The sequence below is a fragment of the Lissotriton helveticus genome, chromosome 8, assembly GCF_964261635.1.
Source record: "Lissotriton helveticus chromosome 8, aLisHel1.1, whole genome shotgun sequence".
In the NCBI taxonomy this organism is placed as follows: Eukaryota; Metazoa; Chordata; class Amphibia; order Caudata; family Salamandridae; genus Lissotriton; species Lissotriton helveticus.
Window position 1 is genome coordinate 44,466,978 of NC_136069.1, and position 72,089 is coordinate 44,539,066.

The following is a 72,089-nucleotide window of genomic DNA, read 5'->3' on the forward strand; positions in this document are numbered from 1 at the left end:
AGGTTATTGCTTCTCAAATTAAGGGCAATCTTTGGGTGGCTTCTAAATCAAGTAAGGAAAAGACGGGAAAAGGGTTTGATCTCACGTGCACAAAGGCCCATTCTGAGCTCAAGAGAGCTTTACATGCTGTCCCCCGTAACCCCCTAAGGGTTAGGGAGGCGAGGAAATCCTACCAGCATGCATTGAAAAGAAGGAAATTGGCAATTAAAACTGAAGCCTGGGAAAAGCTCTGTGATGCCTCACTGAGCAAGGATGTTTGTGCTTTTTGGAAAGCAGTAAATGCTCCCTTCCTTGACTCAGGAAAAGCACGTATCGAAATTGCCATTACCGAGGACTCTTGGGTGGGCCACTATTCTAGCCTGTATAGTACCTCAACTGATGAGCAGATTCCTCCATTCCAACTATTAATGCTTAACCAGGGGGAAATGAGAGTGAATGGCTTGGAATTAAAACTTACTCTAAAAGAAATAACTGAGAGCCTCAAAGCAACACAGGGCGGTAAAGCCCCAGGTCCAGATGGCATACCTCCTGACCTGTTTAAAAATAATGTTGATTTATGGGCCCCATTATTAGTCCAACTATTTAATGCATCCCTAAAGACGAACCTACTCCATCCTACTTTATGTCTGTTATTGTTCCAGTTTTTAAAAAAGGGGACAGACAAAACCCTACCTGCTATCGCCCTATCTCCCTATTGGACAGTACTGTAAAGATATTAGGAAGAGTAATACTAGGTAGGCTACAAGAATGGTCGGAAGACTACTCTATAATTAGCGACCTTCAATACGGGTTCCAAAAGGGGCTGGGGACAGTAGATCAGGGCCTACATTTATTTATCCTACAGCAGAAATATACCAAGGCACGACGTGAACGCATTTACTTCACTTTCGTTGACTTGACGTCAGCGTTTGACTGTGTTTCACACAGCAAACTATGGGATATTATGGAATCTCTTGGTGTAGAAGGAAATATAATCGCCTTTCTTAAGGATTTGTACTCAGGTGCCATCGCAACAGTGCTATATGGTAAAAAAGGTGAATGCACTAGACCTTTTGATATTGGGCGTGGGGTACGCCAGGGTTGCGTTTTAGCACCTTTCCTATTCCTGGTATATATTAACGGAATAGAGAACGCCCTAGTGGAAACAACTTGTGATATGCCTAGGGTAGCCAAAAGCACAATTCCTGCGTTATTTTACGCAGATGACGCAGTCATAATGGCTCGCACCCCGGTGGCTCTGCAATGCCTTGTAACATCCTTTAATAAATTCATGGTTAATCTGGATTTAAAAATCAACTGCTCCAAGACATTTTCTATGAACTGTGGCCCTGGTGCTAGCAGACGAAGGAGGCGGATGTTTATTAATGCAAGCCCTATAGACTATACTGCCACCTTTTCTTACCTTGGTATTTTATTTCACGAAGCAGGGAACTGGACAGAGGCGATAAAAGTAAGGAAAGCCCTGTTCTGCAAATCTATTACTGCCCTTAAAAATTTCGCAAAAAAGATGGGGAAAAAACCCACTGTAGAACTTTTGAAAATTTACAATGCCACCTGTGTTTCTATTGCGGTCTATGGTGCGGGACTGTGGGGGTATGAAAATGTCACATCCATACAAGTGGCCGAAAATAAATTCCTGAGACACATCTTAGCTGTACCTGAGAGTGCCTCTACTTACATCTGCCATACGGAATTGGGCCAATGTTATATTGAAGACTTAATTAGAATTCAACCAATATTGTTGTGGCATAGGGCCTGGACTAGTGATGGATGTGTACTGAACCGTGCTATCTTAACTGATGGATTAAGCTTTGATTATGTTGGGAGGATAAGGTGGTTTACATACATTAGGAAATTCCTTGGAGATGTTGGCTGTTTGGGCTATTATGACAATCCCCTGTCCATGTGTAACATCACGAGAAAAGCATTAAAAATAAAATGTATGAAACACCTGGAAGAATGTAGAATCACAGTGGAACATGAGAAGAAAACTGTCTTAGCCCATCTACCTGTATCAATTCAAGGGAAAATCCAACCATACTTAACCCTTTCCTTGACAGAATTTTCGCGGTTCATTTTGACCCGATTCAGGTTAGGCATCCTCTTTAGGGCCCTAAGCTTCCCCGTAATGAATTGTTGGTCCTCCAATCTCACTAAATGCCCATGTGATGACCAATCGGAACAGTCTGACATCCATATAATTTTTTTCTGTAAATACTATACCTTACCCAGGAAAAGACTGATTATTCCAATTTTAAGGGAAATGGGGGTAAGACGTTGTAGGGTTGCCTTCCTGGAACTTCAGAAATTAGAAGTTATTTTTATTGTTGCCTGCATCTCGGAATTTCTTAGCAATGTTTTTAGACTACGTAAATCAATTTGCGCTTAAATTTAATTCATGTTTTACTAGAAATTTTCTTCTTGTTTTTATGTATTGACTTTGACAATGTATTATTATGAATTCCTTTTAAATGTACTTTTATGGTTATTATTTTTTTTAACCGAATAAAGTCAAATTGAATTGAGTGAGTTGCTTTCTCAAAGCCGCTGTACGGTCTCGTGCTTCTCTGTTAATTGATTGAAACACTTGCACTATGCATAATTTGCACATTGTCTATTGCACATTGCATATTTTGCACTAATGATTGTATTTTTGCACATGATAAAATTGTATATCGTTACGGATTTGTAATCAAGTGAAATGAAATGAAATGAAATTGGGTTTATAGAGCGCATGGCTGCCCTAGAGCGTCCCAGCGCTAACACAGTTAATAACAGAGCAAATGAGGAAGAAAATGTAGGGGGCTTTGGGGAAAAGGAAAGTTTTGAGTAATTTTCTGAACTTCAGGTAGGAGGGTTCTTTCCGTAGGACCCTGGGCAGGGCATTCCACTTTTGTGGGATTCTATTTGTGTTTTTATCTTTGCTGGATTTTATGTGTACTTGTATGGATGTTTTACATTCCGAATAAAGATCATTTGACATTGACAATAGAGTGGATAACAGTTTCAAAAACCGGTCTCTTAAGGCACATACTTTTCTAGTGGTATGGCTCTAACTTCCTTCTCAAAAAGCCTGAGTAAGGTAATTGCTCTCGTTGAGGGTGGTAGGGAGTTCCATTAGTTTGGAGCAGAGCCAGCGAAAGTGCATCCTTTTTCTGAATCTGGGCGGTTCTAGTATTAAGGATTTAGCACTTCTCGAATCTCTTCCGTCTCCTGAGAGATGGATCTTGTTCACGATGTATTGAGGACCAGACTTATGAAGGGCTTTGTGTATTATACAAGCCACCTTCAGTGGGATCCTAGCTCCCACTGGGAGCCACTTAAGGGTTCTGAGTGATGGTGAGATATGATCATACCGATGTGTACCTGTTAACAATCTTGCTGCTGCATTTATTTTTGCTTTCATTTGGGCTAGGCTGGCTTTCTGTAAATCTATGAGTGTGGCATTCCCATAGTCCAGTTTTGAGAGCACTAGCGATTGAACTGCTGTTTTGAGGTCACCTAGTGGTATGAAGGGTTTTAGTTTTCTTTATAGGTGCAAATGTAGGTTAGCGCTTTTCGTTACAACTTGTATGTGGGCTTGCACATATAAATTGGAGTCTAGTGTGATGCCTAGTGATTTTATAGAGTTGCAGATGGTTGAGGCTCAGTTTAGCGAATTGAGATTATGGGCCATATGTATCATTAACATGATTTGTGATTCTGAAATAGCGATTTTTAAGAAATCGTTATTTGAGAATCGCAAATAGGTGTGTATGTACAAAATCGCATTTTTTTTGTGATTTCTTAAAATTCCTTAATTGCGATTAGCAAATTGCAAATCGCAATTAAGGAATACTTTCCCATTCATTTATATGGGCTAGGAGGCCCATATGAATGAATGAGAAGTTATTCTCAATTTGCGATTCGCAAATTGAGAATAATTTCAAGGGTGCAGGGGTGTCCAAAGGACACCCTGTTGCACCCCTGAAATATGCATGGGTGCCCATGTGGCGCACATACATGCCCTAAGGACATGTATGTGCGCCACATGGCACTTTGAAAAATGCAAAAATGTGCATTTTTCAAGGAATTCGCAACCGTAATTTGCGATTCCTTAGGGACAATTTGCATTTTTTTTGCTTCATACATTGCATTTAAGGAATCGCAAAATTTGCAATTCCTTAAATGCAATTGCAAAATTTAAGAGAAGTGGAGAAGTGTGGCTCACTGGTTAGAGGAGGCAGACCTGGAAGCAGAGGTCACCAGGGTTCAATTCCCGGCTCAGCGGGGTCTTGAGTCCTAAAGTGTCCATGGACTCGACAATTCTCGCTCCGGTGCCTACTCGATTCACGGGTTCACACTCTGCGACTCTGTGCAATAGCTTGCTTAATCTCCACAACGGCCCCTTGCGGCGGGATGCCTGGCTTTCACCTTGCGGATACCCTGCCGGGGTTATCTCACAGGGGAATACCAGGACGGGTTCCCTAAGCAAGCGCTTAGAAACCGCTTGGTGATTTGCGCTATATAAATTCCTGTACATTTACATTTACATTTACATTTACAAAATAAGGAATCGCAAATTTTGCGATTCCTTATTTTGCACCAGATTTTCCTTTATACATACCATTTAGCAAATTCGCATTCGCAAAGGCCTTTGCGAATGCGAATTTGCTTGATACATATGGCCCTATGAGACCTAAAGTTGTTGTTGAGGAAATTTAAGGGGAATGGAGAAGAGAATGAATTTGGTTTTTGTCGAGTTGAGTTTTAGATGGCTGTGTGCCAGCCATTTCTGTGTTTTCTTCAAGGTGTCTTCCAGTCTCCGGATATCTTCACAAGAGGAGATTTTGATGAATAGTTCAGTATCCTCAGCATATGTGGTATGAGATTTCTGATTGTTTAAGTGAGTGAGTGGTTCAATGTATAAATTGAAGAGTGTTGGTGAGATTGTAGATCCTTGCAGATCGCCCATGTCAATGTCTGCTACATCAGATAGGGTAGTACCGATTTTGACTCTGTTGTCGGTTCTTCGGGAAGGAGGTAAACCAGTGGCTTCTGAACATCCCATTCTGAAATCAAGATTTAATCTGAAGGAATTCTGGTTTACTGTGTCTAATGCCTCTGATTAATCTAGAAGTATTAGGACACAGGATTCGTTTTGGTCCAGAGATATTTGCATATCATCTAGGATGTTGAGAGTGGCAACCTCTGTATTGTGTCCAGGCCTGAAACCTGATTGGTGTGTGTCCAGGAGGTCAAAATGTTTGATGTGTTCGCATAGCTGATTGTGGGCGCATTTTTCTGCCAAGGAAAGGATTATTTCCTTGTTTGGTCCCGCACTGTTTTCTCCTGCACAAGCGCAGTATAGTGCTGACTGCCATACCCCTGACACGCCCCTGATACCAGGCTACAAAAACTGCTCTCCAGCAAGGACACGTACAGCAGGCAAACAGCTGGCATGCCCAAGGCTCAGCACCAGCCTCCCTGCTGGTTCTCCCTGCCAGCCAGGTAAAACAATTAGCTATTTGAGGGATGAACTCCTCTGCCTCAATTCCATAGGTAAGAGCTGTTGTGGCCCAACTCTGATTCCTACCAGTGATAAAGGGCCACGAATTTGTTCCAACTGTAATCTTTCCCAAACAAATTTTAAAGTAACATCCGGTAAACAGTTCGACGATTCGCTACATAGATCCACGCTGGCAGGAGCCCTGGCTTCGCAGATACTTTTATACTGACGGCAATACCCGCCCGTCTTGGTTAACTTTATCTAGGACCACTTCATAAGTTTTGGCCGTTTTCTAGCATAATCGCACTTATTCGACAAGGATCTGGTTGGAATTATCACCGGTCCCCTGATCCCGCCCCTCTAATACACGTTTCTCAGCCCTGATGAGTCACGGTTTGCCACCCTCTCCGTGACGAAACACGTGTCGGCTGTGTTTTTGTTCTCTGGATCTCCTCTGCAAGGAGAACCACTTTCACCTATAAAGCAAAAGAAAAACAAACTCTTGTGAACGATCTTATTTCTTGTGACATTTATGATTACCCCTTAAAGAACTTCTTGCATGTGCTCTAGTCCTTGTGTTTAAAAAAAAGTTGTGGGCGAGTTTCTCTCACCTCTCCTGTTCAGGGGTTTGTTGGTTTTCCCTTGTTCTAGCAGCACCGCTCCTAATTATTTCTTTCTTTCTACATTCAACCACTACTTGATGAGCGCCATACATTTCTGAATACTCCAAAAACCTTTAGCAGGACTTGCAAATGTTAAAGTAAGGCCAACACCCTCTCCCAAGCCTTCCATTTCTGAACCGGCTGACAGGTCGCATATCTGCATTGTATGTTAATCAATGCTCGATCACTAATAAAAAAATGACATTGATTTTGCGAAGTTTCTTGAATATAACTCCCTTCACCTAGTCTTTATTACAGAGACATTGGCCGATGTTACCTCAGGCCCAGATCTTATATCCGCGGTTCCGGCTGGCTACTCCATTTCTAGGCAGGACGTGGGGAAAAAATGGGTGGGGGGGGTCTAGTGGTAGTTTACTGCATCCTCCTATGAGGCACTTTTCTGCAATCCCCCATATCTGAATGCAAGGCTTTCTCCTTCAAAATTAAGCTCAGTAAAAACTACTCCTTTAACGGTCTCCTTATCTACTTCCCCCCTGGACTCCAGAGGAAGTTTTATCCATGCCGTCAGTCAGCTTATGGAATCAAAGGTTAATTTTTTCAGATTATACTGTACCTGGAAATTTTGACTTTAATTTGGATAACACGTCAGCCAAACACTCAACCGACCTCACAGATTTAATGAACAATTTAGGCCTTCAACAGGTGGTTGAGGGCCCCACCCACAAGGCAAGATATCTGCTGGATAGTATTTTTACTGACATCCTGCTACTGCAACCCACTATTTCCCTTCCACTCACCTGGTTCGATCATTTGGAATTCATGTTCAAACTAATATTTATTTATTTATTTATTTATTGCATTTGTACAGCGCAACAGCTACCCGAAGGTTTCCCGGCGCTAATATTACCAACCAAATCCTTAACGCCTAACTCATCCGTTGGAAGCAGCACGCGATGCCTTTGGCATACAATAGATGTCCTTGAACTCGACGCTTCCTTAGAATGCAGTAGGCCTATAGTGTCTAACAACCTAGAAGTGGCCACCTCCAATTATCATGCTTGGATTGATTCCGCAGTAAACACACTTGTACTTGAAAAAACCTGCAATAATTGTAGAGCCAGACTCAAAAAATGTTGCCGCAGGTGGAGGCGGAAACACGAAATCCCAGTAAAAGAGATATACAAACAAACACAAAGCCATGATTTCAAAAGAAAAAATCTGTTATTTCACAGCCAGGATAGTCAGCACAAAATAGCCCTAACAAGCTATTTGCCAGTCAAAAAAAATAACTAAACTCCCAGAAAAAAAGTTTATTTTTGCCAATCAACTAATCTATTAGCCTCTTCCTTTCAAGACAAAGGGGCTCATTAGGATGACGGGCGGACTTTGTCCGCCCGCCATCCTGTCGGAATTTGGGACCACCCGCCATAAGGGCGGGGATCCCGTGGGGGGTATTAGGATGTGCCCGCCACAGTGGCGGGCACATCCTGCATTTTTAGCATTGCTCTCCGCACCGCCCGCCACAATGCTAAAATGCATTGATGCATTTGCATAAACAAAGCGGCAGGCACCGCAGCGGTGCCTTGCGCTTTGTTAATGCAAATGGTACCTCACGTGTGCACTCCCCACCTCTCCTTCACTCAGAGTGAAGACCGCATGCCTTTCCGTGGCGGCATCGCCGCCGCGGAAAGGCACCTACAGACGCTCATCATAATATGGCTGGCGGTGTCTAATAGACACCGCCAGCATATTATTCCTTTTCCACCCCGGCGGCAAGGCGACCGGGCGGAAAAGCGGCGGACGATCTTTCCGTCCCCCGAGGTCCCCCCCCGCCATACTAATATGGCGGGGAGGAAAACGAGTGTGGATGTCGGGCGGATTGCCCCCGCCAGGCTGGGGGTGGCTACCGACAGCCTGGGCCCCAAAGTGTGTGATGTATAAAATACATGACCAACAAAAACATGCCGTCTCTGTCCTCGATTACAATCAAGTCTTTGAACTTGAGCAATCCTATTGACCCCACCCAGTACTCATTTGCAAGTATGTCTGAGTGTAGTTCAATGATATTGTCATCCTTCCCTCAACTCTCACCGGAACAGATATTGAGACTTCTCCGTACTACAAAAGCTGCTTCACCATCAGACCCATGTCCACCAAGAATAATCCATCTGGTCCCAGAGACCATAGCTCTCCACCTCGCCGATATTTTCAATCTCATTTTTAGGACTGGTGAATTTCCTACACAATGAAAAAAGGTGTCTATTCTCCCCCTCCCGAAAAAGCCCAACTTAGACACTTCTAATCCAAGTAACTATCGCCCCATCTCTCGCCTTCCTTCCCCAGCAATAATAATAGAGAAGGCGATGAATCGAGAACGTTCCTCCTTCGTCAAAAAGAAAAAAATTGGGGGGGCGTGGCCAAGATGGCGTCGGAGTAGGACGCTTCTGAGAGCCTCTCCGACGCTGACTCTGCATAGCTCTGTTTAGCGGGGTCCACAGCGCTACTACAGGGGTGCGAGGAGCGGCGGAGATCGCTGGCAACCGGGGGTGCCGTCCGGTGCGATCGGCGCACTGACGGAGTGCTTGTGGCGGCTACAGGAGCAGTGTGGAGCTGGGGCCTGTGAAGCACCGACCTTTCGTGCTCAGGAGGCCGACCGCAGTGGCGGAGGAGACGGCGCGGCTGTGGAGTGTCCCGCGCGAGCGCACAGGCTCCGTCCTCACGACCCACCGCTCGGCGGGATTCGAGCCCGGCCGCTGAAGTTTGGAAGCGGGGTCGAGCGGAGAAGAAGAACCGGCGGCGCGGGGCTGGAGCCGCGGAGAAGGTCCGGTGGGCGGCGCATCGAGCCCGGAGAAGGCACCTTGCAGCGGGGACATCGGGTGAGGCAGGGACGCTCGCGGACGGTGGTTCCCGCTCCCCGGGCCTGGAGGGGCAGTACGGCTGCTGGACTCGCCGTGGTGGTTGGGACTCCGATACGGGGGTCTTGCCCAGATATCTGCGGAACCAGGATTGGCCTTACCGCAGCGGCGGACCCCCCTGGCTTTAGCCCTTCGGCCTAGCAGACACCGGACCCTGAGTCTTGGCAGGGGGGTCCAGGCACTGCGCTGACGGGCACTGGCGGGACCGGCCGAGATCTTGCCGGGGGTACCTCCGGAGTGCGACGATCGGCGGGGGAGGCCGCGGCGCCATTTTGTTTGAGCCTTATCTGGTGGCGCCAGCCCGGCTTGGCTTAGCTACTTGAACTGTGACCTGGGGCCCTTGTGCGTTACCACCACGCTTGCCAGGCGTCCAGGCTTAGCTACTTGAACTGTGACCTGTGGCCCTTGTGCGTTACCACCACGCTTGCCAGGCATCCAGGGGACGAGTCCTGGAGTAGCTGCCCGTCCTTACCTGCATTGGGAAGCCACACTGGGAGGCCGTGTTAGGGAGAGACATCTCCGATACGGAATGGTCGGCCTTGTGGCGGGACATGACGGCGTTTAATCACTCGTTGCATCTGAGGGAAGCTCACCTCAAGACGCTCATGCAGTGGTATATGTGCCCAACTCGGCTTCACCGCATCTTTCCGGCTACATCCGACCTATGCTGGAGGGGTTGTGGACTCCTCGGGGACTTCCGCCACATCTGGTGGGACTGTCCCGTGATTAGACCGTATTGGGAGGAGATTCTCTCGCATATCAGGGACATCCTTCACTATCCCATAGAGGACGATATTGCCTCTGTTCTGTTGGGAATGCGTGAACCCGGTCTTGAACATCAAACCCGGGCCGACAAGAAGATTTTATGGCTTTGTCTGGGCGCTGCTAAGCTTACGCTGGCTGCTGCTTGGAAACGGAAAGAGGCACCGGCACTATCTCTGTGGCACGCGCGACTCTGGAAGCTTCTAAGCATGGAAAGGATGGCGGACATCTTCCTAGGTAACTTTAAGAACTTTCAGTTCCAATGGGGCCCGTTGGTTGCTTTCTTGTCCAAAGGTCTACCCTCAGCTGTGTGTCCTGCATCCTTAAGGTCGCTACATCTCTTTCAGGTTTAGTTAGGAGGAAGAATGTGTGAGTGTATGTGTAATGGGGTCACCACCGTGGGGGGGAGAGGGTGGGTGGGGGGGAATTGTTACCTTCTTGTTCTGGTTATTCTGGGTGTTTACTGCTCACTGCTGGGTCCCTAGCCGTTTGGCTTTGATATACGGAACATTGGATTGATGACCCTTCTCCTGGGCGTCCGCCTTGACCGCTACTGCTGCTGGCTTCATTGAACTATTGGCGCACTGGCTGTCATCACGTGGCGCGGACTTGTTATGCCATATGTGGGGACACAGCTTCTGACTCGATGTATTTACAGGGCGAAATGTGTAACTCCTGGTTGACCTTTTGTGTTTTTTGTTTTATTAAAACTTGCAAAATAAAAATTTTATTAAAAAAAAAAAATAAGAAAAAAATGTGAGAACCTACCCAGTATGGCTTCCGCTGCAGGCACAGTATTTATTTATTTATTTTTGAAACTTATAAAGCGAGCAAATGCCCAGGGTTGTCTCGGCGCTGCGGACGTGACAGAAAGATGAAGAAATTACTGAGTAAACAGCCAGGTCTTTATTTTTCTTCTGAACACCAACAAACTTTGGCATGATCTGATCTCCAGCGGGAGAGAATTCCGTAATTTAGCCGCTGAGACCACAAAACGTCGATCGCCCCAAGAGGAAGTTTTGGTTCTTGGCACTGACAGAAAATATGCGTTGGAAGATCGGAGTGGCCTATTGGGGGTGTGGATGGCTAGAGAGTTTATTAAGAACTGTGGGCCTGAATTTCGAGAGGCTTAGCTTGCTCTGATTGCAGCCTCTGAAGAAATCAGATACACGGTCGACAAAGGAGGGAACGCTGCACTAATAATGTTAACCTCTCTGCAGCGTTCAACACGGTCAACCACAGTCTTCTGACTGACCGTCACCATTCGTTAGGTGTTATAGGGCTGTCTCTTTCACTTCTAAAATCTTTTCTGCTCAATCAAGAGCAATTCATCGAGCTTGCCAAATTTACCTCACCTTCCTTCCTGCTACCGTGAGGTGTACCCCAAGGCTCTTAACTTAGTCCCACCCTTTTTAATTCATATGTTACCTCTTAGGCCTGCCTCTTCATATGATTTGGCTTGTCCCTGGTATTTTACACTGACAACACTCAGATCATCGTGTCAGTGACCACTAACATACAGGACACTGCAACCAGATTCCACAACTGAATTGCTGCAACTAAGCAGGTGGATACTTGGGAACTGCCTAAAGCTTTGTGCATCACTTTTAGGGCCTTACACAACTCCGGACCTAAGTATCTAAAACACAGGTTCCGCTGGTATGACCCCCTGAGCTCTTCACTCCTCTACTGCGAACCTGGTTGTGGTACCTCGGTTCAGTTTGGCCAACTGGGGAGGGAGATTTTTCGTCATTACTGCGTCTAAACTGTGGAACACCGTTCCTTTCCACCTAAAAAACTCTTCAGAACTGCTCCCGTTCAAGAAGGCTCTTAAAACCTGGCTTTTTAATCAATACCATCTTATTTTTCTTCTTATAGATCAGTTTCTTTTCCTTGGGCATTAGTTCGCACTTTACACAAAAAATATATCCTCTAGGTTGGTTTTAGGCTGGCGGGTGTAGGTGTCACTCCAGTCCCACCAGGCCCTTCTTCTTTCTCTGTCCCTCAAAGCAAGAATTAAGAAAATGAGGTTCTCTAGATATCAGTAACAACTGAGATACGCATAGGCAGTGCACCTCCTTGATATTTATCTCATTTGTGTGATTCCTGGTCGGACATTGGTGTTCTATCACTACCAGAAGACGCTGGTTCAGGGCCGGCAATGATGCCACCATTCGACTTAGTAGTTCTAATTCCTCTAAACTGTTAGGCCTGGGCTGAACCCACGTCTTCCACTCTTGTGTGATTAGTGAAAAGTAAGCATTGCATCCTGCCACAGAGCACGAAACACAGCTAGCAATTATTTTAGATCCTTACCATTGTATTTGTTGAACTCACGGCGAACATGATTCCGAGGGATATCAGAGCACTTTACAATTGGAGGGAAAGGAAGGTAACAGTTGTATTTCCTGTGTCAAGGAGTACCAAACAGAACACATATCAAATAGGACTCACAGAACAAGAACGGTTACAAATACAAAGGGTCAACAAAGAATGTTATGTTATGTTAAGCGGTTTTATATAGCGCACAGCTGCCCCAGCAAAGGGACGTCCCAGCGTTGAACAGAAAACAGCGAAACAGAAAAACATCACACAACAGTCTATGATGGGAAAAGATGCGTTTTGATGACCCTGCAGAATGCCATATAGTTTTCCATGTGTCATGGTTCCTCAAGTTCAAGTTCAGGCATTTATAAAGCGCACTACTCACCCAGAGGGTCTCAAGGCGCTAGGGGGAGGGGTTCACTGTTTATCGAATAGCCATGTTTTCAGTTCTTTTCTGAAGGAGATGTGATTCTGAGTGAGGCGGAGGTGGGTGGGGAGTGAGTTCCAGGTTTTGGCAGCCAGGAAGGAGAAGGATCTGCCACCCATGGTGGTTTTTCGGATGCGCGGGACTGCGGTGAGGGCTTGATTGGATGATCTTAGTTGGCGGGTGGGATAGTAGAAGGACAGTCGGGTGTTGAGGCATTCGGGTCCTAGATTATAGAGGGCCTTGTGTGCGTGAGTAAGAAGGCGGAAAGTAATTCTTTTGTTGACGGGAAGCCAGTGGAGGTTTTTTAAGTGACCGGTGATGTGCTCTTGGCGCGGGATGTCTAATATGAGTCTCGCTGATGCGTTTTGGATGCGCTGGAGCTTTTTCTGCAATTTTGTTGTAATTCCGGCGTAGAGTGTGTTGCCATAGTCCAGTCGACTCGTGACCAGTGCATGGGTGACAGTCTTTCTTGTTTCGAGGGGGATCCAGCGGAAGATCTTTTTGAGAATGCGAAGGACGTTGAAGCAGGAGGACGATACGGCGTTAACTTGTCTGGACATTGAGAGAGAGGAGTCTAGAATGAAGCCAAGGTTACGTGCATGGTCTGTGGGTGTGGGCGCTGATCCCAAAGCGGATGGCCACCAGGAGTCGTCCCAAGCTGAGGGGAGGATCCTAGGATGAGCACCTCCGTTTTGTCTGAGTTGAGTTTTAAGCGGCTCTGTTTCATCCATTCGGCTACTTCTTTCATACCTTCGGGAAGGTTGTTTTTGGCGGTGTTGGGGTCTTTGGTGAGGGAAAGGATTAGCTGGGTGTCGTCGGCGTAGGAGATGATGTTGAGGTTGTGTTGACGTGCGATGGAGGCGAGGTGACTCATGTAGACGTTGAAGAGGGTGGGACTGAGTGAGGAGCCTTGAGGTACGCCGCAGATGACTTCGGTGGGCTCTGAGTAGAAAGGGGGGAGTCGGACTCTCTGGGTTCTTCCGGCTAGGAACGAGATGATCCAGTCCAAGGCTTTTCCTTGTATGCCGATGTTGTTGAGGCGTTGTATGAGGGTGTTGTGACAGACAGTGACGAAGGCTGCGGAGAGGTCGAGTAGAATGAGGGCCACTGTTTCACCGTTGTCCAGGAGTGCTCGGATGTCGTCTTCGATCGCCGCAATGAGGGCTGTTTCGGTGCTGTGTTTGGCTCGAAAGCCGTTCTGTGAGGGGTCCAGGGAGTTGTTGGATTCAAGGAAGGCTGCGAGTTGGCTATTGACGGCTTTCTCGATGACTTTGGCCGGGAAAGGGAGGAGGGAAATGGGTCGGTAGTTTTTCAGTTCTGAGGGGTCTGCTGTTGGTTTTTTCAGAAGGGCACTGAGTTCGGCGTGTTTCCATATTTCTGGAAAGGTGGCGGAGTTGAAGGAGAAGTTGATGACATCGCGGAGTTGGGGAGCGATGATGGAGTCAGCTTTGTTGAAGATGTAGTGGGGACAGGGGTCAGAAGGTGAGCCAGAGTGGATTGAGTTCATGAGGCGAATGGTGTCTTCAATGGTGATTGGGTTCCAGGAGTTGAGGTAGTTAGTTGGACTGGTGGGATCTGAAGGGGGTGGGGTGAGTTGGTCATTGGGAGTATTCTTGAAGCTGTTGTGGATGTCGGCAATTTTGTTGTAGAAGAAGGAGGATAGCGCATCGCAGAGGTCTTGGAAGTTAGTGATGTCGTTGGATGCTGCGGGAGGGTTGGTGAATTCTTTGACGATATTGAAGAGTTCCTTGCTGTTATGAGAATTGTTGTCGAGACGGTCCTTAAATGCTGATTTCTTGGCGGATCGAATCAGTTGGTGGTGTTTGCGGGTGGCTGTCTTGAAGGAGGCCATGTTGTCTGAGGTTGGTTCTTTTCTCCAATTCTTCTCCAGGGTGCGGCATGTCTTCTTGGATTTTTTAAGGTCATCATTGAACCAGGGAGCCTTTTTGCTGGATGATTTCAACTGGTGTTTTTTCAGGGGTGTTAGTTCGTCCGCACTGTGGGTAATCCACTGCCTGAGGTTGGTGGCCGCTTGGTCTGGGTCCGTTGCTAGGGTGGGAGTGTTTTGGCTGAGTGATGTGAGGAGTTGGTCGGTGGTGATTTTGTTCCATTTTCTTCGGGGAATGGGTTGTGGACGGTTGTGGGTCAGGGTTGTTGTGGGTCCTCGATCCCCCCACCCCTTTACCCCGCTTGCCTGTTGTCCGTGTTGTCTGTGTGCTTGTACGACGCTCTTATGGGTGCAGGGATCCTCACTTCCGGTCTCGGCTGTTAGCAGTTCAGTCGCCGGCCGGAAGCGCAACCGCGTCACTAGAGCTTCCGGGGAAGGTCGCTTATCAGGCGCGTGTACTTTCCTACAGCGCGTTCCTTTGCTGAACGCAGTGTTTGTTACCCGGACCCAGACCGCTCTAGGAGTGCTTCCAACACCGTGTGGTAGCGCAGGAGCGCATCCGCATTCATTTCTCTGACCGCGCTTGGAGCGCACATCGTAAATACCATTGTAGCGCAAGGAGCGCTAGACACTTGACTCGTGCAGCGCCAGGAGCGCTAGACTATTGGCCAGTGCAGCGCCAGAAGCGCTAGACTATGGACCAGTGGCAGAGCTAGGAACTGTGGCAATAACCTTGTTTTCAGCGCAGGAGCGCTTGTTTTTTTCCTTGGTTATAGTGCAGGTGCGCCTGGTATTTCCTTTTTGGTAGCGCAAGGAGCGCTTGGCACCTACCTTAATTGCAGCTCAGAAGCGCTTGGTTTTCGTTGTATCCGCTTCCTGGAGAGCTGGTGGATGCCTTCCTGTCTTTATCCTTGATGGCAGCAGGGCGGCTGTAGCTATGAGGAGGTAAGCTGTGTCCCATATGAGTGTTGTGGTTGTGTTGCATGCTAGAGAACGGTGGTTAATTACTGTCCCCTTGTCTCCCCGTTCAGCTGGTGCCCTGGGACTACCCACGAGAGGGACCTCCACCCCCACCTGCATACCCAGCATTTCCTGCCCAGATCTTTTGGCTGCCATCCTCACTCGCACCCCATTCCTGGTCTTGTTACCCAATTAGAGCAGGGTGGTGCGTGTGTGGGGTTGGCAGTTCATGTTGTCTCTGCGAGGACCCACCACAAGAAACAGGTACTTGTGGGGGGAGCCCGGACACCATGCTAATAAGATCAAAACTGCTACATAGCAAAGTAGAGGGGAGCAAATGATTCAAAACCAACAAGGATAGCGTCCAGCGCAGGGCGTAAAGGTGTAAGTCCAATGCATTAGAGCAGATAATACACCACCCTATTAAGGTAAGAACTTGTTCATAAGGAATCTTTTTACTTCCAGTTTGAAAGCAACCTTTCTATTGAGCACACCCAGGACCTGGTACCTCAGCTCACTGGCATAAAAAATCTGTGATGTAGGTTGTGGCATGAGAACCAGCAGCATAGGAGATCTGGAGACTCACATGGCAAAACAGTGATTTGGATTCGACGTTGAGTCCACACCTGTCGGCCTTTCCATCTGAAGACTATATCTCCATGGATGAGTCTCAGGAATTCTTCCAATTGCTGTGCTACCCCCAGTAGTTATTATGATCTAAACCTACACTGGCTCCCCGTCAACAAGAGGATATCCTTCAAGCTCCTCATCCATGCACACAAGTCACTCCACAAGACTGGCTCAGCCTACCTCACCAGACGGCTCTCCTTCTACACCCCTAATCCCCAGCTATGCTCCGCCGACCTCTCACTCGCCACCATCCCGTGCATCCAAAGAACAACCACAGCGGGAGATCCTTCTCCCACCTCGCTGCCAAGACATGGAACACCCTCCCACTGAGCCTACGACAGACCCAAGACCTGCTGACCTTCAGGAGGATACTAAAGACCTGGCTGTTCAATCAGTAGCGGCCCCCACCTGCCCCCCCCCCCACCCCCCCCAGCGCCTTGAGACCCTCACGGGTATGTAGTGGGTTTAAAAAATTACTGATTGATTGATTGATGATCCAGGGCGGGGAGAGGTGTCTCTTTGCTATGGAAATTTGCCATGGTCCAGCCAAGTTGTTTACTTTCACTGAAGTGAGTAGGAGTTTCTCAAATTGCCTGCCTAAATTGTAGATTTTGTGCAGAGCAGTTCTCACATACCAATTAGTTCTGCCATCTCTCTAAGAAAAAGCATACTGGCAAATTATTTACATTATGCTGTTCTAGAACAGTCAAGTGGTGTTAGGTGAAAAATAACTCTTGTAAAATTGACAGGATATTTTTGTAACATGGCTACCATCCCTTTATATGGTCTGATAATCATCCTGACATGATTTAAACAGCTCTGATATACTTTCTCACTGATTTCTTTATACGTTTGCAATTTTAGTTTTATGCTACATAAAGGAAACAATACCAGATTTTACTGTGTTTCCCAATATTTTTTATAGCCTGGACTTAATAATAAAGGCGAAATACATTAAAAAGAGGCTGTGTGGCAACCTCAGCAACCATTGTAGTTACCATTTGGTGAAGGCGGTGTGCTGTTGTTGAAATTCTGGTAGAAAGAGTGACCAGCAAAGGTGACAATGAAAGGAAATACATGCAGAGTGAGAGTGAAATGAGACTGGTAAAGAGGAAGGAGAGAACATGTGAGCTCTGCAGCTAGGGGATTTCAGAAATATGTTGAGAGAAAAGTGTCAGATTGGGAGTCTGCAGACAAAAGTGGTGTGAAGGGGAGAACATCAGACACTGAGACAATGTGACGGCCACCACCCCTTTTATCATAGCTAGTAATAAGAAATTCACAGTCTAATCGCAGAATTGAAATACTGTTACTCACAGATCTGATCCTGCCAGCAAGCATTAGCACAACCAATTTGTTTCAGGCGTATGTTCATTGTTCTGTGATATGTCGGGATATAGTAGCAGAAAATTCACAAAGAAGCACTCAAACACTCTCTCTTGCTCTTGCTTTTCTTTACTTCCCAGAAAGTGTTACAAAAAGATCACACATTTGACAGCTGAAAGTCACTTGTACACCGGCTGAAACCATAAAAAGACACAGCAATGCGCAGTCCAAAAAAGTTTGTATGTATTACTTTATTGAATAACATAGAAAATGAACCTTGAGGAATTATTTCACAAAAACTTTTTCATTTATCATTTGTCGCCAACAGGAACTCATAAATTAACTGAACGTGAAGACACAGATTTTTATATCAAAACGATTTCATTTGTCATATATTCAACAAATCAGCATTCATAATGAGGAACAATAGTCGATAGTATGGATATAGTCTCTAAAGCAACACTAAATTACTACTGTCAGATTTTCTAAATTATCAGTAGTATCATACACCGTTTGTAAATATGTATAAACCATATAAATTAATAGTCATACAATAATCAATTATGCTATTCAAAAAAGTTGTTATTCCTTATGCTGACATCTTGAAACCACAAGCGGTGTAGTAGCGTTGACGTTTCGGTTTCTCACAGTTATTTCACCAAGACCATCCTCAGGACAATTTGTTGTTGCACATACAATTTTACTTTAATTTACAGCTCTGTCGTTTTTAGTACTTTGTAACAAACACAATGTAAACAGACGTCCTCGTTTCCGTTAGCTCAACTTAACCACAGGTGTCCTCACTTATTCAGAACACGCTTTAGTCATTCATCCGTATCCTACGATTCCGGATTCTGGCATGCGTGTGTGTCAGCCGGGGCTAAGGCAGCTTGCCGGCCGCACCCGAGTACTTCACAGGTCTTTAAAAGACCACTTACTTGTTAAGGAGGCTTTGTTGTATTTCGCCTCTACTTAGCGCCCCTGCATCACTCTGACGTTCGCTGGAATCGCCCGGCCCACATAGAGCGCTGCTGCAACCTCAGTGTTTGCGGACACTCTTTAAATTTCTTTTTTAAAACACCGGTAGGATGTCGCAAAGGTCCGCGGGCCGCCAAGGAAGGCTTGCCGGGCCGGTGGCGGCCCGCGGGCCGTACTATGAGTACCCCTGTGCTAGCCTCTCTTCTTCACCTGACTTGTCGCTTTGTGTTACATACTGTCGCAGTGCTTCTGAAGCTTTGGCACTCACTATGGCTCTTGGACCAATACTTTAAGAGTTTGACGAGTCCCACCCAATGTGTAACATAGGATCACAAGGGTTAGCAGCTGCTTCCCCTAGCCTTGTTTGTCACCTCCCCCCGCCTGGCCAGTGTTTTCATATCAAAAAAGCTATACAAATATCATTCAAAGCTCGTACTTTTTAAATATAAATTTAATGCAACAAATATAAACTCGTCTAAAGAATTCCAATGCAAGTCAGTTCTAAAATACTTTTACAGGAAACAAAAGCAAAAGTGTAAAGAGCGGAGGAGGCGAAATAAGTTTACATTTAGGTTTATTTAAATTGTACAAAGACCCACTGGTGCTCAAACCTAAGCGCCCAGACCAGATCAGCTCCAACCGCTTCTCTGGTCTAGAACCTGGGTACACCAACAACACAATCCACGTTACATAGCAAACATTCTACAATACACCTTAAAGTTCTATATGACATCAAAGGAACTATAATAAAGAAAGAAGAAAGACATTACATTACCACATGCACCTTTTCCACAATAAAATAAAACAACAATAAAATAAATAAAACAAAGGAAACAAGAATTAATCTAAGATATTGTCATCAAATTTCTTTGGCAACCTAACATATCTCTTAAGTGAACCATGTAAACCATGAACAGAAGAGTTAGTACCAACATCACAATCAGAAGCAGAAGAATCCAAAACAGGATCAGTATCTGAGAGAACAGAACTGTCCAGACCATCATTAGAATGAGCAGGCCGCTCAGACCGCTCAAACCGAAATAGGCCACAAGAAGATCCATCATTAGAATGAGCAGGCCACTCAGACCGTAATGGACTGCAGAAAGAGCCATCATTAGAATGAACAGACCGCTCAGACTGCTCAGACCGTAATGGACCACAGGAAGAATCATCAAACCAAATATCTACACCATCTTCCGTTCTACAAAAAAAACATTCCTGACCAGGTTTGAGAACAACCACAGAAATCTTGCTCCACCACCCCTTACCTTTAAGCAGAACAGCAGATTCAGTGACAACTTCCACTTCATAAGGTTTGGAGAACTTTGACATACCTTTAGGTGTAAAAGAAGGATTGATAACTCTCACCCAATCACCAACATTCAAATTTTTACTCTTAGAATGATCCCCGACAAGCATGCAGAAGCCATGTTATCTCTGGCTCTACCAACAGAAACTTCAAAACTTTCTGCAAAATTGTTATTCCTCTTTAACAGAGGCATAAACATAGATCTTGCCTGTCTACCTCTCATTAACGTGTAAGGAGAAACCCCAGTACAGGAATTGGGAGTAAAGTGATAACTCCAAATTTTCTCTTTTAAAAATTCAAACACATCAATTTTACTCTCTAATGCAGCTTGAATACCCTCTTTGAAAAATCTATTGGCTCTCTCAACTTGACCATTTGAACGAGGACTATACCGAGGAGCACGTTTAGCAGACACACCAAATCTATTCAAAAACACTTGTATCTTATTGGAAATAAATTGAACACCATTATCAGACATAATGGAGATAGGTGCCCCTTCAATCCTGAAAATATTATCCAGAAAACATATGACCTCATCAGTACTAGGATGCTCAACAAAAGAGTAGTATAGCATCTTTGAGAAGTCATCAATGAGAACAATTAAAAATCTTTTCTCTCTGCCAAGACACTCATAAGGACCTGAAAAGTCAATAGAAAGCTTTTCCCAGGGACCTATAGGACCATCACCAATCGACAACGGTTCATTAGACACCTTCCAGTGCTTGTCCAACTTAACACACACTGAACAATTATCAACAAACCTCTCAACAGAGGCGTCCAAACCAGGCCACCAATAATGACACTTTAGTAATTTTTTTGTTCCAGAAACACCCGGATGCCCTGAATGTGCTAAGCTGACGATCTTATCTCTAAGACTAGCTGGTGGAACAAACTAGTCTTGTCTTAGTAAAATTCCATTCTCAATAGACAGTTCCTCCGCAACTTGTGCAAAACTTCTCAATATTCTTTGCTGAAGGCCATCCCTTAACAACATGAAATTTGACCTTGGCCAACAAACTGTCTTTAACAACATGATCATTCCATTCCTTCTCGTCAATACCAAAATTGCAAGACTCCACAGCATCTAAAGAAGCCACCACACACTCATGTTGATCAAAAATGTCATCCCAACAATCATTAACTGGAGGTAATCTAGATAAGCAGTCTGCAGTAAAATTCTTACCACCCGGAATATGCTGAATCACAAAATTGAACTCCTGCAGCCTAGCTATTAACCTAACCAACCTCTATGACGCCTTACCACTCCTGACACCATCCATCATGTAAACAAGAGGTTTATGGTCCGTCACCAACACAAAAGGTCTTCCCCACAAACAATTCTTATATTTCTCCACAGCCCACACACAAGCTAGGGCCTCCTTTTCAATAGTACTATAGTGAACTACAGCTCCCCTAATACCTCTAGAAATAAAAGAAATGACCCGTTCTTTTCCATCTACAATTTGCATGAAAACAGCACCCAATCCGATATTACTAGCGTCAACAGTTACAAACGACTTCCCTTCAGGATCAAAAGTTTTAAAGCCAGGTGCTTTAGCAATAAGTTTGATCACATTCTGAAAAGCCTCATCATGTACATCCGTCCACACAAACCTTGCACCTTTCTTTAGAAGTTGTCTAAGTGGCTCGACAACAAAAGCATAGCCCTTTACAAACTTGGCATAGTATTCACTTAACCCAAGAAATAAGCGTAATGCATCCTTATCTTGTGGCGTTCTAGCATTTACTAGATTGCTAATAATATCCTCTTTGGAAAAAAATGCCTTCCGGAGTGATTTTATGACCTAAATAATCAATCTCATTAACCAAGAACTTACACTTTTCCTTACTAACAGTCATGTCTTTGCTGCTCAAGGTGTTCAAAACTCTTTCCAAAGTTAATTTATGCTCATTGATAGATTTTGCAAAGATTAAAATATCATCCTGAAAGGACTGAACACCTTTCACACCATTGAATAAGCTCTCAATTAACTTCTGAAAGACACTGGCAGCCGATGCCAGGCCAAAATGCATCCTTAGAAATCTATACAACCCAAACGGAGTAATAAATGCTGTAAGATCTTTCGAATTTTCCTCTAGAGTCACCTGATGATAGGCTGCTTTAAGATCAATGATTGAAAAATATTTTGCACCATTGACAGCCGCCAGCATTTCTTGGATCCTAGGCCAAGGATAAGTTTCTACTACAATGTTTTTGTTAAGAGATCGAAGATCAACACACAACCTGATATCTTGATTTTTCTTAAGAGCAATTACAATTGCCGAAACACATTCAGAGCTGTCAGCTGGCTCTATGATACCCTGGGAACATAAATCATCCAAATGTAATTTAAGTTTGTCCCTCACCCCCAAAGGTACCATTCTAACTTTGTGCTGTACAGGTAAGGCTCCTTTTTTGAGTTTAATCCTATGTGAAAATCCTTTTACCTCCCCCACTTTATCCTCAAAAACTTTCTTATATTTTAGAAGAATGGAAGACAATGGACTCTCTAAAGAAACATTGCTAATAGAAATATCTCTCAATTGAATTGGACGATCTGAACCAGGGCACAGATTCACAACAAGCTTCCCTAAATCGTACCATCCAACAATATTTTTCCCATCCATAGCTACATAAATTTTGGTAAATATCACACGAGTTTCAAACTTCAAAGATTCCTCAAAGACACCTAACATTTTGATTTCAAAATTACCAAAAGCTTTGGGATTGATATCAGTTTCTGTAAGATTGACACCTTTCCAATTTTCATTAAAGAAAACATCAGATAAGATGGTCACTGGCGAACCCGAATCCGCCATAGCTTCAAAAGCAACATTACCAATATGAACAGTACCTAAAGGAGCTTTGAAAGGAAGGGTGACATTATTGATTTTCCCATTAAATGCATCGTCATAAATAGTGATGATTAATTTTTGCAAATCATCATCAACACTTGAGACACTACTAACGGTAGGATTAGCATTGACACCTTTCCTTGGAGTTTTACACGAAGATGAAAAATGAACAACCTTCCAACACTTAGTAAACTTTTTCTTTAGAGCTGGACATTCCGCAGAGTTTGCCAAATGCATTTTAGACCCACATCTGAAGCAACTTAACTCTCTACTAGTTTTAAAATTACCCCTATTACGCATTTGTACAGCACAAACAGAGGAATTATTCGTAGTTTTGAGTTTATCAGCAGCAATAACCTTAGAAGACTCAATAGATCTTTCTATCCCTTTGGCTAAATCGATTACCTCAGCTAAAGTAGGATTACGACAAGCTAAAAGCCATTCCTGCACCTTTTTGGACGCACAATTAAATACAAATTGATCTCTTATGGATAAATCAACATAAGCTCCAAATTCACAGTTGGCTGCCAAAACTCTTAAAGCTGCCACATAATCTTCCACTGACTCATCGATTGACTGTTTCCTTTTATGAAAGGCATGTCTTTCAATCATCACATTAGGTTCATCTTCAAACTGTTTTTAAGTCTTGCCACTGCCTCAACGAACACGTTCCAACCATCACCACCTCCACTTGGTGGCGCAATAGGCACGAGATTCTTAAAAATTTCTATTGCCGCTGTACCTAAATAACTAAAAAGAATTGCTTTTCTCCTTTCTGCAGAAAATTTTGTACCATCAATGGCAACAATATAATTTTCAAATGTCTCAAACCACTTCTTCCACCTTAATTTCGGTTTTCCAGGAATTTCCCAAAAAATAGTAGGTTGATTACAAATTTGAGAAGATGCCATGTCAATTTATAAAATGTTTCAACAATAAAATGCAACAAGAGAGAGAAATCAATATTTCAAAAGCAATAAATCTAGAATAACTTTTATATAGTCTTCAAATCACTGTTGTAAAACAGGTGTGACATGCACTTTAAAATAAGTAAGTGTGCACATCACTGCAGCAAGTAGATCACAAATGAAAAAAACTTTCAACAAATACTAGTTAAGTGTGCATATCACTGAAGCAAATTCCTTTAAACAACCTTTAAATTGTGTGCAAATCAAAGTTGTATCCAGAATGTAACATGCACTTCTAAATAAGCAAGTGTGCATATCACTGTAGTAAGCAGAATATTTTAAACCTTCCCGCTTACCAACTTTAACTTGTTTAATTTTCCAGAACTACATATCATAAATAGATTATAAGTGTGTGAATCACTGAATCCGCCTTTATCATTCTTTTGTTAGAACTCTTAAACCAGCCCCTGTTGTCATGCTTCAGATCCGCCGTGAACTTCTTTACACAACTGCTGGCCCACTCGTAAACGCTCCCAAAATGGCTGCGGCGTTACGTGCTTCAACGCTGCGTTTCACAAACAACGATGTGTTCCAGTCATCCGTTGCTATGTGCTGACGTCACTGCATTCACTGGCACACAGCTTGAGATGCGCTGATCAAAGTCACGAGCAGCCCAACCGTCAAATGAGGCGCGAGCAATGTAAAACAGCCAGCGACCTCTAATTCTTCCAAATTTCAAAGTTCACGGTACCTTAGCTTCAGCAGAGATCACCGTAATGAGCTGTCATGACATTACCAGGAAATGCTGATTACGCCGTGAGTCCGATCTTTTTCTTAAAATTTATTTTCAAATAAAATTAACAGGCGCTCTGCAATACAGTGGGTCTATAATTAATTAAATAAACCTCGTCGCCAATGTAAAGAGCGGAGGAGGCGAAATAAGTTTACATTTAAGTTTATTTAAATTGTACAAAGACCCACTGGTGCTCAAAGCTAAGCGTCCAGACCAGATAAGCTCCAACCGCTTCTCTGGTCTAGAACCTGGGTACACCAACAACACAATCCACATTACATAGTAAACATTCTACATTACACTTTAAAGTTCTATATGACATCAAAGAAACTATAATAAAGAAAGAAAAAAGACATTACATTACCACAAAAACTGCTGACTTAAAATGGCTTTAATGGGTTTTACACAAACTGTAGCACTTCCAGAAGCACACACAACAGGCCTAATTGGGGGAGAGGATGTGGCGTAACAACCAGCCCTAGCAACTTTGAAGCTGGAGAACTGAGTTCGAGTCTCGCTGAGGGCTCAGCATGCTGTGATTCTGGGCAATGATCTCTAGGTGGCTAAAATGAATGTGGCAATCTGTAATGAAACTAGTGCTCGTGTGAAGGTCTCAGACACCTTTGTGTCCAGATCACGTTGTTATAAAACTGCCTAAAAAGATGGCCCCGTGAGAGCCCGCCCCCTGCTGGAGCTGTCAGCACCAATGACAACATGCCACGTGTCAAGATCAGTCTACTGCGCATGACAAACAGAGGGAGCACCGTTCTGCGCGTGCCCGGAGAAAAGTGTACTCTTCTCTGAGCATGCGCAGTCATAATATCTCTTATCCGCGCGTGCGCACTATTCCCTGTCTCCATCCTGCTCTGCTGTCGGTGCTGTTCCTCCTCCTTCCTCGGAGCCGCTCTCGGGTCTCAGTTCACGCGGAAAAAATGACGAAGAAAGGACGGGAGGAATGAGGGGTGGGAAACCACAACAAGTGAGTGATGGTGCGAGCAGAGACTCTCAGGGCTGTTCTGCTGAGTTCAAAGCATTTCCAGCTTTTTTTTAAACAAACTGTGGCACTTCCGGTGTGTGGTACTTCCGGAAACACACCGCGGCCCCAAGGGGGGGGGAGAGAGAGAGAGAGAGGGGAGCAGGGGGCAGGGGGCAGGGGGCAGGGGGCAGGGGGCAGGGGGCAGGGGGGGGGGGGGGTGTAACGGCCAGAGCTGCCGACCTTCGAGCTGGGGAGTGTAGTCTCGAGGTCCTGTGATTCTGGGCAAATCACTCAGTCTCCCCCATCCACAAAGACGAATGTCCTAAACACGCCTCTGCTGAAGCCAGTGGTTTATCAGTGGAGCCAGGGTGTGTCCTCATCACTGCCCTGTTAAAGAACAAACAAATGGTGCAAAGCTCGGTTGACAACAAAGCTTGTACCTTACTCACTCTTCAGGCAGATGTAAAGTCTATGAAAAGTCTGCTGTCGAGGAAAGATGCTGCACTGTGGCCTTGTGAGTCGCCTCAGATGAGGGTCCATTCACTTTGATAGAACTAGAGTCAGTCCCCATGGAAGACATGCCTTTCTGGGTGGTGTTGAGAGTGGTGACCGATGAAACCTACAGCTTTGTCATCTGTCCTTGGTACCTCGCTTGGGAGTCCTTTTCAGGAGCCAGCTTACCTCCAGGTCTCTGCTCTGCTGTCGGTGCTGTTCCTCCTCCTTCCTCGGAGCCGCTCTGATTCAAGGACCCTGAGCTGGGGCTGATTCAAGGACCCTGAGCTGATTCAAGGACCCTGAGCTGGGGCTGATTCAAGGCCGACCCTGAGCTGGGGCTGATTCAGTCCCCATGGGAGACATGCCTTTCTGGGTGGTGTTGAGAGTGGTGACCGATGAAACTTAGTCATCTGTCCTTGGTACCTCGCTTGGGAGTCCTTTTCAGTAGCCAGCTTACTTCCAGAAGTTACCTGAAAAGAGGCTTCCTGCATCTTTTTTTTCTTTTGTCTCTCTTCTTTCCTCAACCTTATACCCTCAAGGTCTTCTAATACCTCCCAGACCTTGTTTGTGAAAATATCGCAATCTTTCATAGCATATGAGGCCAGGAGGCATACCTCACAGACTTTGTGTGGATCCGAAACTGCCTGTTTTTTCTTCCACAGAAGTGGCACTTCTTAAATAGAAAAGAGAATCTGATTGAAAATAATTCCAGATGTAAGAAAATAAATAACTTCATTTGGTAGCTTGGTATATAAAACGTCAGGTGAAAGTAAAAAAAGTAGGATAGAAAATTCTGCAAAAAAAAGTGTGAGATCCTACTCGTAGTAGCCACAAAACTGAACTTCTGTGAGGCACCGGGCAATACAATGCATCATGGGAGGGAAAGCTTCTGGGACCATAAAATGACAGGATACTCTTTTCTCTTGAGCACTTTAATGCTGCATTTCTTTCACCCCATTACGCATTTTCTGCCATTTTTGCTACTAATATTCTGCAATGCTGGTTTGAAATGGGTTATTCACGATCATATAGACTATACACGGGGAAGGGGGGAGGGGGAAGTTACCCTTTGATAGACCACTAATAGCTACTGTTCATCAGATGGACACTAGCACTCTGAGTTTATATTCATGAACAATATACGTACGGCAAAGTGCTTGGTTGTCCACGCATGCAGCACAGAACTATTGCATCGTTTAGGACTATCAATGACTATCCTATGACGCAGAATTCATCTTTCCACCAAGGAAACGTAACTGTGAATTTGGTGTTTTCTTATTTGCCCTTAATGCACCCGGATATAGAACGGTTTCATTTGGCGTTTGTGTCCAAAGCCAAAATACATCGAACGCATTGGACTCAATATGAAATGAAAAAAGCCAAAAATGGCACAAAGTTTGACCTTGCATGGGATTGCACTGCAGCCAAGAACGGCTCAAAAACTGTACTTTTTAAGTAAGTACATTTTATTGGTGAATTACTGAAAATCATTACAATATGCTAAAAAACCAGTTGAAAAATCATTAGGATGCATATTGATAAGACAATTGCCACACACATTGCAATGCTACAATATTAACAAACATTTGCAATGCAATGGGTCTCACATTTTAGAAAATGTGACCTATAGGTATTGTAAATGACAATGCCTTTTGTTATTGCAGGTGTTTTTTAAACACATAAATAAATGGCATTGTTATTTACAATGCCAATATGTCAAAATCTCGCAATTGCGAGACCTAATGCTTTGCAAATGCTTGTTCAACGCGATCCCAGGAGAGGCACGCATGCTCATGTTTCACCTGCTCACAGCCTGTACCCGAGCAAGAAGAGGTCATACAACTCTGGTTTGATAAGCAAGGAATGTTTGCTTCATTTCACGTGTACCTTATGTATTGTGCCCGCTCCAGGCAACAGTACAGCGTGCAAAGCCAAAACGTGGTTTGCTGGAAATGTTTGGCTCGTGTTTTCTAATGCGAATATAGATTACATACCCAGTACCAGTGTGAGGAGGAGTAAACAATTTATTTATGTGTGGATGGGAAGCCGGCAAGGAAACATTTTTGCTTAGCAAGGAGCAATTGTTGCGGGGAGAGATCGTTTCTTGATCCACAATTAACCCATTTAAGGTTTCTTGTTATTCTTCCGGGCTCCCCTTCCATGTATGGTTAAATGGTTTAATGGGCCTCACGCTGGGAGAGGAAAGCTTCATAGTCGCCTGATGTTTTTAATTTAATTAATGTCAGGAGCCCCAAGGATGTAAACTAAAGCGAGCAGTACTCAGTGTGAGCAGCCTGAAGTTTACCAGGAGCGGTGCCCGGCCTGCAGGGATGGCTTGGAGAAGAGCCAGCGTACAGAGCCCCCGTTGCAGCCTGCCTGTGTCGCTGCTACCTCACACCCCTACTGCTTGGCTAAAGTGTCAACAAAAGCTCAAGTTGTGCGCGCCTCACATTTTTAAAATACCACATGTGCTGCCATTGATAATACAAGGATTTACAATGCAATAGGTGCCACAGACCTTTCTTTAGACGCTGAGTTGCCTAAAGAAAGGGGCGTGGCTTCTTAGCATGAAAGCACGGCAGGCAATCTTTTGAACATCAAGAGCATTAAAACAAGCATTGCGTAACCACTTGATGTACATGGCGTCAGAGTGAAACATGGAGCAGCGCCGTGTATATAAAAGATTTGTGCGTGATGGCTTGTAAAGCGCATGGTGCGCTGAATGTTGCAGAAATGCATGCAGTGCCTGCAGTAGGAGAAACGCAGTAAAGTATAGGGTGCTTACTGAGAAAATAAGATGTACTGTGTATCACCAGAAGTAAAGGGCCAGTCCTCATGGGAAGTTACAAATGCAGACAAGGCAGCACTAAGGAGGGACTAACAAGCCTATTTACCAATCAGAAGGCAGCATTTATGAAGGGCAGTGACGCAAGCCAATGACCAATACTTGCAGGTCATAATATAAAGTACTTAAAATCCGCATATGACGCTATATCACTCAGCAATACACCAAAAGGATTACAGCGATAATAGGGTCCTTCGATGAATATGTATCCGTCAACAGCTTGGAGCTGAATATTAATAAAAATCTATAGAGGCAGTGACATCATACGAAAATCTTGGTATTAGTTTCGATGATATGACCTCATTTAAGGGTCATTTTAATCATTTGAATGCCAAAAATGCAACTTCCTACTGTGCTTTTAAGACCCTGTTAAACAAGTTATTGTGTCCAAATTACACTCATTTGATCAAAGTCATGGAGGCGAAATTGGTCCCTGCACTGAACTGCAGCTCAGTCAACCTTAGTGGTCAAGGTGCTCCACTATTGAAAACGATGTAAATAAAGGCTTTTAAATCAGTTTTTCAGATACCCAAAAACATAGGCCATGCTGAAACCTGTCTTGAGTTTAGATTACAAAATCAAATCCCAGTGAGAGAAGCTGTATTTTTGAAAAGCCTTCATGTGTTATTAGCATCTGAACCTGATACGCTGGCAACGCTGTGCTAGCAGGAACTCAATAATTCCCAGTACTCAAACGTTTATAGATCTTATCTCTCTGAGTGCCTTCACACCTTCGACTTCCATACAGCTGCATTTAAAACTGTACTTCTTAATGTATATGTGAGTAAGATGATGATTAATGAAGTATATGAAGTTCTCTACTACCCACACTGACCACCTCTCCCCAAAGGATAACGAAATGGGGCAATGTTTTCTCATTCTTAATTCTAATTCTTCCATTCTGAGAAATTGACTGCCTTTTCCTTTACCATGCCGCACTGTTTAAACCTTAGAGTGCTTAGTGAACAATATTCATATGGCACACAGGGGGACATACCAAAAGTTAGAATACATATATGTAGAATAAGAGTCATTTTAAATGTATGTACTTGGTCTCATAAAACTCATCTCCCATCAAAAGATAACTGTAGGGAACTGGGCTTGTGTTGCAGTTGTCACGCCATTTGTGCCCCCTTAATAGCTACCAGATGCAGATTTTCGACTCTGACAGTGCACTGAGGCCTGCTTAACCCCTCCCATGCTCGTGACGGAACCGTTCCGTCACGAGCCTCGGGTGGGCTGTGCTGGTGATGGAACGGTTCTGTCACGGCCCGGCCGCCGCGCCTGCGCGGCGCGTTCTATTGAGCGGGCGGGGCCGTGACGGAACCGTTCTGTCACAAGCACAGCTCACCCGCGTGCCGTGACGGAGAGGTTCCGTCATGAGCACGAGACCACCGCGCCGCCGTCCCGCCCCCTTAGCGATGCGGCGGAATAGCCGCCGCAGCGAAGGGGTTAACAGACCTCAGTGCCAGAGCTCCTTCCCTAAAACAAGATAAAGGCTAATTGTGCAACAACTGGCTATGGACTTTAGCACCCTTGTAAAACAGGTAATAGAAATCCAGGTACTTAGGGCGGGGGTACTAAAGAGGGTTCCCAAGGTCAGCAGCATAGCTTATGCCACCCTAATGGACCCACATTTAAATTCCACCCAGACTGCCAGAGCAGGCTGCGTGACATGGTACAAACCATGAAGGAAACACAATATGACACACTCCTGTGTATCATGCCAGTTACTGCATCTAATATATGTAAATCACCCCTTACAGCAAGCATTGGAGCCCTAAGACAGGGTGCATTATATTTTATGTGAGGACATATTTGCATAAGCAGAGGTGCCCCAGTGATGTCTGCTTCTATTGCTAGATATTGCAAGTGAGCACGGAAACCATCTTAAGGTATGTACTGGGCACTTCTCAAAACGAGTTCCTCAGCTACATAAGGGCTTCACTGAAACAATTGGTGTTTGGTATCAAACACCTTGTATTAATAAACCCACACTGATTCTAGTGATGGATTTATTAAAACATGCACCCAGTTGGTACCTTAGAGGTTCTCCCAGAAACCTACCAGCCCCCTAGTGTGCTAGCTGACTGTCTCTGTCCAGCCTGCTGTGCAGATGACTTTCTGACCCCATAGAGGTGCGAGTCTTCGCTCTCAAGAGCTCAGGAAGAATACCTGCTCTGGAGAGAGGCATTATCACCTCCTCCTCTAGGAAAGCTGGTAAAATTAGCATTCCAAGGCAGGGGTCTCAAAAAGCACACCGCCTTTTGGTATGCAAGTCTGACTTATCTCACAGGAGAGGATGCCGACCCCACCCGCCCCCCTCCCACTGTAAACCATCTGCTACCCAGACAGGCAGGAAATTAGCTATACCGGAGGCGTTTTGCACTACCAGGCTGGGAACACCTCTAGGGCGACCAAGTCTGATGTGAACAGAACTTGAGAAATCCCACCATATTGTGTGTGATGGAATTGGGAATTCTGGGAAAGGATGATGCCCATTCCCCACAGGAAGTGGTCTTCTCGAGGGTGTAGTGAACCCAAGAGTAAGTATCCCATTGGCTACTACCCCTTACTCCCCTTAACGCCCCTAAATCGAGTAGGGGACCCCTGATACCAGACGTCAAGTGAAGGTATATTTATACCTTGAAGGTGTTTAGGAATGCCATAGTTTGATGTAAAGTATGAACGTCATGAATGAACCCCTTGGGAATAGTTGTTCATTGTAAAGTAACTGACTTCTTGGAGAAATCAATATTCAAGCAAGGGGAAGTCCCTGACTGCTTAAGCTGGTTTTCCAAGAAATCGTTGTGACATTTGGTACGGGTGGAAGTAGCCATGCCTGTATTTGGGTAGCATGGGCTATGCCTAAATAAGGGCTTGATTATTATGCCTATATAAGGGTAATGTGAATTGTACCTATATAAGGGCATGAATCTGGAAAATTCACTCTGAGCCTAAAACGCCACACAACAGTATTGGTAAATTCAATTATGGTATTTCCTATGAAGTTTACATGCACACCACACACTGAGGGACTTGCAGGGCACTAGGTGCATTGGAAGGTACTGCCCACTTCACCCTGCGAGATTTGGAAGTGGTAATTGCTACACAGTGCTGAATTTGCGATAGAGCAATTGCTCTAGGGAAGCACTAAGCCTCCCAATCTACCCTGGTAGAGGAACAATATGCTTCAGCAGCAGGTTGGGCACTGGGAAAGAGATGCAATTAGAGGAAGGGGTATTAGTCATAGGGGGTCAAGCTCACCGAAGGGCACTAGGGATGAGTTTAGAGGTAAGAGGAAAAAGAACAACGGATGAAAGGAAGGCAGGTTTGCTCCAGAGGCAGACAGGCCAGTTCAGCACAAAGAAACATTGGAGTCAGGAGAAAGGGCAAAAGTGCCTGTTACTAATGGAAAATGTCAAGTTGAAGTTAAATAAGAAATTGTTAAAGGGGGCGGGAATTGGTTAGTGGCTAAGGGAATAGTTAATGTCTGTTAGAGTGCTGTGAGGACATATTAATCTGTGCGGCAATAAGCAGATGATTGGTTTTATGTACACCAAGTTCAAACGGCCTTATGACAATAGCAACAAGGTGTGCGTGGTGATACCGTACTAAAGTAGGTTTGGGAGACAAAATGGCTGCTGAATCCACGCTCAACATATTTAAAAAACATGGCAGAAGACCAAATAATAAGTGAATTGTGCAGCAAAATAAACAGGAACGTACATAGAACTAGGTTCACTTTAAAAATCTGTCCTTCAGAATAGAATGTTTGTAAGTACTACTTTACAGCACTGAAGAATAGGATATGCACCACTATGCAGCCGATAATGGATTATGTAGCAAACGCGGAAATATAAGAGACTGTTTACCCCCTTTTTTTCTTTAAAAAGGGCCATCCATTAGTGCAGCTGGTACTGCTGCCAGGTGTGTAAGTGGCCACTGCTGGTTATCACCAATTAAGCAGATGCAGTAGGACTGGGGCCCATGGGTGTGAGGGGCCCATTACATCACAACTATCACTGTCTATCTTTAAAAAAAGGGTATGGGACCTTATTGTTCTTTCTAGCATTAAGAACAAGGGCACCTTTGCAGAAAAAAAGGAGACAACATGTGGCAGCTTTTGTTTTAGGGCTCGGGCCTACATCACACTGCGTCAGCAGTGTGGGCGGAGCCCAAGAGTCCTGTAGTTAGCGTTTCCGAAAAGCTACCTTAAAAATTCCTGGCTGCTCGTGAATTTTCGTCCTTTGTTTTGGCAGCTGCATTTCGATTGGGCTTCTCCTGCGTGTCTTTTCGGAAGAGAGCACGCAATAGGCTATAGGCGGTAGAGTATCTCCGCCTATTGCATATTCCATGCGGACACGCGCAGCAGAAGGGCATATTTCTTCAATTATCGCGGCTGTCAGGGGCCGCGGTAATTGAAGACAGATGCTGGGCGCGCGTGCACCAGTCTCGAGTTTTTAGGGCTCGGGGCTACGGGCGCGCACCACTGCTCGTTATAATTCCTCACGTGAGCCTTCCTAAGTGTTAGCATATGAGCACATGTCACCCTGTCTGTGAACAGCCCTTTTAGCAGCATTTCGTGCATTTGAACAGAGCTTGTTAAGCAGCGCGTTTTACTACTCTGACTTCCAATGCTGTCTTTAGCCCACAAGTCTGAATAGCGACCATAAGTCACCCAAAGAAGCCACCGCTTTCGCTTATTGTAGATTCGAAGAAACAATTGTTCTGATTTGTATGGAAGGAAAGGTGTTTTATTGCTAATGTAGGAGATACGTTTGTAAACCGTGGGCTAAGCTAGCAACAGTGCGGACATGCACCTTGTGCCCATCAACTTCCCGAGGCAGGGAATCCTGGTGTATATTTCACACATGGCTACTTTACAGTTCTTGCAGCTGTCATAAATATATCCCGTACTCATGGGCGCACGTATACTGGCGGCTCTTTGCGCTTTAACGGCTATACATTCTGTTAGACAACAGATATTCAGCGCATGCTGTCAAGTCGGGAGGATGAAAGGCGGAGTCGGCCTTCTTCGAATTTGAAACTTTAACACAGAGCTTGCACATCAACCTACATGTCTTAGAAATGTCATCTCTTGGAAGCCGCCACTAAAATAATATCCGGAATTGTGAAGAGCATTGTACTCTTTCTGGGTTGTTTATGTGCTTTAAAAATTAAAATGTATGACTATTGCTAGTCCGCGGACCTAATACTCATCTTTTCAGCCTCTTAAAACTGACAGACAAAATCGGCCATCTTGCATTTGAACCTTTGACCTTCAGGTCGTACACTTATCTCTGCAGCTCGTGCATCGCTCGCCTCAGCTGTAGCAGTAGCTGAAGCCGTTCTATTTGGTACTCCTGCTTAACATTGATAAGCGCGAAGAGGCCAATTAAGTCGCGCGTCCAGCGCTTTATGAAAACACATAAGTCGCCCATGCTCCAGTGTATTCTTGCTCTCTGTTTAGTAATGGGCCTACGTGCTGCTTTGACTGTACACCAGTATCAGAACTCTCCTATTGCCCAGTGAGGCATCAATGCACAGCATTAATACCCAGCGGCCCTTGCAGTTAACTGACCACCTCATCTCACCTGGGGCATCTTTCTGAGACTGCAAGCCAAAGGCCAAATGACTCATCTGCCTTAGAGTGTTGCCATAGCCAAACAGCACAACCCAGATTGAAGTGTCTTAACCCCTTCACCGCGGCGGTAATTCCGCCGCGGTGCGGGTGATTTATAGCCTGGGCGTGGTTCGGACGGCCCCCGGCCGTCGTCCGACGCACGCAAGGGGTTAATGCTGTTAGGACAGAGCTGATTGCAATTGGTTTCTTTAAATTGTTCGATTTAAATTGTTTTAAATTAATTGTTTTTATTTTTACTATAGGATATTAGGCTCCGAATGTAGCAGTGTTCTTAAAGAAGGCAATGACACCAGGCAGCTGCTCCTAATCGAATTACTTTCTTAAGAGCAGCGAATTGAGAGATTTCTAGGAAACTAATCTGAGCAAGCGATTTCTTTAACTCTTTAGTGTGCCCAATATAAACCTAACCTTTTGTTTTTTCTATTTGGCTTTCTTTTATCTCATTCTGCGTTCCAGATGCTGTCCGGTCTTTGCAGTAGGGCATTCAACCTCACTAAAACGTATTGTGGGGGGGTGTAAGTGTGGAATCTGTAGTCGATGACGACGCGCTGATGGGTGGAGAGCTTTCTGAAACCTGCAGAGTGAGAGTGCAGAGTGAAAGTGAGTGCTGCAGAGTGAGAGCAGAGTGCGAGTGCGAGCAGAGTGCGAGTGAGAGTGCGTGCAGAGTGAGAGTGCGTGCAGAGTGAGAGTGCGTGCAGAGTGAGAGTGCGTGCAGAGTGAGAGTGCGTGCAGAGTGAGAGTGCGTGCAGAGTGAGAGTGCGTGCAGAGTGAGAGTGCGTGGAGAGTGCGTGCAGAGTGTGAGTGCGTGCTGCAGAGTGTGAGTGCGTGCTGCAGAGTGTGAGTGCGTGCTGCAGAGTGTGAGTGCGTGCTGCAGAGTGTGAGTGCGTGCTGCAGAGTGTGAGTGCGTGCTGCAGAGTGTGAGTGCGTGCTGCAGAGTGTGAGTGCGTGCTGCAGAGTGTGAGTGAGTGCTGCAGAGTGTGAGTGAGTGCTGCAGAGTGTGAGTGCAGAATGAGTGCAGATTGAGAGTGAGCGTAGAATAACTGCAGAGTAAGTGCAGACTGAGTGCAGAATGACTGCAGAGTAACAGTGAGTGCGCAGGAAAAGGCCACACACATAAGCCCACACACACAAGACCGCACACATAAGACCACACACATAAGACCACACACATAAGACCACACACATAAGACCACACACACACACCACTCTCACCACCACACACACCACCACACATGCAACCACACACACACACACACACCACCAGCCGTCACTGAACACTTTCTCCGGGCACACACACCACCAGCCGTCAGTGCACGCTTTCACCGGGCACAAACACCATCAGCTGTCAGTGCAGGCTTCCACCAGGCACACACCACCAGCCATCAGTGCACGCTTCCACCAAGTACACACATCACCAGCCATCAGTGCACAATTTCTACAGGAAAACACACCACCAGCCATCAGTGCACACATCAATTGTTAACGCATCCACAATTAACTATTGTAGCAATCGCAGTATGGTGCACTTTACTTTTAAACATATTCATCTAAAGCGCAGCATGCCACCATTGCTACAATTCCGATCCAACCCACATAATTCTACTACACACCACATGCATACACTCCATAACACATGGCGAAAAGACATTGCCATTTACAATGCCATTAGCTCTAACTCAAATAAATCTGAGACCTATTGCATTTCTAATGCTTGTTTCTGAAAGGGAGAAAGAGCCTAATTCAAAATTGGAGTGATGGTGTGGCATGATGGGGAAGAGGTGGAAGATGCAGAAGTGATAGCCTGCTGCTAAGAACTGCTATCATTAATGCAGCAGGGGTCCAATAGTGTGAGGGGCTCACAATGCCCCAATTATGGGGAGCAGTATTTTTGGGACCATACATGCTTTTGTTTGATGCATTTGCTGTTTTATAAGTATCATACTATTATGGTTTATGAGCTACAGAAAAAAGTACTCCTGAAATCATCTCCAAAGCCCCCTCCCCTGCACACAGTCATGTCCCTCACGCTCCCCCAATTGTTGACCCGATAGTGGCTTGTGGAGAAGTGTGGCTCAGGGGTTAGAGGCAGCAGACCCGGAAGCTGAGATCGGTCCTGGACCAGGGTTCAATTCCCCGCCTCGGCAGGGTCTTGGGCTAAAAATTCCACGGACTCGATAATTCTCGCCCCGGTGCCTCCTCGACTCACGGGTTCACACTCTGCGACTCTGGGCAATAGCTTGCTTAATCTCCACAACGGCCCCTCGCGGCGGGATGCCTGACTTTTACCTTGTGGATACCCTGCTATCTCACAGGGGAATACCAGGAAGGGTTCCCTAAGCAAGCGCCGGGAAACCCACTGCGGGTAGCTGTGCGCTATATAAGCTCAACTACATTTACATTTACATTTGTCCCGCAACTAACTGGGGAATAATTTATTTGTCTGATGGTGTTGCAGGTCCAAGCATAAGTTTAAACGAAATAAAGAGCGCATTGGTAAAAATTGCTCCAGGAAAAGCGCCAGGACTGGACAAGATACCTGGGGATCTTTTCAGGAGTGAACCAGCTACCTGGGCCCCATACTTTTGGTTACTTTTCAATGCAATAATGCAAGGCATGAAGATCCCCCCCGAGCTGACTTGGTGCGGAAATAATCCCGATTTATAAAAAGGGCTCCCCACTTCTCCCAACCAACTATAGACCTATTAGCTTAATAGACATCTTGCAGAAAATATTTGCACGTGTTTTACTCCTTAGGCTACAATCATGGATGGAAGAGAGTGGGGTACTGTCCTCCATGCAGGCGGGGTTCAGGGAAAAATTGTCGACACTGGACCAAGTACTAAGATTGCAATTGTTGTACTGGAAGACCGTAAGCCTGTAGGGGGCAGTCTCTACCTAATCTTTGTAGACTTGAGGTCTGCGTTGATTTAGTACCCAGGGAGAAATTGTGGTTGGTTCTTGGTGAGATAAGGGTCCCTAAATATTTAATCCTACTTTTTAAACGATTACATGAATACAATTATGCGCAAATTAGGCATGGTAAGGGTGGTAATCTTACAGCACCGATACCTTTGAACGTGGCGTATGCCAGGGTTGCGTGCTTGCGCCAACCTTATTCAGCCTCTACATTAATGGTTTGATTGATGCCCTGCTAGTAGAAAAAGATCTAGATGCCCCAAAGTTAGCCTCCCGTAAAGTATCTGCAATGATGTTTGCGGATGACACTCTGTTGGTAGCTAAATCGCCTATGGGGTTACAAAGGGTCTTGAATAAATTTGAGATATTCTGTAGGGATAGAGGTTTAGAAATAAATCTACAGAAAACCAAATTTATGGCATTTAATTGCCCAAAAAGCACACACCCTAACCCATCTTTAAATGGAAACCACTAGAGAGAGTGTCATCTTTTGTGTATTTAGGTATTACAATTTCTGAGCCTATGGAATGGGGGGCTCACATTACGAAATCTACGCTAAAACTAGCGCACTCTTCAGGTGGCATCATAAGGGTTTTTAATAAGTCTAGTAAAAGAGCAGTTAGCCCGGCGTTAGAAATATATAGGGCACAAGCTGAAGGCGGGTCTTTATATGGTACAGAGCTATGGGGACACCTAAAGCTTGAGAACCTAACGCAGGTGGAGAACCAATTCTTAAGACAGTTATTTAGATTGCCGCATGGCACACCGTTAATCCCACTACGACTGGACATGGGAATAACATCAATTGCCGAAGTGGCGAGTCTTAAACCCATAATGTATTGGCGCCGCCTGTGGACCACTCGTGAACTTTTACCTTATAGGGAGGAATTGTCCGAGGTAATGAGGGTACGGCTCTGTAAAGTTCCTGTGGCTCGACCACATTAAATAGTTGCTAACTAGTATGGGTTTAGGGGATTGTTGGTCTGAACCTGAGTCAGCCTGTTCTTTAATATCTAGGAATCAAATGAAGGCACTCTACAAAGAGCATACATCGGCTCAACTTCATACTTCTGCTAGACAGGGAAACTCACTAGAGCTTTTTTAGAAATAAAAGATATTCCTTGCTTCGAGACGGTAATAGATCTCATTAACCCGCCGGTGGCAAGGAAGCTCTATTTACAGTTTAGATATGGGGTGCTCCCTCTACGCTGCTTTACATCCAAGTGGAGAGACCAGCAATTGATTCATTGCCCGGCGTGTGACCACCCTGAAGAAACAGAGCTTCATGTTTTTTTTACTTGCCCAGGCTACCATAAAGCAAGGAAACATTGGTTGGTTCAGATTTGCAGGAATCTTGGTAATAGGCGTTGTCTTGAAGCATTTAGGATTCTGAAGTCTGACCCCAGTATACCAATAGTCTATTCAGTCGCTGGATTTCTGTTCTTCTTGTGGTGCACCAGAAGGGCTTATTTGAAATCATGAAATGTTGTATCGATCAACCCATGGTGATTGAACAGTGTCAGCGTAGTAATTTGGCTTAATTGTTTTGTATTGTTTTGTATAGTTTTATATGTACTTCTTTAGCTAATTTATGTATTTATTATTGCACTATGCACTTTTCGGAATCAAATGTGTAACCGTCGCCTAGAAACAACGCTCCAAAAATTGAATGTACAACTAATTCAATTTTTTTTAAAATCCCTTTTGTTTGTATGATGTAATTTTAGAAATGACTATCTGTAGTGTCTTGCACTTTTTTAGGTAATTCTGACCGAAATAAAGTTTTTTTTAACCTGATTTTATGAAAAGCATATACGTTATCTGCAGTTCATGTCTGATTTGAAATTACTTTAGTCCGGGGTTTTGAAAAAGAGAGGCATCCAATTTTTCCAGTTCCTGTAGGTTTAGGAAAGGAACAGCAATTTTTGCGAAGGATAGGAGATGAAGTCAAATGTAACAGTAAAATGATTTGACCAGAGAGCTGGAAGAGCATTTTATATATGCACAAGGTAGTCTGCACTGAATAGGCGATCCAGAAAATGATCTTCTAATGTCAGGGTTGTTGAGATTAAAGTTTAAGTCTGTCTATATTTAGAGTGGAGTAGAATATTTCAGACAGATGTGATGGGTTTCCAAGCTACAAATTAAAGTCCTGAAGCACAATAATGTGGTCTTGACTGAGAGTAAATTTGTAAAACAAGATTTGTAAATCATGAAGTCTGAAAACAAAGTTTAGTTGGCGGTATGTGCAAAAAGAACAGTTGATAGACAGAATGAAGGACAATGTCATACATTCACCCCAGTACAGAGATCTGGGCCTAAATCCATCCTTTGTTTGCTCACCATGCCATTCCAGTTTGAACCCAGCCATATGCAAATCAGTCTTGACCCTGTGTCTCATGGAAACAGTCAAGCCCGAACTGACAAGCAAGGTCCTCCCTAGACTGGAAACAAGCATCCTAGGACCTGTTTCGAAGTTTCACCCATCATCAGCCAGGATAGCTTGACTCCAGTGGCAAGGAGAGCAAGGGACCCACGTCTGGGCATTCCCATCTCACTCTGGGTGACACATGCAAAAAAACGTTGATTGAAAGAATCCAGAACAGTGTCATACATTCACCAAAGTACAGAGAGCTGGGTCTAAATCAATTTGTCCCTGGATGCTTGGTTACGGTTCAGGGAAGACCTGGCTTGGCAATTCGGGCTGGACTGTTCCCAGGAGGCACATGGTCAAGATTGGTTTGCATATAGCTGTGTCTGAACTGGGGTGGCAAAGTGAGCTAAAGAACAATGATGGATTCAACCCAGATCTGTGACTGGGGGTGATTGTCTGAAAAGTTTCAGCGCCACATCCATCATCTCCTTGTGTTTGCTTTGTTCGCCGTAAGTTGGCAGGCTATGCCCAGACGTGGGTCCCTTGCTCACTTTGCCACTGGATTCAAGCTAGCCTGGCTGAAGAGGGCAGTTAGCCCAAAACTGGTCCCAGGATGCTTGTTTCCGGTCCAGGGAAGACATGGCTTGGCAGTTTAGGCTGGACAGTTTCCATGAGGCACAGGGTTGACTGATTTGCATATAGCTGTGTCTGAACTGGGGTGGCAAAGTGAGCTAAAGAACGATGATGGATTCAACCCAGATCTGTGACTGAGGGTGATTGTCTGAAAAGTTTCAGCACTCCATCCATCATCTTTGTGTTTAGTTGGCGGTATATTCCATAGAGCTTGGAAATTACAACGTTTAGTTGGAGGTACAGCAGAATTAGTTGCACAGATTTATGGTTCCAGTGTAATGAACATGCCTGGCCTTCCTGAAGTAGAGAGTCTGGGTATGAGGAGGGCAGGATTTGAAGGTCAGAATGGTGGATAATGGCGACCCCACCTCCCCATAAGATCTATTGGTTATTATGATTTTACAATTTTCAGGTATGTAGATAGTTTATTGATGTTTGATTTTGTGACAACATGATGCTGAGCAGATGGTGGGGAAAGTAAATGGGACCCGGTCACCTGAGGATAAAGTGGACAGGGCAGCACTTGCCAAATAATGTAGTTTCTCAGAGGAGTAACTAAGAAAAGCCAACTTACTTCATAGGAAACATAGGCAGCATTTCAGGTGGTAACTAGGGAATACAAGCGCAGATGGAATGGCCTTTGGCACACCGGAGACACTCCTGAGCAGCAAATGTGTTGAGGGCCTTCTGCACATGCTCAGTACAACTCCCTTTAATGATGTTCCTGGGGTATTCGAGGAATTGAAGAGAAGTGAGTCATTACTGGTTGTAACATGAGCAGCATTTCATTAGCTGACACCTCCAAAAATACTAAGCTTATTTCACCAACCCCAAGGAAGGATACAATTATGGATAACACAGAGGGTTGCTGTATACGATAAGAACCTCTGTAGAGGCAACCACTAAGGATTTTTCTTTTTTTATTTGTACTTTATTACTTAGTTTATGTTCGACTTGAATTTGTGCTAATCTGTTTATGGCTTGTATGTCCTAGCATTCGAATGCAGTTTCTCTGCCACGGAGTCATGAGATTCTCGGGTTAAGAGTAATATCCGTTGACACAGTGATTGCATTACAAATATCTTTGTTTCTGTGTAATTCATTTCTGTGTGCATCTGATCACAGGTATTTTATGGCTTGATTTAGAGTTTGGTGGAGAGAGGGTATATAGTCACAAAAGTGGCAGTAAATGCTTTTTCCCTAAACCAACAGACCTCCCATCCTATTTAGAGCCAGGAGAATTGACATAGATTGTATAGATGTTCTGCTATCTATTAAGGACCAAGTTAGGACCACAACGGGACCTGCTACCATACCTTAAGTCTTCTGCTAAGAGTGTTTCGCTGGTTGCAGCTCGAGGTGCGAAGAACCTTGATACAGGCAATGATTATTGGCCTCCTGGACTACTGCAATGCTCTGCTGGCATCTGCTAATGAGTCCCTTCTCAGCAGACTACAGATTGTCCAAAATGGGCCACGTGCCTGGCTCTAAAAAAAATCCTCATACCTCGGCAGGCCCCTTATTAAAACAGCTTCACTGGCTCCCTATCCGCCAAAGAATTAAATGTAAGCTTGGTTGCCTCACTCATAAAGCTTTGGAGGACACAAGCTCCAGCTATCTGGCGGATAAATTCAAAGTCTATTGTCCCAATCGCCATCTTAGGTCAGAAGGGAAAAAGTTGTTAGTGGTTCCCCGATTCAAGAAGCTTAGGACTGGCGGCAAAACTGTTGTCCATCTGGCCTCGAAATTTTGGAACACCTTACCTGTGGACCTGCGTAAATGCTCCAATCTTGTACGATTTAGGAACCCCCTAAAAACTGCATTATTAAGGGTGTAACTTTTTATCTGCACATGGCCATCTGACTTTCCTGGAATGATAGCGCGGAGATACCCCTTCGGGGGTGATTCCTGCGCTTTATACATTTTTTACATACATAGAACTCTCTGTGAGCAAAGCCCCCGTTAGCTCTGTTGAAAGAGCGCCCTCAGGCGGCACAACAGAGCAGGTGCCGTCTGACAAAGGGCATAGCACCACCCATCTTATCTAGGGTAAGCAGTGTGATGTCTTTTTTTAGGTCGCGCCTGGCGTTAGTAGCGATACAGAAAAGGGGGTGGTGATGAACAGAGTGTCTGAATTAAGCAGACCACTCTTACCCAGTCCAAAGATCAGGGCTTGATCCATCACCGTTATTTATCTCACTGCCCCATCCCAGCTCAGAACCTGGCTGTATGCAAATTAGTCTGTCCCTGGCCCAGTGCATCATGGGAACAGGGCAGACCAAACTACAAGGCCAATTCTTCACCAGAAAGGAGACAAGCTACCGGGGACCGGTTTCTGGCATTTCAGCCTCTTCGGCCCGGCTTGCTTGCATCCTGATGGAGCAGTGAGAAAGGGACTCATGTCTGAGTATACCCTGCCACACCTATAGTGGCCAAAAACGATACAGAAAAGGGGGTGGTGATGAACAGAGTGTCTGAATTAAGCAGACCACTCTTACCCAGTCCAAAGATCAGGGCTTGATCCATCACCGTTATTTATCTCACTGCCCCATCCCAGCTCAGAACCTGGCTGTATGCAAATTAGTCTGTCCCTGGCCCAGTGCATCATGGGAACAGGGCAGACCAAACTACAAGGCCAATTCTTCACCAGAAAGGAGACAAGCTACCGGGGACCGGTTTCTGGCATTTCAGCCTCTTCGGCCCGGCTTGCTTGCATCCTGATGGAGCAGTGAGAAAGGGACTCATGTCTGAGTATACCCTGCCACACCTATAGTGGCCAAAAACGATACAGAAAAGGGGGTGGTGATGAACAGAGTGTCTGAATTAAGCAGACCACTCTTACCCAGTCCAAAGATCAGGGCTTGATCCATCACCGTTATTTATCTCACTGCCCCATCCCAGCTCAGAACCTGGCTGTATGCAAATTAGTCTGTCCCTGGCCCAGTGCATCATGGGAACAGGGCAGACCAAACTACAAGGCCAATTCTTCACCAGAAAGGAGACAAGCTACCGGGGACCGGTTTCTGGCATTTCAGCCTCTTCGGCCCGGCTTGCTTGCATCCTGATGGAGCAGTGAGAAAGGGACTCATGTCTGAGTATACCCTGCCACACCTATATTGGCCAAAAACGATACAGAAAAGGGGGTGGTGATGAACAGAGTGTCTGAATTAAGCAGACCACTCTTACCCAGTCCAAAGATCAGGGCTTGATCCATCACCGTTATTTATCTCACTGCCCCATCCCAGCTCAGAACCTGGCTGTATGCAAATTAGTCTGTCCCTGGCCCAGTACATCATGGGAACAGGGCAGACCAAACTACAAGGCCAATTCTTCACCAGAAAGGAGACAAGCTACCGGGGACCGGTTTCTGGCATTTCAGCCTCTTCGGCCCGGCTTGCTTGCATCCTGATGGAGCAGTGAGAAAGGGACTCATGTCTGAGTATACCCTGCCACACCTATAGTGGCCAAAAACGATACAGAAAAGGGGGTGGTGATGAACAGAGTGTCTGAATTAAGCAGACCACTCTTACCCAGTCCAAAGATCAGGGCTTGATCCATCACCGTTATTTATCTCACTGCCCCATCCCAGCTCAGAACCTGGCTGTATGCAAATTAGTCTGTCCCTGGCCCAGTGCATCATGGGAACAGGGCAGACCAAACTACAAGGCCAATTCTTCACCAGAAAGGAGACAAGCTACCGGGGACCGGTTTCTGGCATTTCAGCCTCTTCGGCCCGGCTTGCTTGCATCCTGATGGAGCAGTGAGAAAGGGACTCATGTCTGAGTATACCCTGCCACACCTATAGTGGCCAAAAACGATACAGAAAAGGGGGTGGTGATGAACAGAGTGTCTGAATTAAGCAGACCACTCTTACCCAGTCCAAAGATCAGGGCTTGATCCATCACCGTTATTTATCTCACTGCCCCATCCCAGCTCAGAACCTGGCTGTATGCAAATTAGTCTGTCCCTGGCCCAGTGCATCATGGGAACAGGGCAGACCAAACTACAAGGCCAATTCTTCACCAGAAAGGAGACAAGCTACCGGGGAGCGGTTTCTGGCATTTCAGCCTCTTCGGCCCGGCTTGCTTGCATCCTGATGGAGCAGTGAGAAAGGGACTCATGTCTGAGTATACCCTGCCACACCTATAGTGGCCAAAAACGATACAGAAAAGGGGGTGGTGATGAACAGAGTGTCTGAATTAAGCAGACCACTCTTACCCAGTCCAAAGATCAGGGCTTGATCCATCACCGTTATTTATCTCACTGCCCCATCCCAGCTCAGAACCTGGCTGTATGCAAATTAGTCTGTCCCTGGCCCAGTGCATCATGGGAACAGGGCAGACCAAACTACAAGGCCAATTCTTCACCAGAAAGGAGACAAGCTACCGGGGACCGGTTTCTGGCATTTCAGCCTCTTCGGCCCGGCTTGCTTGCATCCTGATGGAGCAGTGAGAAAGGGACTCATGTCTGAGTATACCCTGCCACACCTATAGTGGCCAAAAACGATACAGAAAAGGGGGTGGTGATGAACAGAGTGTCTGAATTAAGCAGACCACTCTTACCCAGTCCAAAGATCAGGGCTTGATCCATCACCGTTATTTATCTCACTGCCCCATCCCAGCTCAGAACCTGGCTGTATGCAAATTAGTCTGTCCCTGGCCCAGTGCATCATGGGAACAGGGCAGACCAAACTACAAGGCCAATTCTTCACCAGAAAGGAGACAAGCTACCGGGGACCGGTTTCTGGCATTTCAGCCTCTTCGGCCCGGCTTGCTTGCATCCTGATGGAGCAGTGAGAAAGGGACTCATGTCTGAGTATACCCTGCCACACCTATAGTGGCCAAAAACGATACAGAAAAGGGGGTGGTGATGAACAGAGTGTCTGAATTAAGCAGACCACTCTTACCCAGGCGTTAGTAGCGTGCATGCGCTGCTCTCGCCATGCGAAGGCTTCTTGGAAACAATACGGTTCCAGAATTCTTGTTTAGTGTTCTGTCCACGTGCATTCCCAGCACGCGGACACTCCAAAGGTATTTGTTTTGCGCTGCCTGTTGGCGCGCAAATCACGCTAGTCATGTCAGTTAGAGTATGACAGTTTGGATGTGACAGTTGACCTGAAACAGCGTGGCGTTTGCATGCACCGCGACATTTGCCTGTGGGATCTTCGTATGTTGTGAATAAATTGAACTCACCTTCAGCTGCTGCTTCCGGTCGTTACTACACACTTTAGTGGTGACGAGCAAGGAGAGTGAAGATCCCACACAGCAGCCACTTTGTCTAACAAAATATTAAGGTAAGGATCGGAATATCTTCAAAAGGTGGCATAATCTGTGCAAGTCTACCGATTCTAAGCAAAATTCAAAGGCTTTCATGTGTGTTGACGTGGCATTGGATTACAGTCTGCCTGGCCGATCGCAGTCCTGTAACTTGCTCCAGTCTTCTGTTCATGCCTCTCCTGCCTGACAGTGTATCCTGCACCCGTAGGAAGACGATTAAGCACGTGACGGAGGTCTATACACCCCACTAAACTCTATAACGACTTCATCTTCACAGTGTAACAGACACCGTCATTGAAGGAAACCGATGAGACGTGCTTGCTGGCTGAAATCTCTGCATCCAGTCTCCTCTCCATTTTTCAAACAGTGAGTGACAGGTGCTTCCTTTCCTATTTGCTTCGCATTCGACGATGGTGTTCTTCACACTCTGCATCGGTTCAGGTACTTTGCATTTGTCTTCTTTAAAGGAATATACAGCGTGAGCATCTACACTCGGTGACTCACAAACCTCATTGTATTTGGGTTAAACTGACAGTTTGGTGTGAGCACAGCAGCGCTGTGACTCACACACCTAAAAATGTACATATATCTTCCATCTACACTCGGTGACTCACACACCTCATTGTAGTCTTGTTAACCCCTTCCACGCTGATGACGAGCTGGGCTCGTCATGAGGTAGCCTCCTCGCACGCTGATGACAAGCCCAGCTCGTCACGTAAAGTGCGGTTTTAAAAATCTCAGCGTGCGAGCGGAATTCCGCCGCACGCATGCGGTTAAACTGACTGATTGGTGTGAGCACAGCAGCGCGGTGACTCGCACACCTGAAAATGTACATAACTTTTATTATTTATTCTACAATGTCATGGTTACATGCGCGCATCTTGTATTCAATACAGTAATCCTAAGCGTGCACTGTAGAATTTCTTCAAGAACATCTGTTTTTTCGGTTCAAATCTTACAGTGGTTACTGAGAAATTACATTCTGTATTGCCACTATCCCACAAAATGTAATATGTTCTTTAAAGAACACACACACAGTGTAGTTAATTAAACATAAACGTTGTCAGCTTCTACAGTCCAGTAAGTCTTCTAGCCAAGGTTTGTTCCAATCCTCAGTATGCAAGCTGTTCTGCCACCACCACCATTTCTAGACGCAGCTGGCGAACCGCCAATTAAATGGCAACATTGGCTTGATGCCTTTGAAACTTATTTGGGTGCGATAGGAGCACACAGATTTCGCCCGGAAAGGAAAAAATTCTATTACTGCACTCATTAGGTTTCGAGGGTAGGTCAACTCTAAAACATCTGGCTGAGGTTGTGACTAAAGACAATGAATAACTTGACAAATATCAGTCCACCATCAGAAAATTAGCAAAGAGATACTATGTGCAGCCTAGCATTGTGGTGTTAAGGCATAAATTCTTCAAGAGAGTGCAAAAAAGTAGAGGGGTGCAGAAGCATACATTACAACTCTTAGGAAAATGATAGCAGACTGTGAGGTTGAGAACTGTAGCGAGCAGTTAGTGAGAGATCAGTTCATAAGCCAATGTTCTGATAGGACAATAAGACAAACGCTTCTTTCTCTTGAGAACCCCTTTCTAGAAGAATCCATCAGGATTGCTAAAAGTATAGAGACTTCTCAAGTTTCTATAAAGGAACTTGAAAACAAGGCACTTGAGGTTGCTGCACCCATACACACTAATTTCAAAAAGAAAGGAGACCTCTCCCAGAACAATTTTTTTTAGAACGACTCGCATATGCTTCAGGTGTGGTTATACTGCTCATTCCAGGAATGGCAAACCCCGTCCAGCAAAACACTTAACATGCAGATCTTGTGGAAAAATTGGACATTATGATAAAGTCTGTCAGTCATAAAAAGAGAATCTCAGAATTATCCTCGTCAAAGAAACAAGTGACCGCGATAATAAAGAAATCGTAGCAGAAATAAAAGATATGGTTCTTGTTGTCACAGACTGTGAAATAAGGACAGGAGATCCTTCAGAATGCATTGACCCATATGGCAACATACTTGTAGGTGACAAGATATTTCGTCTCCTAGTAGACTCAGGTGCACGTATGCCCATGGTTTCAGAGTCACTTTTTAATGCCAATTTGAGTGAAAGACAGTTGTTTCCAGCTGATTGTGCTCCTGTGTCCTACGAGGGACACACGATCGATCTCTTAGGGTATTTCGAAGACCTCATGGAATTTAAGGGTAGGCGTATCGCAGGAAAAATATAGGTAGCTATACAGGGTTTGAACATTCTAGGGTGGTTTCATCAAGGTTTGTATGACATGATGTTGTGTCCCGGAGCAAAAGAACAAGTGTTAGCCATCCGTGATTCCACCCATGTAGAATATCTACTTAACAAGTTCCCCAAAGTCTTTTCAGGGAAGTTGGGTAAAATAAAAGGACCCAAACACAGAATAAAAGTTAGAGAAGGTGCATTACCCACCAAACACAAACTCAGAAGTGTACCATTCAGCATCAGAGAAGATCTCTAGAAAGAACTATTATCCATGTGTAAAAGAGGTGTAATGGAGCCAGTTGAATCTTCTGATTGGTCATCTCCCTTAGTTATTGCGCGCAAAAAGAACAATAAACTCAGTATATGCATTGACTTGCGCAGTCTTAAAGAAATTTTGATCGATTCCCACCCTCTTCCAAACATCTCAGAGAAGTTAGCCATGGTAACTGGCACTAACGTATTTTCAAAACTCGACCTGGCCTCAGCCTATCACCAGGTAGAACTCAAAAAGGAATCACGCCACCTCACTGCCTTCGACTCATCCTCTGCCATGTATCAATTCTGTCGTATGCCGTTTGGCCTCGCTTCGGCAGCATCAGTTGTTTTACAGCGGCTCATAGTAAATCTTCTCAAAGGTGTAAAGAACATTGGCATCTTTCAAGATGATGTGACCATTCATGGTACTGACCAGGCATCACACAATGAAACTTTCAATCAAGTACTGCCACGTTTCCAAGATTATGGTGTGGTTCTAAAACACGGTAAATGTGAATTTTCTAAAGATTCCATTGAATACCTTGGGCACACCATCTCAAGTGCAGGAGTAACCCCAAAACCCAGCCTTGATCAAGCCATCTTAGATGCTTCACCACCCAAAGACAAAACAGGTGTGAAATCGCCTCTAGGATTGACTGAATTCTACTCTCGTTTCATTCCTGATTACGCAACAAAAGTACTCCTCATTTCCAACCTTCTTAAAAACCAAACTGCCGTATGGGATGATGAGTGCAAAAGTTCATTAGAGTGGCTTAAGACTCAGCTCACCACTGTCAAGGCGATAAAACCTTTTGATCGCACGCTGCAATGCACCTTGGCTGTGGACGCAAGCTGTTATGGTCTCGGTGCTATCTTGACCCAGCAGGCAGGGACACAAGAACACACTATTAGGTTTGCATCTAGGGTACTGAGAACCACAGAGACACACTATTCTGTAATTGAAAAAGAACTGCTTGTGTGTTGGTGGGCCATTGAAAAGTTCAAATGTTACCTTTGGGGCAGAAAGTTCACTCTGCAAAAGGACCATAAACCTTTAGTGGCCATCTTAGGCAACTCCAGTCACAGCAACACGACACCACGTATAGCTCGCCTTGCATCTGAACTTCTCCAATTTAATTTTGAAGTCGTACACATACCTGGTCTAAGGAACGTTCATGCTGACGCACTCTCATGATTGCCATCCGTGCAAGACAAGTCAGTTGACGGTGTGGAACCCAACAGCGAAGATGATCAAGAAGACTGCATACTTCTTAATATTGAATTGCAACATGTTTGTGCTGTTAACAAATATGATTGGTATGATGCTATGGGTAGTGATGATGTTCTTAAGAGTGTAAAGAAATACATAACCGAGGGGTGGCCTAAAGAGAAGAGTTTAAATATTGATGTTCAACCTTTTGTAAAGATAAGCGAAGAATTATCTGTTGAAGATGATCATATTCAGGTTAGATCAAATTGTTCCACCTTTCAACATGAGAAAAGCACTCCTCACCAATGCACATTAGGGTCATCTGGGTGCCACGCTCACCAAACGAAGAGTAATAGAATACTTCTGGTGGCCACAGATGGACAGAGATATTGACGTACTTGTCCAAGAATGTGAAACCTTAAAATCTGAATCTCTTGTTTTCTGATTCAGCTATGCCTCATCCATACTCACCTTTGACCTGTTTTCCGCCTGACTCTGTCCCTGACGCCACCTGCATAAACATTAAGTCACAAAGCTAAAGTTGAGACATTGTAGGCTGCGTAAACATGCAAAGTCAGCACAAAAGAACAGCTAATGTCTGCACTGTAGGTTTTGTGTGTGTTTTAAACAATAGTAAAGCCTTAGAATAAGTTTGTTCAGATAAACCTATCTTGTTATGCAGCCTCCAGATGCGACAGTTCCACAAAATACCATGGTTGTTGATTGTTACTGATTGTCTCACCTGTGTGTTCTTCACAGAGCCTTATTTACCTTTGGGTGTCCCTTGTCTTTGGTTTTCACTATATAAATCCATGTAACCACTGTTCAGTGTGCTCTGTCCTCGATATCTTGATGGTACAGGCCGGGTGGTGACCATTCATGAATGAATAAACTACCCATGGTATTGATTTTGCTCCAGTGTCGTATCCTCCTTATTTTGATAACGGACCCGTGGCGAAGTGGTGTGCCCTACACCAGCAGATTATAGATTAATCTGCTCCACAAGAATGCACCATGTGTGCAAGTAGTGACAAGTCTCTCCGGACAGCCAACCCTTCGCTCACCCCATCCCCCTCCCAAACAACCCCTGGGAAGTTGGTATCGATGTCATGGGTCCATTCCACACCCGACCACAGCAGTCCCAGTATGCCATAGTGCTGGCCAATTATTATTAAAAATGGCCAGAAGTCAAATTTGCATCCAAAGTTGACTCCAAAGAGATTCTCGATTTCATGAAAGAGATTTTCATGCAGGAGGCTTTTCCCAAAACGGTGGTTTTCAGTGTTCAGTTCATTACTGGTGAAGTTGAAGTCTTCTTTAAAGAATCTGCCATCACCCACAGCAAGAGCTCACTTTATCATCCCCAAACTAATGGTCTAGTAGAGAGACTTAACAAAGTCATTGGGGATTGTGTACAGTGGGATAAAAATCACAACAAAGACATACCTAAGGCTGTCGGGAGCATGCTGTGGTTCTACAGAACCACCCCCCACTCGACCACGGGTGTGTCTACCTTTGAGCTACTTAAAGGGAGAAAGGCCAGTACAGATTTCAGACCAGTGTGGATGTCTAAATAGCTCAAATCTAGAACTCCTCCCTTTGCGCTTGAATACATGGTTAGAAGAAAAGTCTGCAATGTAGAAACTAAGCAAAAAACATACTTTAACACCAGAAAACGTGTTGCTAAAAGGAAATTTGTTGTGGGTGACATGGTGAGAATAAAGAAACAGGGATTTGTCAGGAAAGATGACTCCAAGTTCGGAGAGCCAGTCCGCATTGACAACATCTGTGGTAGTGCTGTTCGGATTAATAGGCGTAATTGGTGGAACATGAGCAAGATAGTCAAAGTTAACAATCTGGGTGATAGGAGGTCCGCACAAAGTTCTGATACGGACCAAATGCATTTATCTGTTCAGAATCGCAAAGTTTGTGATGTTGCTAATGACCCTCCTGCCTTTACTAGAAGAAGTTCCAGGGACATCAGAGTCCCCTTAAGGTACAGATATTTTTCTCTGTTTCCTCCCTCCCTCCTTCCTCTCACATTTCCCCCCCCCCTGATGTGCCTCCTTCGTCAAGGAAAAGAGATATGTAATGTTCTGTCCACGCGCACTCCCGGCGCACAGACACTCCAGAGGTATTTGTCTTGCGCTGCCCGTTGGCGTGTAGTCATGTCAGTTAGAGTATGGCAGTTTGGATGTGACAGTTGACCTGAAACAACGCAGCGCTTGCATACACCACTACATTCGTCTGTGGGATCTTCGTACGTTGTGAATACATTCAACTCACTTTCAGCTGCTGATTCCTGTTGTTACTACATCGTGTCTCTTCTCCGCCTGCAATTTTTAATTGTGCGCATTGTTTGTCATCATGGATTATGCAAAACACAGTGTAATGATTGCACCGGAGGCATTTTAATCCTTCCTGGTTACCACCCTATCCGCTTTTGGATCTTTTACTTACGGCGGGAGGCAGTGTCTCTTAATTAGCCGCTAAGCAAATTTTTCTTGGTATTACTGCGTTTATCTTCAACAATGGCTGATGCGCCTTTCATTTCTCTGGCGTGGCTTGTTTTTGTAAACCAGCCCCACACGCCTGATGTTTCACTGCGCTGAAGAGGCGGCATGTGATGCTAAGGGCTGTAGTATATGTCAACCTCTTTTTCTTTTTTCAGTAAGGCGCTAGCATGGCGCCCTGGTGCATTTCTGTTAACACAGTCCACAATGTCGGCCGCGGCTTAAAGACCCCCATCCCCCATCCCCCATCCCACACCCGGACACCACACTTTAACTTGAGCGCCGCTCTCAATATACTAGCAGGCGCCCATGTCTACTGTGGAAGCTTAGGGTAGATCTCGGCCACCTTCTGGCAGGCGGCGGATGCAGTAGCAGCTCCTCGGTGTCCCGAACCTCAGCTGCAGGTAGCACCAGGGTGGATAGTGCCGGCTTCGAGGATCACTGCATCATGCCTCAGCTTGCATTGTAACTTTCCTGTTGCGTGCTCTGCTGCTATCTGTCCCTGTTTACTTTGCTCCCTCATGTTATCCGTGTTCACTTTGCTCTGGCCCCCTCCCGCGGTAGTTTGTATTGCCCTTCCAGACCCCCACCTCACATTGTCCGTGTTCAATTTCTTCCCCTCCCCTACCGTTGTGCTGTTTTTACTCCTGTGCCCCTCGCGTTGCCCCTGGGTATTGTGCAGTGCTGTGCATGATGCGAATGGTGACCCTGCAAACTGTGCTGTGCCTGGGGTGGGTGCCTGCAGCTTGCTTCCCCTGTGTATTGTGCAGTGCTGTGCATGAGGCGAATGGCGACCCTGCAAACGGTGCAGTGCTGTGCCTGTGGTAAGTGCCTTCAGCTTGCTGTCCAGCACTCCTTTTTCTCCACATTCTGCAGTATCGTGCAGAGGGAGGGTGCAGTTTTGGCTTAATTTAAATTGCCGCTCCTGCACAGGGTGCAGTATTGTGTGCGTGTGGGGGAGGACGGCGGGGAGAGGTGACAGCACTTTGATGCCCCATCAGTGTGCAGTGTGGTGCATGGAGTGAGTGGCTGCACCTTGCTATTTGCACATTGTACAGGGTTATGAGTGGGCTGGATGGTTGAAGCCTCCTGTCCCTCCACATTCTGCAGTATTGTGGATGGAGTGGATAACTGCACCGTGCTGACCGAGGACAGTATACAGTGTTGCCCACGGGGTGAGTGGCTTTCTCTACACCGTGTGCAGTGTTGTGCGTGAGGTGATTGGCTGCACCTTGCTGTCCCAGTACAATATATAGTGTTGCCTGTAGGGTGGGTGACTGCTCCTGTATAGTGTGCTGTGTTGTGCATGGGCACTTCGTTGCCCCTACACAGTGTTGTGCTGGGGGGGAGTGACTGCGCCTTGCTGCCCCAGCAGAGTATACAGTGTTCCCCATAGGGTGAGTGGCTTCCCCTGCACAGTGTACTCTGTTGTGCATGGGGTGCGTGGCTGCCCCCTGCACAGTGTGCTGTGTTGCCCATAGGGTGAGTGGTTGCCCCTGCACAGTGTGCTGTGTTGTGCATGGGGTGTGTGGCTTCCCCTGCACAGTGTTGTGCATGAGACGAGTGGCTGCGTCTTGCGGCCCCAGCAGAGTATACAGTGTTGCCCATAGGGTGAGTGGCTGCCTCTTCACAGCATGCTGAGTTGTACATGGGGTTAGCGGTTGCACCTTAGTGCCCCAGCACAGTATACTGTGTTGCCCATAAGGTGAGTGGCTGCCCCTGCATAGTGACCTGTGTTGCCCATAGGGTGAGGGGCTGCCCCTGCACAGTGTGCTATGTTTTGCATGGTATGCACTGTACATAAACCTCATTGAGATCACATTACTTACACAGTTGTTTCTATTGCATTACCTACAGACACTGCAGTCCATAAAAGACAGAGCACCAACCACCACGCCATGTTTCTAGTCTGTGAAAGCTTATGCACTATCATTCACAGGATGGCCATATAAGGTAACATAAAGAGCTTATTACACTTTATTATAACTTTTCAACATGCTGCACAGCAGGTACACTGCTCTAAAACATAGCTTAAACACATTGGCAAAGCCAATTGGTCTGGCAAAACACTTATAAGGTCCCAAAAGCAAGACGATTGGCTATGCCAATGCTTGTTCTCTCTGTTACCTGGCAGTATAACCTGGCGGTGAGAGGACAAAATAAATGCGCACATAAAGACATGCATACCATGGGGAGGAAACGCCCTGGATGTGGCGGTGAATCGTTTTTTGTTTCCAATAACAAACTACCACTTATTTGAAAAATGAAAGCTATATAATTTTGGTAATTGATCGTCAAAATCGACAGCAGCTGTCCACCAACATTTTGGTACTTTGATTGTAACTACTGGGCTGGCAGGGATCTCTAAATTTGGCAGATTGTAGTCCGTCTGCCAAACACTGGACCAGACCTTTAGTTTCTGGGTTAATTGAAGCTCTGATCAATGGACTAAAAGGTTTCTTTGTTTTGGGCATATCCATGCTCTGCTAATTGAATCACTTGTATCATTGTTTGAGTTTTAAACTGTGCCTTTGGGACCGTCGCTCTGTCACAAAAATATACATGGAAGCATTCACCAAGTAGTTGTTTGGTTCGTACTCAGTGCCCTGAACTCGTTGTTCCTCTTCAATCTTCACATTGCACATCCCTGAAAAGTTGGTGTGCCTTTTAGTCACTGTTGCCAAACTGTTGAATTCTCTTCCTTTAAATATCCAATCGATGCCTGATAACCTTGTGTATACAACCCTCTAAAACCTTTGCAATTTGTTCAATAACATCTTAACCTCTAGCTGCAGCTTCCTGTCCTTAAGCACCAGAATACTGTAGTTGGTATTGCTGTGCGCCTCAGATAACTGCAATAAATAAATACATTTCCTAGAAGCTTTCTTATTCAACCCAATACAAGCTGTAGATATTACTATTTATTGCTTGATGTCTTTGTCAATTTATGCTGTAATCATTGATTACACTCCCAGGTTTTTGTTTTAATCCATCTTGTCAGCAGAGTTTCTTGATGTGTATTTGATCTTTGTATTGCAGATATCTGTGTCCATTTTAATTTGTGTTGTCAACATTGTTAGTGGATGATTAACAATGTGCTCTAGATCACGTTACAAGGATGTAAATGTTTTCGAACATATATGAATAAAATACTGTGGCCACAAGATTATGTGTATACTATTTATATGCTAATGTGCTGTGACAATCACTTACAATTATGTTCCTGGCTTTTGTTACGTTATTTCTATATTTGAAATCAAATTGCATTTTTTAATGCTGATATTTGTATTTTTTGGCTCCTAAAATGCTGTGTTGTACATGGGGTTAGCGGTTGCACCTTAGTGCCCCTGCACAGTATACTGTGTTGCCCATAAGGTGAGTGGCTGCCTCTGCATAGTGAGCTGTGTTGCCGATAAGGTGAATGGCTGCCCCTGCACAGTGTGCTATGTTTTACATGGTATGCACTGTACATATACCTCATTGAGATCACATTAGTTACACAGTTGTTTCTATTGCATTACCTACAGACACTGCAGTCCATAAAAAACAGAGCACCAACCACCATACTATTTATATGCTAATGTGCTGTGACTATCACTTACAATTATGTTCCTGGCTTTTGTTACGTTATTTCTATATATGAAAGCAAATTGCATTTTTTAATGCTGATATTTGTATTTTTTGGCTCCTAAAATGCTAATGCTTATATCTTTTTTTTCTCCCATAAGTGAAAGAAAACCAGAATAAAAGCATTGGTCAGAGGAATATCGCGGACACCAGAAATTGCAATTCAACCTTTGAGGCACTAACCCCCTGAAAAGTACAAAACAGTTTTTGGAGACTTTATTCCACTAAAGAAGCTCTTCAGTTGTTATCGATGTGCATTCCTTGCACAAACTGCCTTTTTCTGTGCAGATTCGCTAGCAGACACCAATGGAATGATGAGTGTCTGATGAATGTGACATAGCACCTCACAACAAATGAGTATCACTTGAGTATGTTTACATATTTACCTTCCGAGGAACTTTAATCAATAAAGTGATCTACAAAGGAGAAATGCCATACAAATAGATACACTGTATTGAATCTTTCCAGGCTAAAGTAACTGGGGAAAAAAACAGAGACTGTATATACGGGGCTCTAGCCACTGACAAATCGACTTATTGATGTCTGCTGCTCAAAAGACCATTCTAGCAACAGATCAGAATATCCCCTTATGAGAGGCAAGAACGGAGTGTTGCCATTTGAATAAACAGTTAATATGAGAGGAGAGCAAAATATAAGAAATGGCTATCTTATAACAACTAACATTTGCATACAGAGACAAGATCATATCTATGCGCTAAATGTGCTTTAAAAGTGCCAGCTAATACTGTATAATTGACATACCAGCGAGAAAAGAAAAGAGAGAGTTAGAATGAAGAAATGACGTCTCAATGCTAATAACTTAGCTGAACACCTATACACAGTAAAAAGGATTTACTTTATTTGTCGAGGCAAAGACACTGGTGAACTTCATTTAAGTGCACAACCTTGCAGTTCTAATGCTAGTGCAAATAATTGAGAATGTTAATTTTCATCTATGTGTGTATATAAAATGTACCTAACTTGAAAGTACTAACTTGGACAGACACAAGAGAAGCTACATGCAAGACTGTCTCCAGGATTTTATTACAAGGATGTAATTATTTAAACATAATGTGTGGAAAATGGAGGTGGCGCACAAATGTTCTTAATGTGACAGAGATTTCTATATAAATACCCATCTGGAAAAACATCAAGGAGATCTCAGCACATTAAGACAAAATAAATCTACAATGTTTGCCAGGACTACTATTCGAAAAAGGCATTTGATGGTAGACAAACAAAACCATATTGAAGAAAAAACATGTCAATGTCTTGAAGGTAAAGGTTTTATCACAGGTGGTTCTCTCGTTGGTCAAAGGGCAGACTAAACTGGACCAAAACCATATCAATGCACTGCCTGTGACCAGGCGTTCATTACAAAGGCACTGCAGATGATAGATCAACAAACTCATGCTGGAGAGAATCCATTTGAATGTTTTGAATTCGATAAGACTTTCAATCAAAAGGGTGAACTAGTGCTATATCACAGAAAGCACTCTAAAGGGAAACCATATTAATGTGATTTATCATCACATGAGAGAATTCACACTTGGGAAAAACCATATAGATGTTCTGAATGTAATCAGGCTTTTCGGCAAGAAGCAAATTTGAAAATACATCAGAAAACACACACTGGAGCTAAACCGTATAAATGTTCTGAATGTGAGAAGGCCTTCAGAACAGAGGCACAGCTCATAATACATCGGAGAGTTCACACTGAGACAAAACCTTACGGATGTCCTGAATGTGAGCAGGCTTTCATTACAAAAGGACAGATGAGGAGCCAGCAGATGTCTCACAGCGGTGAGACTCCATACAAATTTCCATCAGAGTTTGACAAGGGTTTCAAAATCAAACTTCATCTAATGCAACAGCAGAATGATCACACAGGAGAGAAACCATATAAGTGTACTAAGTGTGACAAGGGTTTCACAAGAAAATCTGGGTTGTCATTACACCAGAGAAATCACAATGGAGAGAAACCATATAAATGCTCTGAATGTGAAAAAGCTTTCCTTCTGAAGGCTAAGCTATTGGTACATCAGAGGTATCACACTGGAGAGAAACCCTACAAATGTTCTGAATGTGACAAGTCGTACGTTATAAAGCAAAGGCTGACAGTACATCAGAGAACACACACTGGAGAGAAACCTTATAAATGTTCTGAATGCGATAAGGCTTTCAGGCGAAATGAACATCTGCGCGCACATCAGAGAATCCACACAGGGGAGACACCATATAAATGTACTGAGTGTGACAAGGCTTTCAATCAAAAGAGTAGTCTTTCAGTTCATCAGAAAATACATACAGGGGAGAAACCATATAAATGTTCTGAGTGTGACAAGGCTTTCATTAAAAAGAGAATGCTGATGATACATCAGAGGATTCACAGTGGTGAGAAGCCATATAAATGTTCTGAATGTCAAAAAGCTTTTAACAGACTAGGTGACCTATCCGTACATCAGAGAACTCACACTGGTGAGAAACCTTATAAATGTTCTGAATGTGAGAAGGCTTTCAGTACAAAGTCATCGCTGATCTTACATCAGAGGTTTCACACTGGGGCAAAACCTTATGTATGTTCGGAATGTGAAAAGGCTTTCATTTCAAATGGACAGTTAAGGAGACATCACATGTCTCACAGCAGTGAGACTCTATACAAATGTTCTGAGTTTGACAATAGTTTCGAAACAAAACTGCGCCTAAAGCAACATCAGAATGATTGCACAAGAGAGAAACCATATAAATGCTCTGAATGTGACAAGACTTTCAAGAAAAAGGTTGAATTATCATCACATGAGCGAATTCATACTGGGGAAAAACCATATAGATGTTCTGAATGCAATAAGGTTTTTCGTCAAAAACCACATCTGATACTACATCAGAGAACACACACTGGAGAGAAACCATATCAATGTTCTGAGTGTGACAAGTGTTTTAGCTCACAGGGCCAACTGATACTACATCAAAGAAATCACACTGGCCAGAAACCATATAAATGTTCTGAATGTCAAAAACATTTTAGCAGAATGCGTGAACTATCTATACACCAGAGAACTCACACCGGTGAGAAACCATACAAATGTTCTGAGTGCAAGAAGGCTTTCAGTACAAAGGCACCGCTGATAATACATCAGAGAGTTCATACTGGGATAAAACCTTATGGATGTTCTGAATGTGAAAAGGCTTTCATTTCAAAAGAACAACTAAGGAGACATCAGATGTCTCACAGCGGTGAGACTCCATACAAATGTTCTGAGTGTGACAAGGGTTTCAAAATCAAATTTCATCTAATTCTACATCAGAACATTCACACTGGAGAGAAACCGTTCAAGTGTTCTGATTGTGACAAGGCTTTCACCAGAAAATATGGGCTGTCATTACACCAGAGAATTCACAATGGAGAGAAACCATATAAATGCTCTGAATGTGACAAGGCTTTCATTCTGAAGGCTGACCTTATCGTACATCAGAGATATCATACTGGAGAGAAGCCCTACCAATGTTCTGAATGTGACAAGTCATATGTTACAAAGCATAGACTAACTATACATCAGAGAACTCACACTGGAGAGAAACCTTATAAATGTCCTGAATGTGATAAGTCTTTCAAGAACAATGGTAATCTGTATGCACATCTGAGAATCCACACGGGGGAGACACCATATAAATGTACTCAATGTAACAAGGCTTTCAAGCAAAAGTGTAATCTTACAGTTCATCAGAAAGTCCACAATGGAGAGAAAGCATATAAATGTTCTGAATGTGACAAAGCTTTCAAGCAAAAGTGTAATCTTTTAGTTCATCAGAAAATCCACACGGGGAGGAACCGTATAAATGTTCTGAATGTGACAAGACTTTCATTACAAAGTGAACAGTGATTTTACATTGTCATATGTCAGGTTGCAGGCCCATTGTCGTTTTCCCTATGTTAGCATAAGCACGTTGCAGGTTGCTCTCTGCTTGCGCAAGTTACTACACAAACATATTTTGCTTTGTGCTACGCTTTACTTCTACACAGAACTTGCTATTTTTTTGCATTCTGTTCTTTCCTGGGATTTAGTCTGAACACTGTATGCAAAGTCAAACAACAATGCCAGTGTTAACCTGTTTTAGACAGGCCCTAGCACCTAAACAAAACACACAAATGCAGCTGTTGTTTGGGAATACGTACTTTTGTCATATAGGTATGCACAGACCTTTATAGACACACTTGGAGAGAGATTCTCAGAGAGGAGATTGTAACTGTACCTGAGATATAGAATGTTTATCTCTGCATGCCATGGTACGGGATCCGATACTAACACCCAGAGATATTTTGATATATAAACACTTTACTTTTGTAAAAGGGGAGGGAGTTTACCCTGTCTAATACCATGACAGCTCCTCTTATGATGTATAGGTTACTTACTATGCTGACCGTCTTTGTGTACGACATCTTCCTACTTATTGTGGCCCACATACTGCATACTAGGGCATGATAGTTAAAATAAATATTTTTTACTTTTCTCGTGCCTCTGTCAGATCTTACGGTGTATGAGTGTGAGAGAAAAACGGTGTGTTCCGTCACCGCGATTCCTGAGAGTGTCGGGAGTGTTGTGTTCTAGGGTGTCTAATCACTTGTTCCTCTGTGAGTGAGTAGGAGGGCAAGTGAGACACTACAGCTAGTCGGTCACAGGCTCATGGTTACTAAGGTAGTAGGATGACTAGTACCTGCCTACTAAGGTTCCATGGTCCCAAGAATAGTTCTGTGTTTTCCCAGAATTCCTGCAACAATATCGGAGGATTCACAGTGGTGAGGAACCATATACATTTTCTGAATGTTACAAATCTTTCAGTCCAAAAGGTAATCTGTTGCATCATCTGAGAAGAAACACATCTTTACTACATGTGTAGATCCAGTGACAAATCAGATAATTTACAAAAGAGAACCCATGTACATTTACTTAATGTGCCAACACTTTCAAGAAAAGGATTGTCTATCAATTCATCTGAGAAGAGATAAAGGAAAGAGATCATTTTAATTTACTAAGGGCCTGATCACGAGTTGAGTCGTTATTTATTGCCCCTGATAAATACTGATTCCACGGGGTCTGTTATTTATCAGGTGCGATAAAAAACACCTATTAAGATTTTATGGTTAATAACTTGTGGATTTGGGTGTTTAACACACTAAAATGTTAAACTCTGCATGATACAGTAAATACAGTAACTTTTGGCCGGTTTGACATGCCGAAATTTAACAAAGGTTGAGTTATTTAACGCATCCGCTAAATATCAGCTGCTTTAAATACCTTCAAACTCGTATTTCTGACCCATGCATAAGCTGGGGTTAACTCATGGGTCAGAAAATTACTAACAACTCTTAATCAGGCCTGAAGTGTACAAAGTCTTTCACTACATAGTGTGATAATATGACAGTCACTGTAGATTAAAATCATATAATTATTCTGAATGCAGCAATATATTCATTACAGAGATATGACTAATAATACACAGGAGAACTCACACTAGTGTAAATAGCATGCACGGTCTGAGTGTGTCAAGACCTTAAAGTAAAAAAGTCCTCTCTCATGGCATCAGAAAGTCCCCACGTGGTAAATCAGGAAATTCTCTTTATATTTTGCATTTTAACCAGAATTTGAATAAAATAAGTATGCCTCATACAGAGCAGACAGAAGCTCGGGCATTAAGGAATCTTGCACGGCTTTAGGGAACCACCTTTCCTCTCCAGAGGTGCTGGCAACAGGAGTGACTTAAATGTTTCAAATACTGCACAGTCATGAGAGTAAGTGCTGATTTATTCATTACATGTGGCCATCCAATGTACATTTCAAAACTGTTATACAAGACACCCAGTACACTAAGAGAAATCAGGAATACCGGCAGAATAACTGAATAGCCTTTTAAGCAACAGAGCAAGCATAAGCAAACTAGGCAATTGGGTGGAACTTAAATATAGTAAAAAGTACAAGGTAGTAAATAAAAATACTGATTAAAATAGAGGCAAAAAAGGGTATATGTGGGCAAGAAAAGGCTAAATGAAACCACAAAATTATGGATAACCCATAACATACCACTTTGGTCTGTAGAGAAAAACGGAACAATCCGAAATATTCAGAATCTCCGATACAGGAAAGAAACAGCAGACAGGGGTCACTTTACCAGATTCCAGTATCTTGCCATACAGTTTACAGTATGTCAAAAACACTGGGATCACGAGCTAGAGAAAATTATGTATTATGATTATTTCTAAACTGCTGTTTCACCACCACATTATGCAGCGAGAGAAATCAAATATACAACATAAAATTCACCTCTGTTCCTTAAGAATGCTTGAAACTAAGCTTTTTACTTCAAGGTGTTACATATATATTAGTGAACATAAATCAATTTTGGAGACATTACTGGGTTAATAGAAACCTTTAATTGGATCTGAAAACCAGTCTTTGCACTGATGAAGTGGTTCCCTTCTTTGTAGTCTCTCATTTAGGTGTCAACTTCAGGGTCGAGGTGCACAGCGAGGAAAGATATCTGGGACAAAGAAATCTGAGAGAAAGGGACAGATCTGTTTCTGTAAATGTTTTTAAATGAGTAATTTCCTTCATGTACCCTTCCTGAGTGGTTGTTGTTATTGCATGACGGCATTTTGACAATTGTTTTTTTCAAAATCTGCCCTTTACACAGTTACAAAAGACCAGCTCTCTTCTGAATATTAGGGAGTTGTTGCCTTTAGATGTGGTTAGTGTAATACAATTGAACAGCCCATTTCAAGGAGCGTGGGGAGGTGGAAGTAATACTTTAAGCAGCCTCAGATGCATAACAAGATCCTTGTCCCGATATATTTTGTACTTTGAACATGCCTCCACTTTGGAAGCAGAGCGTAGGTCCTAGTTTATAGAGAAGGGGCTAACGAGATACAGAAAACTACAGAATTGTTGCATGGTTTTTTACTGGGTAGGATGATGTTGTTAATGATATCACAATCAGCTGTAACTGAGGAACGTGAAGGAACATTGTGTTCTTCTGCTGTATAAACATATGCATTGCAGTTGGCCCTGACAAGAGCACGGACACAAATAGTTCTTCAAAAGAAGAACATTTTATTATACACGATAAGTTGGTGACATTTGTATTGAGAACACATTGAGACACTTCAAAGAGAATAAACATTAAACAAAGGTTAAAGTATGATTACATTTGGGCACTCCTGCTTTCTGACCTACATTTGGCAAATTCTCTACAGTGGTTATAACAAGAATACATCTTTCCTAAAAAATGTGGATAATCTGGCCTTATCATTATTGAACAGAACTAACGACCATTCGTTTTTCAATTATTTTAGATTTATTTATACTTTGATTTACATAATCAACCAGAGTCACATAATCAACCATGAAGGGAGGATTTCCATACACCATTGTCAGCCTCCATTTTGAAGTAAAACTTACCAGATACCACTTTCCCTGGGATCACAGCTTACTGGACTTTGGACGTTGCCTTGACTCGTCTACCGGTTTGTGTCCCCGTCACCCTTCCCCTCCTCTCCCTATGCTGTGTCTCTCACCCTCCCCTCCTCTTTCCCGCCTTCATTATCTGTCTACTTCCCCTACTCAAACCCCCCTCCCCTGAATCTCTCACCTTGCCTTCTTTTCCCCTTACGTATTTGTGCTTATTGTTTATCTCGACCTTACAAGTAACTATGTTGCCGTGCTCTAAGAACTGTGTAACCTTTGTAACGATGTAACCTGTAACTATGATCCGATGCTCATGTAAAGTGCTCTGATACCTCCGGGTCTAGCCAGCGCCATATAAAACTTTTAAAATAAATAAATAAAATAATCATGTATAACCCTCCTTTCTTCTGGGGAGTACCCTGATATCCGTGTGATCAGCTGCAGCAGTGATTGCCTAATCTGCCCTTTGCCCTCTAGCCTTCACCCCCACACTATCCCTGGATCCCTACCGCACTCCACACAGTCCTGCACATTGCAAGTGGCAGACGCCTCATGCTGGGAACACCAACAGCTCCTCTACTCCTCTCTAGGATATCAGGAAGCTTGCCGATAGGTCCACTGCTCTGGAGCATGCATCACAAATCACAGGAAGGGAATAATCCAAGGTAAACAGCTGTCCCTGACATACACACCCATTCTTTGACTTAGCAAGGTGACGGTCTTGTTAATGGATAAAGGGCCTGCAAAATGTCCATTGTGAGACTGAAGAACAGGAACATGTATGGCAAAGGCTGTCTTTTGTGCCCACACACCAAATGACTAAGGAAAGTTTTTTAAAGACCCTTTTTAGTAGGTTGGAAAGCAAAATATCCTTAATCTGTGGAAATGTACTCATTTCAGACATAAAATGACTTTACAAGTACTTGGGTGAGAAGGAAGGTGAGTTCATTGCACTTTTGCAAACACTGCTGAAGAGACTGGGTGTCTGATGGATACCTGCTTGATGAGTTTTCTATTTAACAATCCCTTTTTAAAGAAACTCAATGGGGAAAAACAGTTAACATATAATTTTCTTTATCCAGGAAACTGTATTATCAAAACATCATCATGAGGAATACCTTTGTTCCAGTGGATCAGTGAGCAGGAACGCAGGGAGGAGGCTTGCCTGTCAAACCCACTCTACTTTCAAGAGTGTAAAGAGGTTCTTTTCACATAAGACACACAAAGGACAACAGTTAACTAGGAGGACTGTACGATGCATTGTCCACATGTACAAAAGGTTGTCTCAGTAACTTTATTTAACTGTCTACAAGTACAAGTAAGAAGTTCAGCATAGATTACAAAACCTACAAGGAGCTAGGGTTTAATGCAGATCACCCCTTCTCTTAATTCTCCTGGTGGAATACTCACCCTGAACACTCAGCAGCACACATTCCATCTCCCAATCAACCCCATTCACACAGCTATAATTTACACCACAATCCAGCACAGACGTGAACTTATGGAAATCTTTCAACCCCATCTCCGAAGCAGAGGTCATCAAAATGATCTCTAACACCAAACCCTCAGCACACGTCATGGATCCCTTACCAGCCCAACTGGCCAAAAAGCTCAAACTATGCCTAGCCCCGCAGTGGACTAAGATTATAAACAGCTCCTCGAGCACTGGAGTCATGCCTGACTGTCTCACAATCGGCCAAGTCACTCCTCTACTGAAAAAACCTGGCTCTGACACAAACGATCTGAACAACTTCAGACCCGTCTCTAACCTCCCTCTCCTAGCGAAAATTCTGGAAAGATGTGTTCTGCTCCAACTCACTCAACTCGCCAACCTTCTTGATCCTCATTGTAGGAAGGTGGCTACCTGACTATGGTTACCCCAGATTTTTTGCCTTGTGTTTAGCTGGTTTTCGACTTAGTTGACCTGGTTCCCTGCCAATCAGGGCCCCAGGCCATCTGCTCTCTCTGTAAAATGGATTCCATGTACCCTAGGTACATACCATAATTGGAAATGGACTCCTTGTCAGCCCCTGTACCATGCACTATAGGTGTTCAGGGCATAGGTGCCACCAAGGCCTACCAGGGGCTGCAGCATATCTTTTGCCACCCCTGGCTGGTTCTTAAATTGACACAACTGGCTGATCACTCAGCTGGGGCAAGGTGGTGTATAGTATACCTATATCTAAACCTATATCTGGACACATATAAACCTGTGAGCCACTCCTATGGAAGGCCTCATCAATCCTGGAGGCAGAGTGCGTGGTTTAATGTGAGATGGAGCTCTAGCATGAGCTGAGCCTGTCTGCAGCTGTCGGGAACAACTCCCTAAGCTGTTTCAGGATAATGCCATACCATATACTATTAAGTGCATTATAATCCTCGCGGTTATATAGCAACTTTGGTTTGGCTTTATCAAAACATGTCGTGTAAGGTGTCATACGATTTGGAATACTATCCCCTCGCCAGTTCTGGCGACGGGGATAGCATTTCACCCCTCTAGAGGGAGAAGACATGTTACTTTACTGAAATGCGGTTAATTTTAAAAAGAGCCTCACATCCACAAAATGGATGCTTCTGCCACAGACACAGGTCTGACCCCCTGCAGCTGACCAAAACTCAGCCAAGGGGGCCTGGACAAAGGGTTTCCTGTCGCAGGGCGGTGTTACACCCCCTCAGACAGGAGATAGTGGATTGTAGCAGGGAGGTTTGAAAGAAACCAGACACTGCATGGGGAGCACAAGGCTGCCCCTTGCATAATCCGGCCAAACCGGTTCTGGGGCACTCCAGCCCCCGTCCCAGCACGGCCAGGATCAAAGGAAGGGGGTGTATCCACCCACTTCCTGGGTCCCACCCATAGGAGGGGACCTAGCAGGTAATCCAGCCCCCCAGATTCGAATAAGAGTGGGAGCAGTGCCAATGCACTTCAGATTATCCTGATGAAACATAAGAAACGAAACTCTGGACCCTTCGACATCCTACTCAATGTAGAAGACTGAAGAATCTCCCTTGTGGTCAAGGAGTGACCACCCTGTGCAAACAGGCACCATCCAGCCTTCGACGTCTGCTTTGTTGCAGTTCCCGCCGGAACTCGAGCGACAGAGATCGACGAGATTAAGCTTGCCTGCCTTCCAACAGCCCGACCCACAGTCCCTGCAGAGCTGAGACCCGTGGAGGTGACCGGAAGCGTGGGGCACGCCATCTTGAATTGACCACGAGACGCTGACCGTGCAGCCCACGAGTGACCCTCGAAGCTGTGCACCGGGGTTTGAGAAGCCCCAACCCTGAGCCACTCTTGCACCGAAGTTCAGCCCTCCACACTCGACGAGTGCTGCGTGGGGCCCTTCTGCTCCATTTGGCTCAACACGTTGGTCCGGTCACTTGCCAGCCGGCTTGTGGCCCCTGTACCGACGAAACTTGAAATTTGACCTGCGATTCTGGTTGCTCCAGATTTGCACCAGCTCCCCTGAAAAGGAGCCCCCACTCTGACCCTCCTGGTTCGAGTGAGAAGCAATCTCCCGGTTTCGCGTGGATTGCTTTTGCCAAGTGTTGTTTGCTCCAATCTTGAAGCCAACAGCGCCGACGGCGAGAACCTACGTGGGACAGATCGTGACCCGCTCCTGGACGTCGCAGATGCCCCAGAGCCCACGTGGCAGCGGAGAGAAGCTCCTCAACAACCACCTGATTGCGCCCGACATTGCCTGGTTCCGTCCTGGTTCCACCCTGGTCACTGCTGAGTGACCCAGACTCTGTCCCCTCTGCTTTCAGGTACTTTTCAACTTGAGTCCACCCTTGGACTCCCCCGGACACTTCTCTTTCACCTCGCCTGCAGCCCGTTCAGCTCCAAGCACCAAGAACCTGCGTGACGAAACCCGACTCAACTTCGACCCTGTGCACCCACTTCCTGTGGGTGAGGTAACATTGCAACGCCGGTGTTCCCACACTGGTACACACCTCTAGGGTCTGTGTCTTAAGTTTTGTTCCTCTAGGTTCATTGGAAGTGTCCTTAATCTCTAACTTTGTAACTTTTACGCACCATTGACTTTACATTGATGCAAGCTGCACTTTACGTGCTGCACCTGAATCCCGCGGGCTTTTCCCGACTTCAGCATTGCTAGTCCTGACTGCTCCCAGCGATTCCCTAGGCCCTAGGCCTAACCACTGGTCGATTGGTATCTCTTATACCATTTTTTTAGTATATGGTTTGAGTGGCCCCTAGGCCTCATCCAAAATTGTGCAACTTTGTATGTAATACTGTGCTTTTGATTTAACGCTTGCGCCCCTTCATTCATAAAGAATACTGGGGATTGTTTTTAGTAATAAATACATATATTTTTATAATATATACTTGTGTGGTGTCCTTTCATTTGATATTACAGGATTGTATGTGGTAAAACAGCTCGCTTAACACGACCTCTTAAGTTAAGCCTTTAGGCTGCTTAGTCCATGCTTCCCCTAGGATAGCTTGTCTAATAAGGTTGACTTACAACCAGACACCATAAGGGTTGTTTGGACTGATACACAGTGGTTCCAGAATTGGAAACATTATATATCAGGCCAACTTCTCACATTGGTGAGCAGCGGTGCGGATTTGAGCTTGCTGTTGTTTTACCATTGCAATCTTTTTATCAAATTGAAAGATCACATCAAGTACCTCTAGGTACATATAAATCAAAAGCTTAGCATATTAAGTTCTACTGAACTTAGTAGTTGTAGAGTAAAGGGATTAGCACACCCTGACTACAACTCACTAGTAAGGTACAGTAGGGAAACACTAAGTGTAGGTAGGTGCATCACTTACACCACACTAGAGTCATGTCTGACACAGGAAAGGCCTCAGGGTCTGGTTCTGTGACAGTTGACCTTACCAAGGCAACTTCCAGCTATGACAAGCTAACCCACAAAGACTTGGTTGCCTTGTGCATCTCAAGAGGGTTAAAAAGGGGCAGAAGTCCCACCAGTCCTTCCCTGATAGCCATTCTAGAACAGGATGACTTAGACAAGGCGAATGCAGTTCCCTTAGAGTCAGGAGATGGAGTGAACCCCCCTGTAACTGATACCACTCCAGAGGAGGAAGAAGAAGAGGAGGAAGAGGAGGAGGATGGTTCAGACTTAGATGAACCTGAAGATCAGGATCAAGGGGTTAACCAGGATGGAGTTGCCAGGCTTAACCAGGCCAACTTAAACCTACTGGGAAATGGAGAGGGCCAGCACCTCCCCAGATCCCACCAGAGCATTCTCCCAGGCAACAGAAGAGTGAGATCTCCATCAGGGGACTCTCATATTTCTAGTGCCTCCAGAGAATCTCAGAGAGGCATGACTGCCTCACAAAAGATAGAGCATAAGGCCAGGATGAGAGCTGTCAAACTCCAAATAGAGAGGGAGGAGGTAGCCCTGGCTCAAGCTAGACTTGCCTTGGCAAGAGAACAGAAAATGTGTGGCTTAGATGCCACTGGTGGCAGCAAAATTCCTATAGAGAAACCCAGGTCCTATGATAGTAGAAACCTGACAAAGATTGTGCCCCCCTACAAGGAAGGGGATGACATCCACAAGTGGATAACTGCTCTTGAGAGAGCCTGCATGGTACAGCAGGTTCCTGAGGAACAGTGGGCAGCAATCTTATGGTACTCCTTTTCAGAGAAAGGGAGAGATAAGCTCCTCACTGTTAGACATGAGGATGCAAACAATTACAAAGTCCTGAGAAGTGTCCTAATAGATGGGTTTGGCTTAACCACTGAACAGTACAGGTTGAAGTTCAGAGACACCCAGAAGACACAGACACAGGACTGGACTGATTTTGTAGATTGTGCTACTAAGGCTCTGGAGGGTTGGCTACATGGCAGCAAAGTACATGACTTTACAGGATTGTAAAATTTGATTATGAGGGAGCAGATCCTAAGTAATTGTCAGAACCAGCTCTTACACCAGCAGCTGGTGGACTCAGATTTGACCTCTCCCCAAGAATTGGGAAAGAGGGCAGATAAATGGGTCAGAACCAGGATTAGGCCTAAGAATCAGGACAGTAACCAGAAGAAGGAGTCTACCAAGCCTCAAGATAAGGGTGGGGATAAAAGTAAAGAAAAGACTTCCCCAGGGCCCCAAAACTCCAAGAATGGGGGTGGGTCCCAAGACACTTCTTCAACTGAGAAAAAGCCTTATTGTTATGCCTGTAAACAGGTTGGGCATTACAAAACAGACAACTGTTGTCCCAAGAATAACAATAAAGAGAATATACCTCCAAAGCCAGCTCCAACACCTCCTGTTACTGTCAGCAGTAATCCCCCAGGAAGTGGGAGCACACCCAGGAATCTGGGTGGGTTTACTTTTGGAGCACAGGTGGACCCTGGCCTATCCAGGTCCCCATCACCCAATAATCTTGTTTATGAGACTGGCATGGGGTTTGCCAACTTCTCTGATTGCCCAAATACTTTGAGCAAATATAGACAAGAACCCATCATCAATGGTTTGAAAGTTGAAGCTTTTAGAGATACAGGGGCTAGCATCACCATGGTGGCTGACTGTATAGTCCCCTCTAAGCAACTTTTACCAGGTGCCACATACCAGGTAACAAACATTGATGGAATCCAAACAAATCATCCCATGGCAGTAGTAAGTCTCAGCTGGGGAGGTGTCACTGGCCCAAAGAGAGTGGCAGTGTCATCAAACTTGCCTGTAGACTGCCTACTTGGTAATGATTTAGAAATCTCAGCCTGGGCTGAGGTTGAACAGGAAACCCATTCTAGAATGGTAAATTCCAATGAAAAGGTTAGTGGGGCTGTAATGGCTACAGCCCCAAGTCAAGACGTCCTCCCTGAAAAGGTTGGTAGGGCTGAGCAACTCTCTGCCCCATCTTCAGCAAAAGCTCTTCCTGAACAGAATAGCAAAGCTGTTATGATAACAGCAGAAACCCAAACTGAGTCCCCTCCTGAAAAGGTTGGTAGGGCTGTGATGGCCACAGCCCAAACTCAAACTGATATGCGTGTTGTGAAACCTGAAATGATGGATAACTCCACACAAACTGAGAGCACAGAGGAGGACGAGAAATTTCCCCCTCACCAGACTTTAGGAAAGGATCAGCCTCCTCAGGGAACTGATCTTACCCCTGATGAAGGAACTGCCCCAGAGGTGGTTGGGCCTAGCCTGACAGAGCCTCTGATGTCAGTGGACCCTTCTCAGGTGGGACCCAGTCTGGAGCAGGTAACCTGCCCCTCTCTACCTTGCCTTAGTCAGCCCAGGGCTGCAGAGGACAAGAAGGACAGTGAGACCCAGAGGGCCCCCTGTCAAATAAAGCACCCCCATCAAAAGATTAGGGGCACCAAAACTAGTAGCCCTAGTGAGGTGGAAACTTTAAAAACTCCTGAGGGAGCCCCCTTAAAAACAGTTAGGGACCTCCCACAGATGGATTCTGTTGGGCACAGCCAAACCTGGGACCCAGAGGGCCCAAACCTGAACTGTCCCTCCAGCAAGCCAAACAGAGGGACCCAGCCTCCAGCTTTAGGTAGCCAGAGGTTGACCCTGAGAGCACAGTGCAACTCAGTTGAAGAAAGAAAGGCACACATGGTGGAAGATAATTGGAGGAAGCTGAGCCCTAAATTAGTGGAGCCTCCCTTCAATACTCCATATCCAAACCAGCCTTTAACTTTGCATAAACACACCCAAGGTAGTGATTCCCTATGGTGGAGACCCTCTAATACCCCAAGGGTGAGGGACTGCTTAGTGGACCATGAGACAGGGGGTACCGATGCTAGTGCAGGTACTTCCTTATATGGCCACTCAGGCAATATAGGCTTACCTGGCCAAGGATAGACCTATCTCCTTTCGTTTGGGGGGGGGGGGGGTTATGTAGGAAGGTGGCTACCTGACTATGGTTACCCCAGATTTTTTGCCTTGTGTTTAGCTGGTTTTCGACTTAGTTGACCTGGTTCCCTGCCAATCAGGGCCCCAGGCCATCTGCTCTCTCTGTAAAATGGATTCCATGTACCCTAGGTACATACCATAATTGGAAATGGACTCCTTGTCAGCCCCTGTACCATGCACTATAGGTGTTCAGGGCATAGGTGCCACCAAGGCCTACCAGGGGCTGCAGCATATCTTTTGCCACCCCTGGCTGGTTCTTAAATTGACACAACTGGCTGATCACTCAGCTGGGGCAAGGTGGTGTATAGTATACCTATATCTAAACCTATATCTGGACACATATAAACCTGTGAGCCACTCCTATGGAAGGCCTCATCAATCCTGGAGGCAGAGTGCGTGGTTTAATGTGAGATGGAGCTCTAGCATGAGCTGAGCCTGTCTGCAGCTGTCGGGAACAACTCCCTAAGCTGTTTCAGGATAATGCCATACCATATACTATTAAGTGCATTATAATCCTCGCGGTTATATAGCAACTTTGGTTTGGCTTTATCAAAACATGTCGTGTAAGGTGTCATACGATTTGGAATACTATCCCCTCGCCAGTTCTGGCGACGGGGATAGCATTTCACCCCTCTAGAGGGAGAAGACATGTTACTTTACTGAAATGCGGTTAATTTTAAAAATAGCCTCACATCCACAAAATGGATGCTTCTGCCACAAACACAGGTCTGACCCCCTGCAGCTGACCGAAACTCAGCCAAGGGGGCCTGGACAAAGGGTTTCCTGTCGCAGGGCGGTGTTACACCCCCTCAGACAGGAGATAGTGGATTGTAGCAGGGAGGTTTGAAAGAAACCAGACACTGCATGGGGAGCACAAGGCTGCCCCTTGCATAATCCGGCCAAACCGGTTCTGGGGCACTCCAGCCCCCATCCCAGCACGGCCAGGATCAAAGGAAGGGGGTGTATCCACCCACTTCCTGGGTCCCACCCATAGGAGGGGACCTAGCAGGTAATCCAGCCCCCCAGATTCGAATAAGAGTGGGAGCAGTGCCAATGCACTTCAGATTATCCTGATGAAACATAAGAAACGAAACTCTGGACCCTTCGACATCCTACTCAACGTAGAAGACTGAAGAATCTCCCTTGTGGTCAAGGAGTGACCACCCTGTGCAAACAGGCACCATCCAGCCTTCGACGTCTGCTTTGTTGCAGTTCCCGCCGGAACTCGAGCGACAGAGATCGACGAGATCAAGCTTCCCTGCCTTCCAACAGCCCGATCCACAGTCCCTGCAGAGCTGAGACCCGTGGAGGCGACCGGAAGCGTGGGGCACGCCATCTTGAATTGACCACGAGATGCTGACCGTGCAGCCCACGAGTGACCCTCGAAGCTGTGCACCGGGGTTTGAGAAGCCCCAACCCTGAGCCACTCTTGCACCGAAGTTCAGCCCTCCACACTCGACGAGTGCTGCGTGGGGCCCTTCTGCTCCATTTGGCTCAACGCGTTGGTCCGGTCACTTGCCAGCCGGCTTGTGGCCCCTGTACCGACGAAACTTGAAATTCGACCTGCGATTCTG

The 72,089-nt window shown here is 44.9% G+C and overlaps 1 protein-coding gene across 2 annotated transcripts; it reads left to right on the forward strand.

The window, feature by feature from the left end:
• Window positions 1–25,028: 25,028 nt before the first annotated feature.
• On the forward strand, window positions 25,029–59,712 carry LOC144772321 (uncharacterized). 2 transcript variants are annotated; one of them, XM_078656559.1, is made up of 3 exons: window positions 25,029–25,167; window positions 45,628–45,716; window positions 55,306–59,712. In XM_078656559.1, exon 3 carries the CDS (start codon window positions 56,980–56,982, stop codon window positions 59,083–59,085), a length of 2,106 nt encoding a protein of 701 aa, XP_078512685.1. In that variant the 5' UTR covers window positions 25,029–25,167; window positions 45,628–45,716; window positions 55,306–56,979; the 3' UTR covers window positions 59,086–59,712. The 2 variants fall into 2 exon arrangements, with proteins under 2 accessions (XP_078512685.1, XP_078512684.1); XM_078656558.1 differs by lacking the exon at window positions 45,628–45,716 and having other exon boundaries at window positions 25,034–25,167.
• Window positions 59,713–72,089: the final 12,377 nt, after the last annotated feature.

Bases quoted from the DNA above. Each gene is read 5' to 3' on its own strand.
- LOC144772321 (XM_078656559.1), top strand. From the start codon at position 56,980: ATGAGGAGCCAGCAGATGTCTCACAGCGGTGAGACTCCATACAAATTT.